General features: G+C 44.4%; 1 protein-coding gene across 1 annotated transcript; it reads right to left on the minus strand.

Annotated features, from left to right (window-relative positions):
* Positions 1-23,158: 23,158 nt before the first annotated feature.
* LOC114881097 lies at positions 23,159-24,231 on the minus strand. The gene is made up of 2 exons (XM_029197739.2): positions 24,178-24,231; positions 23,159-23,478 (listed from the first exon to the last, which is right to left on the minus strand). Exon 2 carries the CDS (start codon positions 23,462-23,464, stop codon positions 23,159-23,161), a length of 306 nt encoding a protein of 101 aa, XP_029053572.2. The 5' UTR covers positions 23,465-23,478; positions 24,178-24,231.
* Positions 24,232-72,089: the final 47,858 nt, after the last annotated feature.

The raw sequence follows: 72,089 nt of genomic DNA on the forward strand, positions 1-72,089 counted from the left end.
TCTCATGCCACACCAGCAACCTGAAACAGCTTTCCCGTGCAACCGGACTCTTAAGAGTCCGAGAGAATCAGAAATCTGCGTAAGCAAGCGATGCGGGATGATCGAGGCAGTCGGTGCATCCGGGTTAAATCCGAATAGATACTTTCCGGAACTCGACTGCAGGTCTCCCAATTAACGTAAAGTATTGAACGAAGAGATTCTTGACGAGCGCAAGTAAACGCAGAGCGTAACGGTCGGATTGTATGTGTGTGTGTGTGTGTGAACGTGACACGCGGGTCAAGGACACACTTTCCGAGAATGCCTCGTATGTTGAAGCACAAGTGTAACGGTCGAGAGTTGGTAAATTGTCTATGTTAAAACCAAGAGTCTAGAATAAAATTCTCTGTGATATTCTCCTCTCGACAAATCTGAGCGTTTCCTCTTTATTGCTTTCCCCTTCTCTCTCCTACGATAACGTGCTCCTGAAAAAGAGCACGGTTACAATTGGCGCCCGAACAGGGGACTGGATAACTGGACGTTCAGATTGAAAGAGAGGTAAACCACAGAGAAAATGAGCAAGGGAACGCGAGCGAAAGCAAAAACCCAAGCGAGTGTAGACCGCGACGCGTCGACTGATCGGGACGAGCGAGCGGAGGAAATAGACGCGACGGGATTCTTCAATATGCCGCGAATTCCACGATCGCCGGTAACAAACCCCGCGAATCAGAGTCCAGCGAACCAGGGGGACGCGGGAGTGAGCGCTCCGAGCCTCGCGGATCAGGAGACCCAGGGCGCTATGACCCTGAACGAGGTCGCGAAACTAATCCAGGAGACACAAAATAAACAAGAACAACGGATCGAACAGTTATAAAGAACCGTCATGGCCAAGGTCGATACGGTCGTTAGCCGCGAATGCGAAGCCCTGTTCCAACGGTTACGGTGTTTCACAAAGAGGTTCGTAAGGAGATTTTGAAATTCCTGGATTCGTTGGCACACTTCGAGGGCGCGCTTGCGAACAGGCAAGAGCAGGTAGCAGACCCTACTCCGGTTTCTCAGACGAATACAGGCGCGGAGGAAAATCCGATCACGCGGGAAAACCCGAGCAACGTTGCAAACGGGGATGCACTAAATAACGCGAGGCCCCAGGGAAGGCTATTCACCGTGAAACCCCAGCTGCCAACCTTCGAAGGGAAATCCGGGGAACGCCCACCAAAGTTTTTGCACGAGTTGGAGAGATTTGTAAAAGTCGCAAGAGTCTCAGATAGCGAGATCCAGGTGATTATAGACCAGGCACTGAAGGGGTTTGCTAGCGAATGGTAGGATCTAATCTCGGGGGAAGTTCACACATGGGACGACTTCCGGACAAGATTCCTGGCCCAATTCTGGGGCTTGGCATCCCAACGGAGCGTCTGCCGTGAACTTGAATCGGGTTTTTTCCGTGCGGACCAGGGCATCACGCGAGTCCAATACGCCATGCGCCTGATAGGAGACGCTAGGGATCTTACGCCAAGGAGGACGGACGACGAAATAGTGCAGACGCTCGCGACGCACTTTAACCAGGCGGTATACGACGCGGTCCTAATGCAAAATATGGAGTCGGTGGACGCGTTCCTAACACTGCTAGAGAGGTGGGATAAAGGGGGCGTGCTCAATTCGACATCGGCATTTAACCGCGAAAACCGCTACTTGCGACCCAGCGAAACAAGGCCGACCCAGCCGGCCAAGAACCCACCCCTGTCGGACCGCAGGCCCGATCCAACGGCCAGAACCGTACAGGTGGGCCCGAGCGAGGTGGATCGTGTCAGGAACGAACCCCGACCCGACGGACCACCGGCGAGAATTCGAGTCGTGGACTTAGAGAACCGCGGGTCCGAGCAGGCGTCGGGAAACGAGCAGTAAGGGCCTCCTGCAAAGGGGTGAGCAAATCCCCGCGCAAACCCCGGAGGTCCCGAAGAAGGAGGAGGGGAAGTAATACAGTTTCGACCACGGTAAATGAAGAGGCGCACGCAGTGGAGAGATGTACGAGGCAACGTAAGGAGCAACGCAGCCGACCTACAGTCGAGGTGTCGCAGAGCAAGGTCGTGGGATTCCCGTCACAGACGATGTTTCCCGATCTGAAAGAGGAGCTCTCGCGAACCGACCAGGTGGTGCGAGCCCCAGCCGCGATACGTCGCAGCCCCGAAGTCCGCGTACTGGTGAACGCCATTGCCGATATCGAAGAGGAGACTGTGATGCCATCCAAGGCGCGGAGGAGCGTGGGACCGAGCGCTGAGAGCCTGATGAGCGCGCGAATCTTGGACACGTTGGCGTCCTGCTGCGCCACCGCTGGAACAAGGCGAAAGGCTGAGGAGCGCCATTATTGAGGACCGGGTGAACGTCCCAATCTCCCTGAACCAGAGGGAATTGGTCGACGAACCTGAAGGAGAGGCCGTGATGTTATCCGACCCAGGGAGGAGCGCGGAACCGACCATCGGAAGGTCGATGAGCTAGCGCCTCGCGACGCCATGTTAGGACAACCCATGACACGCATCACCATGCCGGACGAGGGGATACCAGCATACGCCGGATGCCTGACGCTGTCAGTTTCCACTCGAGAGGATTTCGAACTGTTCAAACCAAGGAAGCCAATCCACGTGCCCGACGTAAGCTACGCACGTCCGCACGTGGCCCGCGCCGGGTCACCTGTCCATGTCGGCAGGGGGATCCAAGCAACGGCTCGTCGGTGCAAGGGGCCTGTGCAGACCCCGGCCATCTCGGTTCGACAGAGAGGGCGATGAAGGGGAAGGCCACCGGAAGAAATCAGCAGACACCGCCACCGCACCATTCAATGTGAGCCAATCGGAATCGGAACGACCGTGGTGGACGCCGCGGGAGATGCCGCGTCGCAACCTTCACGACTCCCTAGGCCCCCTGAGGATGACGCTCCAAGAAGCCGAGGGAGCCATTGAGTGAAGTGTTAGAAGGGTTTAGATAAGTGACAGACTGCAAAACAGTGAGATTGGTGTTAGTGGGAAAAATTCACCGTTCGGTTTTCCGTTACTCATAACCATAGATCGAACAATATATTTTAAGTTTCTCTTTTCTCTGTATAGAGCAAGATCGGTCTATCTTATGTTATTCGTTAAATTTAGGCGTCGCGCCGATAATCTTTTCATTTTGAATTACGTTTTGCCCTCGTCTCGTATATGAGACGAATGCGCAGAATTATCTTTTTTTTTATTATCGTCGCGTTTTCCATCGTGGTCAACGCTCCTGCGTTAGGAGGAGGGGGATATATGTAACCGATCGATTAGGCCATCGATACGTCACATAGTGTAGGGGCCCGTACGGCCGGCCCCACTATCATGTCACGGTACGAATCACGCAAGCGTAAGATTCCCCTTCGCTGCCTAGAGCACCGAGCGAGGTGCCTGCCGATCGGCGGAATGAGCACTTGACGTCTAGGCTCCAATGAGTACAGACGCACAACAAGCTCAGTTGAAATCAAGTAAGAGAAACGCACTCTTCGCAAGCCAGCCGGCTGTTACGAAATCCCGTACTGTGGCTTTGCTTCCTAGATTGCTCTCATGCCACACCAGCAACCTGAAACAGCTTTCCCGTGCAACCGGACTCTTAAGAGTCCGAGAGAATCAGAAATCTGCGTAAGCAAGCGATGCGGGATGATCGAGGCAGTCGGTGCATCCGGGTTAAATCCGAATAGATACTTTCCGGAACTCGACTGCAGGTCTCCCAATTAACGTAAAGTATTGAACGAAGAGATTCTTGACGAGCGCAAGTAAACGCAGAGCGTAACGGTCGGATTGTATGTGTGTGTGTGTGTGTGAACGTGACACGCGGGTCAAGGACACACTTTCCGAGAATGCCTCGTATGTTGAAGCGCGAGTGTAACAGTCGAGAGTTGGTAAATTGTCTATGTTAAAACCAAGAGTCTAGAATAAAATTCTCTGTGATATTCTCCTCTCGACAAATCTGAGCGTTTCCCCTTTATTGCTTTCCCCTTCTCTCTCCTAACGATAACGTGCTCCTGAAAAAGAGCACGGTTACACTATATCTACATTAGATATGTAATAAACTTTTAATAACAATATCATTATTACTATACCTACATTGGATCTATTGCAATATACTGATCCCTTCCCACAGATCAATGTACATTTGATAACAACATCGTTAATACTATATCTACGTTGGATATAATATAATATATTAATCCCTTCCCACAGATCAATGTACATAGAATAACTGTATCGTTATTACTATATCTACATTAGATATGTAATATACATTTAATAACCATATCATTATTAATATATCTACATCAGATGTATGTTAATATACTGATTTAATCCTACAGACCAATGTAGATTTAATAACTGTATCATTACTACTATATCTACATTGGATCTAATGAAATATATTGATTCCTTCCCATAGATCAATGTTCATTTGATAACAATATCATTATTACTATATATACATTAGATATAATGTAATATACTGATCCCTTCCTAGAGATCAATGTACATATGATAACAGGATCGTTATTTCTATAGCTACATTAGACATGTAATATACATTTGATAACAATATCATTATTACTATATCTACATTAAATATAATGTAATATACTGATCCCTTCCCACAGATCAATGTACATTTCTAACAATATCACTATTACTATATCTACATTAGATATAATGTAATATACTGATCCCTTCCTACAGAACAATGCACAGATTGTAACATTATCGTCATTACTATATCTACATTACTCGAAGTTGCCCGACCCCCGATGGGGCGAGGGGGACCAGGTCGACCTCGGTCGCACCAGGCTGACCCCAACCGAGCGCGTCTCCAGGTGGCGGATAGGAGGAAGACCGGGGCTTGAAGAGGACCCCTCGAACCGCGGAACGGCTCGCCCACGGGTGACCGGGCTACGGAACGAGGCGTGTCTGTGGAGGGCACCGGCCAACGGGAGCTATAAGGGACCCCCAAGGAGTAAAACCCTTCGGTGGGGACCTAAGGCCCCGTCGCGGACCTGCTCCCCAAGCTAAGGTGGAAGCCATCGTGCCGAGAGCTGGATGGCACCGGGGTAATGGTGTCTCGAACGATGCCCTTGGGGTACAAGGCGATCGCCATTGTATTTCAGCCTTACCCCCGTAAGCAGGCTCTGCGGGGGTGGACTACCCTTTCCTGTTCACTCGTGGGATACACATGGAAACACACACAGACAAAACACAAATACAAACATTGATGCCATAGGCATGCAAAAGGGGGAGGAGCTCTCGGAAGAGGGACCTACCATCACGGGGAGCTCGGATATCAGGGTGGAGGGAACAGCCTCGGACGACGCAGCACTCGCTGCGGCGACTGAGGCTGGGCTCTCGCCGACGGACGGCCCAAAGCAAGGGACAGACGAGGGCGCAGGAAGTGATGCGGTCCTCGCCTGCCTCACCGGAGAAGAGGAGGGGATTGCGCCGCTGCGGGGCAGCCAAGAAGAGGGCTCGAAGGGCGAAGTTGGCCGACGGGACCTCCTTGGAGGCACCGCGCGGAGCGACCACCTTCTTGAATCCAGTATCGGGGGACGGGACGGGCCCAAATCGTGGGCACGTCGCGAAACCGGGAAATGCTAGTGGTTCAGGAAAGGGAAAAGGAGCCGCGGGCCTCAAAAGGGCACGACCGGCGGATGGCTCCCCAACCGACCACCAGGCGAAAAAGGGCAAGATATTCCCTGCCCCGTCCAGTTTCAGGGAGGCGCTCCTGGCTGGCAGGAAGGTGGCAATCGCACCCTCAGGCTACCCCGAGGCCACCCTGACGACGGAGCAGGGGGATCTGGTGCTAAAAACCCTCGAAACGAAACTGGACGCCATACCAGCTGGTAAAGAGGTCCCCCGTTTCGAGGGAAATAAGCTGGAACAGGGGATAATATGGGTCACCTGCTCGGACGAGGAGGCCAGGTAATGGCTGAGGAGTACAGTGGGCAGGGTAAGGCCATGGGAAGGGGCCGCTCTCCAATTATTGGAGAGGGAGTGCCTTCCTAGGCTTCACAAGCTCATAACGGTCATCCCTGGACCACCTGCGGAGACGGGACTAATTCTGAACCGTCTGAGGAGACAGAACCCGGGTCTCAACACCCAACACTGGAGGGTATGGGACCGGAAGGAGGAAAAAAGGTCAGTCCAACTGGTCATTGGAGTGGAGAATGAGTCCCTCCAGGCCCTCAAAAGCAGGGGCTACGTGGCACACGTTGGGCTAGGCAGGGTGCTCTTTAGAGAGCCCCGTGCAAGGACCGACCTGGGCCGCGAGGAACCAGCGGCAAAAGAGGTCCCAGTTAAGGAGGGCAACTCTAAGACCGCGAAGGCCGCGGCGAGTGGGGGGACTGCGGGGCCCGAGACACGGAGGCACCATCCACATCTACGGGCACCAAGGTCGCCCCTCCCGCGACGGTGGCCTCGGGATCTGGAGCGCCCGACAAGACCACGGAGACGGCCGGAAAGACCGCAGAGGTGGTAGAAGGGGTGAAGGGCCCGGTCTTAATGATGGGGACCAAAATCCCGGGACCGGAGGCATCAAGGGCCTCACAGACGGAAAGAGGCAGCCAAGGGCCCTCCGGGAAGGGACCAAGGGGCAGGCCTCTGAAAGCCCACGCGATGGGAAAGGTGGGTCTGTCGGAGACCCGGAGTGGGGTCCAAAGGACCATCACTACGGGCCTCCGTGCGGACAGAGGAAGGGGGAGCGCCATGGGTGCCCCCCAAGCTAAGCGCGGAGCTAAAAGGGCCGACCAGAGGGCACACTAGGCGCAGGCGCGAAACACACGAGAGGAGATGACAGTGCAGTTCCCATGACTGCAGGTTGTCTCTCCATCTCGCAGATAAACCTGCAGCACTGCAAAGCGGCCACGGACCTGCTCCGTTGGCGACTTGCGGCGCAGCACACAGATATACATAAATATACGGATATAGCCCTGATACAAGAACCCTGATTAATCCAAGGGCAAGTAGGGGGGCTAAATCTGAAACAATGCTCCATCTTCCATGGAGACCTGGAGACTAGACCCAGGGCATGCGTGTACGCGAAAAGAGGGCTCGGGGCAACGAAACTGGCAGAATTCTGTACAAGAGACCAAGCAGCAGTCCTACTCCCAGCGGGGGTGGGAGGTAGCAGGGCGGACCTGGTGGTTTGCTCGACCTACCTGCCCTATGACTCTGAGGGGCCCCCGCCCACGAGGGAACTCAGAGAGCTGGCGGACTACTGCAAGGTCAAGGGGCTGCAACTAGTGATTGGGTGCGACGCAAATGCACACCATATCGTCTGGGGCAGCAGCGATATAAACAAAAGTGGCGAGGCATTATTAGAATACCTTGCAACCACGGATATGGAGATTCTAAACAGAGGCTCCAGTCCAACGTTTGTCACCTCCCGGCGACAGGAGGTGCTTGATATTACGCTGGGCTCCGCAAAGGCGGCCCAAGCCATACAGGATTGGCGTGTGGAAGATGAGGCTACGCTCTCTGACCACAGGCTAATCACCTTCAAGCTAAAGACGGATGCAGACCTAAGGGCATCGGAAACATACAGGAACCCCAGGGCCACCTGCTGGCCTCAATACCGTGAGAGCCTAGAGGGAGAGCTCAGGGGGCACTGCGCGGAACCAAGGACCACGAAGGGGATCGAGATGGAGGTCGCAAGACTGCAGACCTCGATCATCGACCCCTACGAAAGATCGTGCCCGTTAAAGCAAAGGAGAGAAAGCAGAAGGGTTCCCTGGTGGAACAATGAACTGAATAAGCTTAGAGCCAGGGCCCGGAAGCTTCTGAACAAGGCGATGAAGACAAATACCGTAGAAGCCTGGGACTCGTACAAAGAGGCCCAGAAGGCCTACAAAAAAACGATCAGAGTATCCAAAAGAAGGACCTGGAAAAACTTCTGCCAAGAAACCGAGGCCCTACCGCTGGTAGCTAGGCTTCGGAAGGTATTTGTATCCGGGCCTCCACAAAAACCGGAAGGTCTAAAACTTCCCAATGGAGGAGTCATAGTTGACTCCCTGCAGACGTTGAGGCACCTTGTGGAGACGCACTTCCCAGGCTCGGAACTGATACCGGAGGAATTGTTCCAGAAGGAACAGGCACCTCTCTGGAACAGCGCACCGGACTGGGAACTGGCCTCAAAGGTGGTCACGATAGATAGATTAAGATGGGCTATAAACTCATTTAGTAGGTACAAAAGCCTGGGTGTGGACGAGATCTTCCTGGCTCTTCTTCAGGAAGCCGGAGAGGACCTGTTGAGGCAGCTATGTAAGATATACAGAGCATGCCTAGCACTGGGCTATGTACCGCTTCAATGGAGAATAGCCAGGGTGGTCTTCCTGCCTAAGCCAGGCAGAAGTGGCTACGATACGGCGAAATCCTTCAGGCCAATCAGCCTAACATCCTTTCTACTAAAAACTTTAGAAAGGCTCACTGATAGGCACATCAGAGAGCATGCACTGGCAGAAAGGCCAATACACGCCTCCCAGCATGCGTACCAGTCGGGCAAATCCGTGGAGACGGCGCTCCACCACCTTGTAAGGGAGATGGAAGAGGCCCTATCCCAGGGGGAGTCCGTCGTGAGTATCTTCATAGACATAGAAGGGGCTTTCGACAGCACATCCTTCGATGTGATGAATGAAGCAGCAAGAAGCTTCGGGATTGACGACAGTCTGGTCACCTGGATCGACAATATGCTACGAACCAGGACCATAATAACCTCTTCTGATGGGTCTTCGTTGAGGGCACGCATCGCAAGGGGTTGCCCGCAGGGGGGAGTCCTGTCTCCCCTGCTGTGGACCCTTGTGATAGACGGGCTACTCCGCAGGCTCAGCGAGGAAGGTTTTCTGGTGATAGGGTATGCGGATGACATCTGCATATCGGTTAGAAGCAGACACCCGCACTATATAGCGAGAAGACTGCAAGAAGCACTCATAATCGTGCAAAAATGGTGCCTATCCCATAAACTCATGGTAAATCCTACCAAGACGGAGATGGTACTGTTTTCGAGGAAAAGGTGCTTTGAATTCAAGGCCCCCTCACTGTTCGGGGTGGAGATTAGTCTATCCACCTCAGCGAAATGTCTAGGGGTTACCCTAGATATGAAGCTAAACTGTAAACTCCACATCGAAAAGCAGGCACAAAAGGCAATCGCAACTTACTGGGCCTGCAGGAGGATGTTTGGAACTACGTGGGGACTAAAACCAAGAATGGTCAGGTGGATATACACCGCAATCTTGGTACCCCAAGTAACATATGCCTCTGTTGTATGGTGGACCTCTATAAGGAAACAATGCAACAGGAGGCACCGGGAGAAAATCCACCGCCTAGCATTGCTCGGGATAACTGGGGCCTTCCGCACCACACCGACAATGGCAATGGGGGCACTCATGGACCTGGCACCACCACATATCATGGTAGAAGCAGGAGCCACGAGCACAGCCGTAAGACTATTCCTAGCAGGCAAATGGAAGATGGCGTCAACGGGCCACGCGTCTATCCTTAGGGAATTCAGGGAACCAGGAGGGGCCTTAACTCTAGGGGGAGAGGCGTGCGACCCGACATACCATTTTAACAACAGCTTCCGGGTAAATAAAATCTGGTATACGGACTGCTCCAAAACCAAGACGGGTACCGGAGCAGGAATCTGGGGGGAGAGGCCCAGGGCAGAGATAGCAATGTCCCTGGACCCGCACGTATCCATCCTTCAAGCGGAAGTGTTTGCCATATGGGCCTGTGCCAAGCTGTGCTTGGAACGGGATTATAGGGACAAGCACATCTACATCTGTAGTGACAGTAATGCTGCGCTTGGATCCCTACGTGCTACGATAGTGCGATCCATGCTGGTACAAGACTGCACGGACATGTTGGAACGGCTGGTTAATAACAATAACCGCGTCAACCTAATCTGGGTACCTGGACATGCAGGTATCCCGGGAAACGAGAAGGCGAATATGCTGGCAAGGGAAGGAGCTAGAAGGCCCGGCCCAGACACAGCATACTGCATAGGTGTCGACGGGGGACGGTAAAGGGGATGGTGAGGGAGTGGGCGTGTATCCAAACCCACCTGACCTGGAGCAGTACTCAAGGAATGAGACACACTAAGGCCATGTTCAAAGGGCCATCGTCAAGGCTAGGCAAGACTGTGAGCAGCCTAGACAGAAACCAATTGCGTTTACTCGTGGGGCTCATTACTGGGCACTTGTATACGAGGAAACACTTGATGCACCTAGGAACCGGCAGCGAACCAAGGTGCCCCAGATGTGGAGAGGAGGATGAGACTCCTATCCACCTGATATGGCGTTGTAGAGGACAGGAGGCCCTAAGGCGATCCAGTTTGGGGGCTGCCACCCTTGACGACGCACGTATAGAGGACATTGGAGTGGGAAGGCTTCTGGGCTTTGCCAAAGAGGCCGGCCTACACAATACACCTCAATTATAGTACCGCCCACAGGGGCTCGGCCACAATGGTTCCGGGAGGACTAAGTGCCCGGAAACTGCGCAGTAATAATAATAATAATAATATCTACATTAGATATGTAATAACCACTTAATAACAATATCATTATTACTATATCTACATTAGATTTACTGTAATATACTGATTCCTTCCCACAGATCAATGTACATTGAATAGCAATATCCTTTATACAATATCTACATTAGATATAATGTAATATACTGATCCGTTCCCACAGATCAATGTACATTGAATAACAATATCCTTTATACTATATCTACACTAGATATAATGCAGTATACTAATCCGTTCCCACAGATCAATGTACATATAATAACAGTATCGTTATTACTACATCTACATTAGATATGTAATATATATTTAATAACAATATCATTATTACTACATCTACATCAGATGTAATTTAATATACTGATTTAATCCCTTCAGACCAATGTACATTTAATAACAATATCATTATTACTATATCTACATTAGATATAATTTAATATACTGATTTGTTCCCACAGACCAATGATTATTTAATAACAATATCATTATTACAATATCTACATCAGATGTGATTTAATATACTGATTTAATCCCACAGACCAATGTACATTTAATAACAATATCATTATTACTATATCTATTTTGGATCTGTTGTAATATACCGATTCCTTCCCAAAGATCAATGTACATTTGATAACAATATCAGTATTACTAGATCTACATTAGATATAATGTAATATACTGATCCCTTCCCACAGATCAATGTACATTTGATAATAATATTATTATTTGTTTGCGAGTTCACGTGGGCAGCGAGGACCGAAATAAATGAGGCACACTTTGCAACAAACACAACTCGTTTATTGCGCGTCAGATGTACAATGATCACGTACAAACACAAAACGTGAAACGATCACAGCGCGTGATCTAAGTGTACAATGATAACACGTGGACGAAGCGTGGTCAAAGAATAATACACCGAAAATGCGTGGGCAATGCGCGGTCAAAATTACACTTGAAAGTAATCGCGTGGACACGGCGTGGTCTATACTTGTTAAATTAACAACGAGGTCGAACTTGATGCGTATCGTGAGCGTGGGCAAGAGAGACGTGCTTTCACTCGAAGCGTACGATCAAGAAGAAGGAAATCGATCATGGCGTCGATCGTGCCGGTTCCGGCGTGGAAGGGGAACCGCGTGGACAAAGGGGGCCCGTGAGGTGCTGCCGCTATCGGTAACGACGCACCAACGAAGTATTTTCGTTGCCAACTTCGCCGTTCGGCGTAGACTTGGGGAATTTCGCCAACATTATTACCATATCTACATTAGATATAATTTAATATACTGATTTGTTCCCACAGACCAATGATTATTTAATAACAACATCATTATTACAATATCTACATCAGATGTGATTTAATATACTGATTTAATCCCACAGACCAATGTACATTCAATAACAATATCATTATTACTATATCTACATTACATACAATGTAATATACTGGTCTCTCCCCACAGATCAATGTACATATAAGGACAATATCATTACTACTGTATCTACATTAGATATGTAATATACATTTAATAACAATATCGTTATTACTATATCCACTTTGGATCTGTTGTAATATACCGATTCCTTCCCAAAGATCAATGTACATTTGATAACAATATCAGTATTACTAGATCTACATTAGATATAATGTAATATACTGATCCCTTCACACAGATCAATGTACATATAATAACAGTATCGTTATTACTCTATCTACATTAGATATGTTATATACATTTAATAACAATATAATTATTACTATATCTACATCAGATGTAATTATATATACTGATTTAATCCCACAGACCAATGTACATTTAATAACAATATCATTATTACTATATCTACATTAAATAAAATATACTATACTGATCCCTTCCCACAGATCAGTGTACATACAATAACAGTATCGTTATTGCTGTCTCTACATTAAATATGTAATATACATTTAATAACAATATCATTATTACTATATCTACATCAGATGTAATTTTATATACTGATTTCATCCCACAGACCAATGTACATTGAATGACAATATCATTATTGCTATATCTACATTTCATACAATGTAATATACTGGTCCTTCCCACAGATCAATTACATATATGAACAATATTGTTATTACTATATCTACGTTGGACATGTAATATACATTAAATAACAACATCATTATTACTATATCTACATTGGATCTATTGTAATATACTGATTCCTTCCCGCAGATCAATGCACAGATAAGGACAGTATCGTTTGTGGGATTAAAGCAGTATATATAATTACATCTGATGTAGATATAGTAATAATGATATTGTTATTAAATGTACATTGGTCTGTGGGATTAAATCAGTATATTTAATTACATCTGATGTAGATATAGTAATAGTGATATTGTTATTAAATGTACATTGGTCTGTGGGATTAAATCAGTATATGAAATTATATCTGATGTAGATATAGTAATAATGATATTGCTATTAAATATATATTACATATCTAATGTAGATATAGTAATAACGATACTGTTATTATATGTACATTGATCTGTGGGAAGGGATCAGTATATTACATTATATCTAATGCAGATATAGTAATATTGATATTGTTATTATATGTACATTGATCTGTGGGAAGGGTCTAGTATATTACACTGTAAGGATATACATAGAGGCCGCGAACTTGCGAGCCCCTGCGGGCCCGCAACCGCGCCACCGCCGACTCGCGCCTAGTGCCGACGCCGGCACCAGGTGGCGACCGCGCGGATCGCGAACCCGCGAGGCAAACGGCCTCGCGAGGATTGATATACCGCGGCGCGAGCCGACTAAAGCCAGATCGGTTCTCCGAGCGTATCCCACCGAATGCACCACAGCGAGACGGATCTTTATTTTTGGATTTGCCTTACTCTCTCTCCTCCAGCAGCGTTCGGCGACGAGACGCGTTTGCGACCGCCACCGAAAGCATCACTGTTCCGCCAGCCACTGTCGGGGATACCCCAGACGGCTTCCTGACCGCCGGGCCGGACCATACGCTTGCCGGGTGTCCGCCGGAGCCACGGTCTCCCCACTGTCGGGACGAACGAGACGCGTATCGTGACCGTTCGCCCCAGATGTGACATCCACTCCGCACTTGCCTAGCACTCCCGCTACCAGCCGGACCGCCGGACCGCGACCGCGCCGGACCAGACCGCCGAACCGTAACCGCGCCGAACCGCGCCGAACTGCGCCGGACCGCGCCGAACCGCGACAAACCGCGCCGCACCGTCAACCATAGTTCTAAGTCCTAGTTATAAGCCGTAGGTATAAGCCGCGTAGCCGTAAGCCGTTAGAGATAAGTATACGTTTAGACTGGAAGGACCCCAGGGCCGTAGAATAAGTGCCTGTACATATATTAGAGATAGAATAAAGCCCTTTATACAATCACACTCGTCTCAGCTTACTCATTCTCGAGTTTCCCGGCCAACCGACTGAGTCGGCACCACCGGCGGGGATAAACTGTCACAACATTATATCCAATGTAGATATAGTATCAACGATGTTGTTATCAAATGTACATTAATCTGTGGGAAGGAATCAGTATATTACATTAGATCCAATGTAGGTATAGTAATAATGATATTGTTATTAAATGTGTAACATCCAGCAGGAAGAATGATAAATAAGAAGAAATTTCAAAATTAGTATTTATTAAAATATTCATTCATTTTTCGTTTTTTTTATAATTAAAATTTGTAACAGTTCATTTTTTATTTATTATTGTACTATTTTGATTTAAATAATTATATTCATACTTAATAACTAAAAAGAATCTTATATTTATTAATATTTATATTTAACAAAAAATTTTATATACTTCAAAATATACGTCGATAATTGTCGCGTCGATAATTCTACCGCGTCGATAAAAGATCGACACAGCGCGCGAAATAAATAGATAGAGACAGCAATAGCGCGTAGAAAGAGATAGGAACAAGCGCAGAGTAGAAAGAGACAGCAACAGCGCGTAGACAGAGATATCGATACGCACGGAGTCACGTACGCGCGGGTCAAAGTCTAAACACTTCCGGTATCAAAAGTACAGGTAGAAAAAACTGCTACGTCAGCAGTTCTCCGGTATAAATACGAGCGTGCCGCGCAGAGACTTTTCACTTCGATTCTGATCGTAGTCCGACACGGGTCTAGGGTACGATTTTTATATAGAATTCAGTAACCTTAGATTCTTTTGTCGGCAAGGCGGCAAAGGTTCCGCGTCGGACCCGGAGCGCTCAACTATCGGTTCGTAGCGGTTCTCTTACGTGTCAGGTTCGCACCCAAGCTTAACGAGCGAGCGAAAGCCGAAGCTCCTTGGATGCGGCCTATCAGTACACTGGCCCTAGAGCGACGATACCGTTTTGCAGTGTTCGCTACCAAGCCTAACGACCGAGCGAAAGCAGAAGCTCCTTGGATGCGGCCTGTTCAGTGACGGCTAAGTTGCCCAGAAACCAAACTGCGGCCGAACGAGCTAGCTCCTACAGCGTCAGAACGGATCTTGGCCAATTTCCCGACAAATCATTCACTAAATTATATTAAATTATTTTAATTTATAAATTCAAGTTATAGATTTAAAGTTTTATAATCGTATCTAGAACCGCGTTTACTAATCAACTTATTTTTCTCTGTATTTTTATTTTAGGTTGAATAATTTTTGTAACTAATAATCTAATTTTCTTTTATTGTATTTCAATTTTAGCACAAACACGATTGTTATTTTCTTTGTATTTTTCAATCCAGGGCGTACTCATTGTACCTTACTAATACTATTATTTTCTTTTTGTATTTCAAAAACAGGGCGCAGCTTTTGTTAATTACATTAATTCAATTCATTATTTAAATTCAATAAGTAATTACATCAATTCATTCATTATTTAATAACATTGAATATTATTTTTTTTTATATTACTTACCGTTTTATTATTATCATATTATAAACAACACAAGACACATCATTTCTTGAATAAACACACTTATTATTTGCGAAAGGAATTAACGTTGGATTTTACTCCTTTACCGCGTGCCACACGAACATATAATCCCTTCCTTTATTATTATATTAAATATAAATACGAGTCGCCTTCTCATAGGGAACCGCTCTCCCTACGCGTCGGTGCAGTAGCGTGCTCGCGAAAAATTCCGGGACGATACAAATGTATTACATATCTAACGCAGATATAGTAATAATTATATTGTTACTAAATGTACTTTGATCTGTAGGAAGGCATCAAGATATTACATTATATCTGATGAAGATATAGTAATAATGATATTGTTATTTAATGTATATTACACATCTAATGCACATATAGTAATAATGATATTGTTATTAAATATATATTACATATCTAATACAGATATAGTAATAATGATATTGTTGTCAAATGTACATTGTTCTGTGGGAAGAGATCAGTATATTACATTATATCTAATGTAGATATAGTAATAATAATATTGTTATTAAATCTATATTACATATCTAATGCAGATATAGTAATAACGATACTGTTATTATATGTACATTGATCTGTGGGAAGGGATCAGTGTATTACATTATATCTAATGTAGATATAGTATAAAGGATATTGTTATTAAATGTACATTGATCCGTATGAAGGAATCAGTATATTACATTACATCTAATGTAGATATAGTAATAATGATGTTGTTACTTAATGTATATTGATCTGTAGGAAGGTATGAGTATATTACATTACATCCAATGCAAATAGAGCAATAATGATATTGTTATTAAATGTATATTACATATCTAATGCAGATATAGTAATAATGATATTTTTATTAAATGTACATTGATCTGTATTAGGGAATGCATACATTACATTATATCTAATGAAGATATAGTAATAATGATATTGTTATTAAATGTACATTGATCTGTATTAGGGAATTAGTATATTACATTATATCTAATGTTGATATACAACAATGATATTGTTATTAAATGTATATTACATATCTAATGCTGATATAGTAATAATGATATTTTTATTAAATGTATATTACATATCCAATGCAGATATAGTAATAACGATATTGTTATTAACTGTTCTTTGATCCGCAGGAAGGTATCAAGATATTACATTACATCTAATGTAGATATAGTAATAATGATATTATCACTAAATCTACATGGATCTGTAGGAAGGTATCAGTATATTACATTATTTCTGACGTAGATATAGTAACAATGATATTTTTATTAAATGTACATTGATCTGTAGCCGGGGAATCAGCATATTACATTACATCTAAGGTAGATATAGTAGTAATGATATTGCTATTAAATGTATATTACATATCTAATGAAGATATAGCAATCATGATATTGTAATTAAATGTATATCACATATCTAATGCAGATATAGTAATAATGATACTGTTACTAAATGTACACTGATCTGTAGGAAGGTATCAGTATATTACATGATATACTCGTATAATGCAGATATAGTAATAATGATGTTACTAAATGTACACTGATCTGTAAGAAGGTATCAGTATATTCCATTACATCTAATGCAGATATAATAATAATGATATTGTTGTTAAATGTATATTACATATCAAATGCGCATAGAGTAATAATGATATTGTTATCAAAAATATATATTACATATCTAACGCAGATATAGTAATAATGATATTGTTACTAAATGTACATTGATCTGTAGGAAGTTATTTGTATATTACATTATATCTAATCCAGATATACTAATAATGATATTGTTATTAAATGTATGTTACATATCTAATGCAGATATAGTAATAACGATATTGTTATTAACTGTTCTTTGATCTGCAGGAAGGTATCAAGATATTACATTACATCTAATGTAGATGTAGTAATAATGATGTTGTTATTTAATGCATATTACATATCTAATGCACATATAGTATTAATGATATTGTTACTAAATGTATATTACATTATATCTAATGTAGATATAGTAATAATGATGTTGTTATTAAATGTGTATTATATATCTAATGCAAATATAGTAATAATGATATTGTTATTAAATGTACATTGATCTGTAGGAGGGAATGAGCATATTACATTATATCTAAGCTAGATATAGTAATAATGATATTGCTATTAAATGTATATTACATATCTAATGAAGATATAGTAATCATGATATTGTTATTAAGTGTATATTACATATCTAATGCAGATATAATAATAATGACATTGTTATTAAACGTACATGGATCTGTATGAAGGAAACAGTATATTACATTATTTCTGACGTAGATATAGTAATAATGATATTGATATTAAATGTATATTACATATCTAACGCAGATATAGTAATAATTATATTGTTATTAAATGTACATTGATCTGTACGAAGGCATCGAGATATTACATTTTATCTGATGAAGGTATAGTAATCATGATATTGTTATTAAATGTATATTACATATCTAATGGTCATATAGTAACAATGATATTGTAATTGAATGTATACTACATATCTAATGCAGATATAGTAATCATGATATTGTTATTAAATGTATATTGCATATCTAATGCAGATATAGTAATAATGATATTGTTATTAAATTTCAAATCTAATCATTAGATACAATGTAATATACTCATACCTTCCTACAGATCAATGTACATTTAGTAACACTATCATTATTACTATATCTGCATTAGATTTGTAATATACATTAAATAACAATATGATTATTACTATATCTACATTAGATATGTAATATACTGATGCCCTCCTACAGATCAATGTACATTTAATAACAATATCATTATTACTATATCTGCATTAGATATAATGTAATGAAACATTAATTAATTTGTATTGTTATTCTTTATTATTTGAACTTTAGTGTTTGAACCTATTACAAAAGAATGACTGGGTTCTTACACCTGACGGTGATACAGTGTGGTTCGACTACATTTTTCCTTACTAACTAAGAAACTTATTATATACACTACTTTTAACTATTATACAATCACAAAATTTATAATCTTATTTTGTTTATATCTTAATTAACAAATGCATGTGTATGTATATATAATTTGTTATGATTTCCGCTTTCCATTTATGAGCTATAATTTAATGACAAATTTTTGATGAAATCCTGATAGAAGATAAAATCATTTAGGTTTAATTCATCTATTAGATACTGATTTGAAAGAAAAATTCGTAATTTATATACATATACTCTAACATGTGTCAAACTACAAAAAACACAACCAGCATTTTGTAATGTGACATCTCTGTAATATTTACAAATTCCAGTTACTAGATGTTTTAAAGTTCTCGAAAGTCGACTCTTTCGAGAATTGTTGTTACTAATGTTGCGCGATTCTTCGTGATTCTAGGGATTTTAAGATCCAAGGAACGTGGGGAAGCCGCTCGTGGAGCGCTAAAGCACTCTGCTCACGTGAATTATTTTAAAGTAATAGTAAACTGATTTAAATTATTTAAAATGAACTAAACTTTTAATAACGATTAACTTTAAGTTTAATGAATTAGAACAAGAACAATAAATTGAATTGAAATTAAATGTTTTACACGAGTACTTCCCTTGAGCGGTTACAAAGAACAAAGGACAAAAGATAAAGCACGCGATTCCGCAAGGTTCCCCTATATATACAGCTCCTGATCACTAAGTAAATCATCGTTAGCAACGCTCATTAATTCTATCCATTACTAACATTTGATAACGAAAAACCGATTCTCTTCTACTGATCGAGCTGTATAATAAGGAGTCCTTGATAACAAAATACTGTTGTTCCTTTACAATTTAAATTTGATGCACTTCAGCCACCTAGTTCATAATTTATACAGCCTGGTTCACAATACGTTTCACATCTATATTCTATTAAACCAGCGAGGATCGCAACACTAAGTTGTCGATCACCTGGCGAGGTTGTTGTCCCGACGACGTCGCCTGTCTATTGCTGTCTATGACTGACAGAGACGACATCATCGGGTCGTTGGCCTAGCGGACAGCTGACAGCAGCTGATAGTTTGAGAAAGTAAACACTCTCGGTTTCGACCGGAGCATAACAAAACCTATCTCTGGGTTTCGCTAGAAAATTTTGAAATATTGGAGACTATCAAGAAAAAGAATTGTAACTGGCACAATATATTGTCGGATTAAATGTAATTAATATTATCTGGTACAATTGTCAAGAAATTTAGTGAATTCCGTTTCGTAAGATTTTAGGTTATATTTGCCTATGGTGAAATAAAACTAATTCATAGTACTTGAATTTCCTTTTCTACCTTTTCTCCATAAGTCTTCTTTGAACAAGATCGTTTCTAAATGTTTTAATACTTTTTCTGATTAGACTGAGTATTGGAATCTTTTAGTTGTACTGTTGTAGTTGGATGAAATGAATTTGAGATTTGTAAATACAATACAAGTGATACAGAATAGATGAGAGTGAAAGGTGAAGTCTCATTTTCTCTTATTAATTTATTTATTTAAAATATTCTGACATTATAATTTACAAAACAAACTTGTGTAATTTAATAACCCTCTTCTTTTGATAATTTGTTCAATGTATCTATCAAATTCTTTTACTCCATAATTTTTTGGTTGTAATTTCCTCATCAATGTCTGAATAAATGCTGAAAATAAAGAAAAAGAAATCATAGTATTATATATTGATACATTGTACACAACAACATTAATTTGGAATAAAGAATATTGAAGAAAATATGGTTTAATATTTCTTTTACCTTAAACATATTTCCAGATGTATCCTGCGAGAAAGTAATTGCATTCAATTTCCACATGTTTTTCACTATAACCTATACCTGTCAAACGTTACATATTTGAGGCCCTCCAAACTCCCGTATTTAATGCTGTAACTAAAATTAGTGTTATGCCTCACTACCAGGATCACTGGTGTCGCTACAAACACATATAAATGATATCCGTGAGGTACACACACAAGCACATGGTCGCTATATACGTGTGCATGGACGTACTTATTCAAAACTTAGAAAAATAAAAATGAAGGAAAGGAAAAAATTACAACAGTATATAAATAGTAATGGAAATATATTCAAAGTATGTGACAAGAAATATGTATATATATATATATATATATATATATATATATACATAATATAAAAATAATATAAAACATAGAATTATAAATAATATAAAAAACAGAATTATACAATAAATGACACATTTTGCTCGCAGATTATATTATAATACATTAATTTACATACATACAATACAAAACGTATATATCACGATAGAAACAGGAAGGAGGCGGTTTCTCGTGCAGAAGTGAGCTAGAAGTGCAGGATGACAGTCCCTTATTCAAGATTGCGCTCTCATGGAAAATGACTACGAAGCTCCGTTAAGCACGTGTGCATCTGAAAAGGCAAAAGGGAAATTCGGTTGAACAGCATTTGTAAACAATGTCATAACTTGTAACATTAAAGAAATTCCCCTGTGAATGTTGCAAATTATGACAGTTTACAAATGCGAGGAAAACCGTCCACCCGACTCCCCTTCCCGTTCAGGGACACACGCGGTTGACGAAACTTCGTAATCAGTTTACCTGAGAGTGCAGTCAAGAATGAGGAATTGTCATCCCACAATTCGGACTCACTTCTACACGAAAAATCGCCACCGTCCTGCTCATATCGTGATTTTCATGATATTTTCATTACATACATACATGCATTGCATTCCTCACGCACACTGTATACATTACACACATTCCATACGTTGCACACATTCCATACATTGCAAACATTCCATACGTTGCACACATTCCATACGTTGCACACATTACAATAATATTACATTACTTACTTCGTACTTAGATGAAGAGCTCATGTTATAAGTGGATCCGAAGACGCAGGCTCCCCGGATCCATTTATAACACGATTTACTCTTCCTATATAATTCTTGACAACATATATGATACATTGATGTATCACATATGTTATCAAAGAATTGCCATATTCGGTGCATGTCAATTTAAAATTCACATGCTCCGAAATGCATAATTTACTACCTGCGTTATCAATGATCTACACGCAGCATGCATCGATGAACCTTGAGAAACATTGATTTCAAAAACTAATGCTAAACAAAATTTGCAGGTGATGTTCTTCTTCAGAACACCCCGCGAAACATACTGAACCACTGCTACTACAGTGAATTCAGCAGCTGCCGAAACATTGTAATTTAGAAAAATAGTAGAATTGTCGATGATCGATGCAGCTGGAGCAGGTGACAAATATTTTTTGAGACTAATTAAAAAGTTTGCGGATTCTTCAGATTCGCAGTTAGTATCCGCACTTACCAACTGCGAATAGGAATTTAAGAGCAATGTCCTATAATACCCGTGAAAGGCAGTACACGTTGGATTAGTATTTCGCGTACCATGCTGTCTAATTTGACCAAAAAAATTTTCTAAGGCATCTTGGTTAAAATTGCGACCGATGAAGTGAGAAAATCCAAGATTGCCTAGAAGTATTGTCAAAAATTTTTAATTTTGTAACGTTCTAATCCAATTGCATACTACCAGTGGACGCTTTTTATCCGCAAACTTTCTTTTAATAAATTTCATGCTTCGAAAAACATTAATGCCTACATCCCAGATATTGAGTCTTTCGCAGTTCATATCTACTACCAGAAGAGGACGACTACTGTTGACACTGTCGAAAATATCATTCATAAAATGAATGAATCGAGCAGTGTCAACACCTTCTAAAGGCATTTCACGCGTACCGCACACACTCTTAAGTTTACTACGACTCATGAGTGTCATTACGGATCCAACCGATTGACTAAAAACCTGCGCGCAATACTTCACCTTCATTTTTCTAATTTTATCAACTACCATATGTTTTGCAGTAAGCTTCTTCAGAACTCGGTCCTGAGAAGAAGCATTAATGTGACCATTTAGCCACACGTGGAAGATTATCCGCTAAATGGAATTGCAAATCTTTAGTCAAAAGATTGTTCCGCATGCATTTTAATAGGTGCGGAGGATCAAAGAGAGGCACGATTTCATTTTCATCAATTACAATTATATCATGCCGTGATGGATTCGATTGCTGAAAGGCATTTCTCTTCGAAAAATCTATTAGGCATTGTATTGCCTTACAATTCGTGCTGCCTTGGTCACAAACTGAAGCTACAACTGCAATGCCGGCCTGACATGCACGGCGAACTAATTCTTTGAACATTCTAACGATGATCTCCGCGGACGAAGTATCCCTACAAAAAGTATATGCGACAGGTTGCTACCAAGGTCGCACCCCGTCTATACCTTTCAACATCCACACCATGGCATGATCCGCAATATCTAATGAACGCGAAAAACCGGAGTCTACAAATCCTTCAACTATGTCCATTGAAAGATTGTAGACCAGTGACGGCGATAGCTTAATTTCGTCGAAAAGCAGAAGAGCGTATCTGCTTTTCCCGTTTGGGAAGGACTCGGACCGCTCTTCGAGTTCACGGAATACGTTGTCGCAAATTCCAGCTCTTAGTGGAATGTGCGACAATAATTTCCGAAGCGTTTCGATACTTGGCAAAAGAAATAATTTTTACAAATATCAGAACGCTTTTGGGCTCTGCTTATAAATACTTAAAGCTAATACCTTTTCCTCTTTCGTGAAGCGTCGTCCATAGATGGGTTTTCCCTCGTTGCGCATCTGGGCGGAAATCATCGCGTGCAGGGGTGTAGGCAAGTTTTCCAAAACTTGGCATACACCTACCCGCACGAGATGCTCTATCTTCTTGATGCGGTCCTTCGTTGTCATCTGCCACCGCTTGCACGGCCGCGCTGCCTTCAATACCGCTGCCACGGCGCTGTAGATTCGTTGCTGCAGGGGCTTCTCCACGATGTTGTCCTTCAGCATCTTCAGTATATTACCTGCAGAAGGAAACATACAATATAATTACTCTGAAAGGGATATATAAAGTTATATAAAGTAATATATAGTTTGCATGTGTATTACTGCCATGTATACCGTATACACAGTGTAATTTACACATGCAAACGAATAATATCGACTGAAGGTATGTACAAACTAGGGTGGCGCACTGAGCTCGACCCTACATGGAGGATGTTTAGTGCCTTCAGTTACGAGAAAGTGTATCCGATTTGGAGTACATCAATCTTTGGCGTCAAATAATGCACGTAAGAAATACATAAAGTAAAAGTTTCAGTTGTACATGTTAGCAGCATTGTATGAAAAGCAAGCATTGTATAGAATGCCTGGCGTTTTTGAACAAACTATGAAATATCCGAATTATTTTAATATTATATCAACTTTGGATTAATATTGCCTGGGCATTTTGTACAGTGACTGCTTTTCATACATGGCTAGTAACATGTAAAAATGATAAAAAAGAGTAGAATGTTAACAATTTCCTTTCAGTAAGAAAAAAAATTGTATACATTTCTCTCATTTTAGAATATGAATGCGACAAGGAATGTATAATGGAAGTAATTGAATTGCACCGGTTTTAATCAAAAACTTCAACTGTTCTTTTATTTATTCAATATTTTTTGCAGTGTTGTACTGCACTTATGATTACTTAACCTAATATATTAATACTTATTTCGTACCTTTATGGCCTTTCTGGGCTTCTAATCGTTGATGCTTTCTTCCAAGGACAGCACAATCTGTAATTGTAAAAAAGACTTAATAGAAAAACTTAATAGCTTGAAATAGAAACTCTGTTTCAAATTATTTTTTTTATAAATTATTACTTGGTAAAACTATTTATTTGAAAGTAGAAGAAAACACTGTGAATTGTAACTTAAATTCTATACTAAGGAAATTAGAATAGGAAGTTAAAGTTTAAGGGATACATCTATTTTATTAAACTATTTATTTGAAATATGCTGGTATTACATTGTTTTTAAAGTCTATAACGTGCAAGACAAACTTATCTAATTTAATACTGCTCTTGCTTGAATAATTTCTGCAGTGTATCTATTTAATACTTCTACTCCATAATATCTCTGTTGCAATTTTCCCCTCCGTGTCTGATCAAACGCTGAAAATAAAGAAGAAATCATATTATTATATATTGATACATTGTCCACAACAACATTAATTTCCAATAAAGAATGTATTGAACAAAATAAGGTTTAATATTTCTTTTACCTTAAACATACTTCCAGATATATCTTGTAAGAAAGTAACTCCATTCAATTTCCACATGTTTTTCACTATATCTGTCAAACGTTACACACAACCACTTGACCTTATCGTTAGATATATGTAATCATATACTTTAGCATGCATACGCATTCAAATAGCATAGGAATTTAAATCGACAAACAATAACACCATCTGCCGATTTCCAAAGGCAATGATTATAAAAGATATGGCGTCCAAATGGCACGAATCCAAATGGCACGACGTCCAAACGGCACGGCGTCCAAGCGGCACGACGTCCAAAAGGAACGCGTCCAATCGGCACGGCGTCTAAAAGGAACGCGTCGAATCGGGACGCGTCCAATCGGTCGACGTCCAAGTGGGCATCACTCATATTCGACCGTGGAGGCTGCGGCTACACGCAAGGGCATCGATTCGAGAACCCACGCCACCACGCTCGAAGGGCGGGCCTCCTTGACTTGCCACGGGCATCAGCCCTGCTTGCTCGATCAAATTCATCATACGGTGACCGCGTGAATCCACGCGATCTGATCCCCAGTGCGGAGAGCGGGCATTGAAATCCCCGGCGATTATAATCGGTTTCCTAACACTTGACAGACATCTCGCAAGACCCCGTATTTGACCTTCAAAGCTTTCTATAGTCAGTGATGGTGAGAAGTAACAACTCACTATCACAAACTCGCGAGTCTCCAATGCCACGCATCCGTCTGTCTCAAACACCTTTCTAGTCACCCCCATCGCAGCTAGGACGATTCGTATACCACACGCAGGCTGAGCTGCTCCTGTCCTGATGCCAATTCGGATGAGGATTAAACGGCTCACTGATGACGACTATATCCGCGCGAAACTCGTTCACGGCCTGCCACAAGAGATCCTGTGCCGCGCGGCATCTGTTTAAATTGATCTGTAGTACGCTGAACGCAGACATGTTTTCCCCTTCTCTTTCTTCTTCGGCTCGGAGATTTAGCAGCACAGTAACGTAGCTATCGGAACAAAAGGAAACGGGCACTCTTAAGTACAAGTATCTACATTTAAGTCGAACTGAACTGACATGGCAGTGATCAACACTTACTGCGACTTGTAACGGCAATGACAACCCCGGTTATGACCCTCACGGTACAAGGATCCTAAACCACAGCAAACAATGAGTAACATGGGTTCGGAAAGCGAAGCAAATGACTTATGATCTATAATTTAAATCTGAATCAAAAGGGGGAAAAGAAAGGAAGGAAAAGAGAATAGGAGAAAGGAAGGAAAAAGGGAAGGGAAAAAAAAGGGGAAAAGAGGGGGAGAAAAGGGAACAACTGTAGCACGGAAGGGGTTGTTTCAACTGACTCGCATCAATCTGCGTGCATCGCCCTCCCTCTCCGCCCTGCCCTATCAACTTAATTCAACTCACGCAACCGAATCGAAGGATGAAGCGGGACAGCGGGCTTACCTGACCCGACTTAGAAACAAGTCATGGAACCACTTGACAACGTGAAACGAAGTCAAGCCAAGGCAGGATTTAACTGAATATATTTAATTAATTAAGCTAGTCAAGATTGAACTAATTCAGTCAACTTCATCAAGAGTACTTAGAACTTAGCAATTAGTATCAGGACACCGGCAAACCGAACAGCTATTTACAGTCGGCATTCGGCCAATATCCAGCATGGTTGACAATCAAGGACTAACCAGCTACGTATTAATAGGAGCAACGGCAGCGGAACTAACACCAACATCAGCAACAATAGTAGTGTTTAAACGGGCAGGCTGAACAAACAAGGATGGTGCGATAAACGTTAATCGACAAATGATCACTCAATACTTACTTACTCAGCGACGCTTGTCGTAGGATGTCTGATAGTGAACGGCTGCGTCGCGCTTCCTCTGTTTTACTCCACCGTCCTCTTCTTCTTCACCAGCCGCTGCTATAGACGCGTTGGTACGTGCGCGTTGTCGGCGACAGCGGGTCCTTTTCGCTGCGAGGATAAGCAATGTGTTGTGGTGTGCTCTGCTGATCTGCTACGGTTAGTTATGCACAATAACCCCTCACTGCACCACGGCGCACGTATCGACACACGCGTATTGCTCCAAGCTTCGATTCGGAGCACCATAAACAGCGTGAACAAGCGACTTCCCCAGTTAGAAATGTACTAAATGAAGGCCCCTACGAGGTGCCCCAATTTATATCCAGAGCGGCCGGCAATCGTTGTGGCTGGGGGAACCTGCGAGGGGTAGTCCCTCACCCTTGAGCCCCGCTTTCGAGACACGCGCTTCGGCACACTCCCCTCGCTTTCTCGCCTCCCCTCGATCGAAGCAGGGGTCTCGTGGTCGTCTTGAACAAAGCCCGGCAACCCAAAACTTACCAAGCCTTCGATGAAAGGACCTAATCAAGTCAACATTAATAACGTGAATAAATTACAATTAAATCAATTGCACTCACTGATCAATAACGGTCAAGGGTGTTGACTTAATAAAGCATAGACCAGACTTTCGATTATATCAGATCCTATTTGCTGTGGAAGTATAGAATCAAGTCTCCCCTGGAGGCGGGGGTTACAGAATACGTCTCCAGCCTCCCAAGCCCTTCATCAAAGGCGACTTAAAAGGCACCGCGCGTTTAGCCCCTCTAGATAGGCAGCAACAAGCCGACATGCACGGATGAGGCCCGTTCGCATCCCTTCGGACACCAGCCGATGGGTGACTCGTTGACCCGGTTCCGGCCGCTACCTGCGAGTGGGTGACGTAATCCGCTCATCACCTGCTTGTACGTGCCTCTCACCCGCCTGACGAGGCGCCCTAATACTTCTAGCTCTCACGTCTAATCTTAAATTCCAATCTTGATAACACAATTCTAAGATATGCTCCTTTTTCCGAACACCTACTTCTCTCTCTGGAAACAAATTTTGAAAGCAATCCGCACCAACTTTCTCTCGCGGAAATTGTATCTAATTACCTCCGTATTAATGATAAGTTTAAAATTCAAGGTTTGACCCGTATCAACTCTCAATTATAATATTATCGCGGTCTTCAACTGCGGATCACCAATTCTAGTTCCCTGCCAATTTTAGATTCTGTTGAACTTTGAACTCTATTACATTTTTCAAATTACATCTTAATCAATTTAATCAAATTTAATTTAAATCGCATTTGCTGCGGCGTACTATCTCCAATTAGCGCCCTCGAATTTCGGACGCATTATGCTCGCGTCTCGGCTCTCCTCCGGATCCCGACTCGCGGCTTCTTCTCTGATCTCCCCCCCGGCGCTCGTTCTTTGCGGCATCCCGTGCTTGATCTTTCCCTCTTGCTGTACCTGCTGGGCAGTGGAGCGAGATCGATCGGCCCGATTCTTCCTCTAGCTGGCCGACTCTCGACGAACCATGACCCTATCTACTGTATTTTTTTGGACCCTCCTGCTGTACGCGAATATGTAGCTCCCTCCATGCGGCATCTCCTACACACCCACTACACCTTGATAGTCAGGCACGGGTACTTTTCCGACATGACTCCCGCGCCCGTCAGCGTGCCCCTGCATATTTATTTTTTGTCAGCTACGCTTCACGTGAACAATAAAACTCCGACTTCTTTATTTTCCATATTGTTTCCATACTCCTTTGTCTCCTTCTGGTCGCTCGAGCAGGCCTCCTAGATCATGCTACTGCCTTACTCTGCTTTACTGCTTCACTGTACTTTCACTCTATTACTCTATTATTCCTTGCGAACTCGCACCGCTTTTACCCTACGTCGCCTCCTTTAGCGCCTTGCTCCTCATTGCCCGTTTATTACCCATCACCTACTTTATCGCCTACCCTACCCGATACCTGGTACAGCTTAACTCCAAATGTATCGTATGCCGCTTTACAAACTTTCCGCTTACAGCTGTTTCTAGCTGTTTTTCGTTGTTCTCTACCGTCCTTTTTCCCTATTCCTCCATTTATTTCTTTATTTATGTTTTTATTTCTCCACTATTTTCACCTTTTACATTCTGCTCAGGATCCACACCCATTCTTACTGTACACATCTGCTTTTACTTTTAAACTTTCAGTTTCTATGTGTTATGTTATCTTAATTCAAGATTCTCAGAACCCCCTTAATTTCAAGTACAATTCTTCTCCTTGATCATCCATTTTAGCCTCCCCATAACTTTAATTCTAAGATAACGAGCCTCCCCATAACTTTAATTCTAAGATAACGAGCATTTATTCATCTACATCGCATCCGCACAAATTATATTTAATTACTTTTAGACTACGATTCCCGCGATCAACTCTACCCTCAATTTAAATTCATTTTAAAATCCAAATCCAGAACTCCTCCCGGGTCTCAAGTCTAACATCAACACAATTTCACAACCCCAAATCATAAAGCTTTATTTATCACTAATCTTAAATCCTGGAAACTTCTAGCTCTAACACATTTACTGTGGAAGACTACATCCCATCCTCCCCTGGAGGCGGGGGGTTACAGAATACGTTTCCAGCCTCCTTGGCTTGTCGTAAAAGGCGACTAAAAAGGAATCCCACGCGAAGCCCCTTCAGATCGGCAGTATCGGACCCCTTGTACACGAACACGGTTCGTTCGCACCCCCTTTAGACGCCGACCGACGGCTGACCCATTGACCCAGTTTCGGCCGCTACCTCCGAGCGGGTGACGTTCATCACCCGTTAGTACGCGCCTCCCACCCACCCAACGAGGCGCTTAAAACTGCTAGCTTTCGTGCCTAATCTAAAATTCAAATTTCGAAAATCCAATTTTAATACATGCTACATTTCCCGAACATCTACCTCCCTCTCCGACAATTAATCTTGAAAGCAATCTGCACCAACTTTCTTTCGCGAAAATTGTATTTAATTACCTTTAAAATTAATTTTCATGGCAAATTTAAAATTCAAGGTTTTGGTTTGTATGAATTCTTAATTATAATATTAATGTGGTTCTTCAAACACGAAACATCAATTCTAGTTTTCTGTACATTTTAGATTTTGATAAATTTTGAATTTTATTACATTTTAATTTCTTTACATTTCATCAATTTAATTAAATTCAATTAAAATCGCATTAACATGACGCGCGATCCCCAATCAGTGACCTCTAATCTCGGACGCATTACGCTCGCGTCTCGGCTCTCTCCCGGATTCCGACCCGCGGCTTCTTCTTTGATCCCCACTCTCGCGCTCGCTCTTCACAGCATCCCGAGCTCGATCTTTCCCTCTCACTGTACCTGCCGGGCAGTGGATCGAGACCGGCCGGCCTGAACCTTCCTCTCGCTGGCCGGCTCTCGGCGAACCACGACCCTTCTTACTCTTCCCCTTAGGTTCTCTGATTGCATCCGCACTATACGTAGCGTTCCGCTTACGGTGCCCTTACACACATGTAGTATAGAATTGAATGAACTTAATGGATGGATGAATGCATGTGACAAACGACACGAGCGTTCCGAGCGCTACCACGTGCTCTCGCATGAGCATTCCTTCGTTCGAAAAATTTGTCGGGTCCTCTCCCACGGGCCGGAATTCGCCCATCGAGAGATTTAGCTTACCCAAATGTGAGTTGCGGTCGATGGTGTCCAGGTAACCCAAGACTTCCTTTCGCTAGCTGTCATGCGTGCATTCCTCAGTGCGCGTAACCAATTCCAGGCCCGAAATCCGCTCATCGAGAGGCTTAGCTCATCCAGATGTGTGAAGCGGTCGCTGGTGTCCAGGCGGCTCGGGCTCTCCTCTCTCTCGCATTCATGCGAGCACTCCTTCGTTTTCGCGACCTCTCCCAGGCTGAGATCCGCCCATCGAGAGGCTTAGCTCGCCCAAATGTGTGTTGCGGCCTCTGGTGACCAAGCGGCTCAGCTCAATCCTACACATCTCCTGCGGAAACATACGGGTAGGGAAAAATGATTCTGCAAGGGTAATGCATAGTTCCGGCGGTGTGTACGCACAGCGGCTGTAGAGTGTCCACCAACGCACTCTATACCTTCTGTGGCTAAATGAAATCACCGCCGGTCAAAATAGCCTGCGTTATAAGCGGAGGTGCGCTGGGGCTTACCCGCGACGTTCTTGGACGACTGAACGCCTTTAGGTCGTCCGAGTCGGTCGATGTGTAAGCAACATCGTGGCTACCCGGAATGCTCTCCATTAAAGGCCTATGGGGTTGCCGGAGGTATCTGTGGCCGATACGGAGCAAGTGTTTAGTGGGTATTGGGGTAATGTAACGATCCAACTCAGGGAAACTTGTTTTGGTATGTACCTTTGAGTCCCACACTGCCCGAGACCCGTCCTAACCCGACGTGTTCCTCGCTTACGTAAATGTATTTTCTTGCTGTCAAAATATTAAAAAAAAAAGGTTAGGTTGGGTTAGGTTAGGTTAAGTTAGGTATACCGTAACCCCACCCCTGTGGCTGGGGGGTTTAGAATACAGCCACGGTAACCCCTGCCTGTCGTAAGAGGCGACTAAAAGGGGGGCGTGAAGATAGAAGACAGCGAAGAAGACAGTCGTGGTTGGGGCACTGTAGTGAGAAGAGGACGCTCTGAAGGAGTGAAGCAGTACACGAGTGACCTTTCGTTCATTTATTAATATATTTAATCATTTATTTTTGTGTGCTTGGGATCTTGTGAGAATGTGTGAGTGTGTGCGAGTGTGCGTGGAACAGGTCATCGAGGATTGCAGCCTACGAAGACATGGCGCGATCACCCGTTGAGCAGGAGCTCCGGTTCCTGATCGTGGCCGAAGAGGAAGCTCCTGTCCTCGCTGATGGCAGGCAGGCGAAGAGGTGGCGCGGTCACGCCGGGATGGTGTGATCCTTGAGGATATCCCACCGGTGCCGACCGTTGCTGAAGAAAAATGGCCTGTCCTCGTGGCAGGACAGGTGGGCGTGATGACATCTAGGATAAGCCACATCATCATTTCAACCTACCAGGAGGACGAAGACGGGCACGGTCAACTGTGGAGATACGATGTCCCTGTCCTGGCCGTGCTGAAGAGGAACCCCTGTTCTAGGAATAGTGCTAGGCAGGCGAAGAGGTGGCGCGGTCACGCCGGGAAGGTGCGATCCTGGAGGATGCGCCGGTGCCGATCGTTGCTGAAGAAAAATTCCTGCGTGTACTGCTCAGGTTGAAAATGTCCTACCGCAAGATCGGAGGTGCAACGGCGTGGATCCGCAGATGCCCCATGGTGCCTAGCGCATGGCGTTTTTGCGAGAGGACGGAATAATGCAAAATGCATTGAATTGCCAAAACGCCGTTGTGGCTATACGTTGGTAACCTGTTATATATCCCAAAGGATGAATAGGTACTGGCGGCCCACACAGGGGAGAGGTTTTAGTGGGTAGTATACCCAGCCACAGGACTGACCCCTCTGGACTACCAGCTCAAGGTCGCCCCTTCTGGGCTGAGACTTACTTTTGGGCTGAACCCCACCCTTCGGGGTCGGGTTGCCAGGTTGCCCCCTTCTGGGGTTGCCTCTTTGGGTTTGCCCCGACCAAACGGGCGCCAGGCTGCCCCCTCAGGGCGGGTATGAGTCCCACACTGCCCGGGCCCCCTCTAGCCGAATAGACGAAAGGGGAACCATCCCGCGCGTGTATGAATGCATTTCCTCTCCTATAAAAAAAAAAAAAAAAGGTATACCGTAACCCAGTGGTCACGGCTCGCTGGAACGGGGGCTTGCGTTCATTGGCCGGCCCGCGAGGATCACAACCTCTATAAAAAATCCCTAGCCCCAAGCTGCGGTGCGCGGTGAGGAGGGCGTGCCCGGAGTAAGCGCCAGGCATGGCTGATGGGTGCATCAGTCTCTAGCGGCCAACCCCGGGGTACCTGTCGATCCCCCGGGTGTACTAGCCTTACCCGGGTAAGGCGGCTATGCCCGGGTGGACCCATGGACCGACCCTCCCGTGGGACCATTATGGATGAAATTACTAAATCAAAAAATAAACAAACTGGACTGGATTTAACGGAAACGACCATGGCAACGAATCAGGACGTGAGACAGGCAGCTAGAGTGGTGGACCTGGTGCTGCCCGGCACTAGTGGAGCGACGGATGCGCGCCAGCTATCCGTTCAACTTTCAAGGGTGGACGCGGAATGGTCTACCCTGAGGTCGGTGCGAAGAAGGAGCGGGGTCTCCCCGGCGGCCTCGGATGCCGCTGCATCTCGGGACGGCGAGGACTCGGACGAGTCAGTCGCTTCGACTGTGTTCTTGGAGAGACGGCCGGCGAAGAGGAGGGGCCGTCCGCCGACCACCGGCGTGTACTCGCAACTCGCCGCGGCGAATCAAATGCTCCTGGAGGTACAACGCCAGGAGCTGGAACTCGCGGAGGAGAAGAGGGCACTGGGCCCAGCCCATATAGGTAGGTATAGATAGGTAGGTATTCGAACAATGAAGCATGTATTAGAGTTGAGTTTTCATGATTGGATTTAAAATTAGGCGTGAGAGCTAGAAGTTTTAAGCGTCTCGTCAAGCGGGTGAAAGGCGCGCACCGGCGGGCGATGAGCGTATTAAGTCGCCCACTCGCACGTAATGTCCAGAACTAAGTCGATGAGACGACCATCGGCCGATGTAAGAAGAACTGCAAGCGATCCGCGTCCGTGTACGACGGCCTGAAGGCGCCAATCTGGAGAGACTCCGCGCGAGGTCCCTTTTTAGTCGCCTTTTACGACAAGCCAGGGAGGCTGGAGACGTATTCTGTAACCCCCGCCTCCAGGGGAAATTCAATTCCATATTTCAAATCATAGCCCAGCAAAGAACCAGGACACGAACGTGATGAGCCTGGAGTTTGAGGTTGCCGATTGACAGTCGTGCAGCGCAGGAAATGCAATTATATTTAGGTTGATAGAATGTAGTTTGCATAAAAGAGTATGTTATAGTTCAACATTTCCAAATTAAGGACAACAGGGAGCTAGAGTTGATAATTCATAATTCATAATTATGAATCTATACTAGTGATTAGAAGTTGAGAGGGATTCGTAAATTGAGTTTTGTATTAACGTGGGAGTTGAAGCTAAGGGGTCATAAATGTAAGTTCACAAAATAGGCTGCTGATCACTATTTCAGGATTTAGGATCAGCAGAATGCTAGAAACGATGTTCGCAGAGTGAAAGGTTACATTAGAGTTATGAGAGGTTTCGTACTCTGGTTTTAGGTACATATGTGAGCTAGAAATTAGATTTAAGATTGGATGGATTCAACCGTTGATGAGCCGGTAATCGCAGTTGGTTATTTCCCTAGCTGCTTGCCCAAGCAGTTGCACAATTGAAGTTAGAGTATAATTGAGACTTCAGCAGGTCAGAGATCACCCGAACCGCGTGAGCCACTCGTTGGAGGCGAAGCGCCTCATCGAGAGATGGGAGAAACATGCGGACGAGCGACGAGCGAATTCCGCCGCCCGCTTGCGGGTGATGATAAAAACAGGTCAGTGGATCAGCCATCAGTCAACGTCCAAGGAGTGTGGCCAAGTCGCGCCCATGCACGTGAAACCCGCCGTTAGCTATAATAAGGACTTCGCGCGCGACCCCTTTTGCTTCATTTTTAACGACGTCGGGCCAAGGAAGCTGGGGACGGGTTCTACAATCCCCGCCTCCAAAGGGAGTTCAATTCAATTAATACAGTTCTCTACTTTGCTAGTTGGTCGGACAGACGAGCCATAGTGCCACAGGAGATATAAGAGATATGAAAGAAGCATTCATAGATTTAGGCTATACTTGGTTACATGAGGGTTTAGCACAATCGTTTGCATATTTCTGACAGAGAGCCCGATACTTGGTGAGCAGACGACAGCTTCCAGAAGCCATCGCCGGTTTGTAATTAACAGAGAGCAAACTATGTTTGAATTAGGTTATGCAATTGTGTTTGCGTTTGATTAGTTTATAATGTATGAAGCTGAAATTGAGACTAGGGTTGAGGCTGGGATTGAAATTAAAATTTCCTGGTTCAAACTTACCCTTCCTTCGGTTATTTGTGCGGGAGTGACATACCATTATGACAACCGTGGGCGGCTCGCAATGTGTGTTGCAGTTGCCCTTTCGTAAGACAGGCTGAGAAGGTGTCAAACTTGATTGATATGCCAAATCAGGGTTGATTAGCCGTCCAGATAAAAGGCAGCATCAACAATGGCAGCAGTGCACGTAACCTTCCATTGGTTCTCTCAAAACCTCATGTCACAGTTCTCATCTCGTGAGTCGGGTTGGGTAGATGTCAATTTAGATTTGGTGATGCAGATCAGGGTGGACCAGTCGCCAAGATAAGGAGGCTGCATCAGCAATGCCCATAACACTCGAGGTCCTCGATGAATGTACGTCGCAGCCACGAAATAGAACCGCAAAGCACGCTTGCAGTAAAACATTAGTGAAGCGAGCTCGTATCACTGGTACACTTCCGTAACACTTATAGAACCGCACAGATTACGGGGAGACACAAAAAGAACGCGCACACACATGCACCAAAGAAGATAACCTAGCACTTAGTATCCACATAGTCGTGAGGCGCCGCGAAGCACAGCAAGGGCCGCAGAGGTCGCGAAATCGTAGGAATTACTGATGTTGCAAAACCGAAGAAAAACCGAAGAAGTTGTAGAAAATCAAGAAAAATCAAGGAAACAAAGAACGATGCAACCTAGCAGCGCCAGATGCCTGGCAGGCCACGGGACCCTCGAACGACACGTCCGACCAGCTCGGCAGCCAGCACGAGACTCCAACCTAACCTAATCTGACCTAACCTTTTTTTATTTTGTGGGGAAATCTTGCATAAGACCCCCCGCGCCCCTGGGGGAGGGCAGCGGGGGAGTGTCAGATTCCTACTGACTAAAACCCCACGGCGACCTCCTCTGGCGTATGGCAGAGGCTCCGGGACCTGATTACTATAACTCCGGAGCCTCCCCCGCCGTGCGCTGAAGGCGCACCTCACCGGGGATGTAACAACTCCCCCAGCCGGCACCAGGGGTCGCACCCGGTGCCGGCTCCATCGCGGGGGAACTGCGTGCAATGGCGGCCGGGCCCCCCAGCCCGTACCGCCTGCAGTCCCCGCGCCTCGATCTCCTCACAGGCTACGGGGAGGAGCAACCCCCCGCCCGCCCGCGAGGAAGATCAGGCGCAGCACTTCGCTCCGCCGGCTTCCGGTGCCGGCTATACCCCGGGTCCGCGTGCAATGGCGCCCAAACAGCGCACCTGCGGCCCGCCGAGTCGTCCCCCTGTGGGCTGCGGTGAGCCGTGGCCGGCCACCCTCCAGGGGGACTCCCTCGGCTCCGCTGCACCCCCCTGCGGGGGCCAGCGCCACTCCCAACGTGGGAGGGAAATCGCCACTCTCCGCCCGGAGTCACCCGCCCCCCGAGGCGGACGGAGAGGGGCCCCCGATTGAGAACGGGTTCCCCACCCGCACGCCCCCGAGTCCGACCGGGGTCCGGGCTCATTTCGTCCGGGGCGGGAGGGTACACCGCGACCCATCCCACCCCCACAAGAAACACCCCCCGTAAAATCTCCCCAGGAGGCGGTAGGGCACACGGGCCCTCCCGGTACATTACCCCGTCCCGCATCCGTCGCGCCGGGGGGGCAAACAGCGAAAGCCGCCATCGCCCCCCCGCGCCCCTTACGGCGGCGGATCCTGGCGACGTCGTCGCGTCCCACGTCCGCGACCTCACCGAGCGGGATCGTACCTTTCACGATCCCGCTCGGACCTCTCCTTGAGGGCCATGACCTCCTCGCAGAAGGTGGTCACGGCCCTCCATTCTGTCTCGCCGGCAAGCATCTGTCTCACGACGCCTGCCGGCGAGAGATCCTCCCCTATTTCTGCCGTCAGGGCGTGGCGGGCCACCGCAAACACCGGGCACTCCGCCAGCGTGTGTTGTGCGGTGTCCCGCGCCGCCCCGCAGAGCCAACAGTGGGGGGTCCATTCCCTGTTCCTCCGGCACAGGAACTCCCCGAACACCCCGTGTCCGGAGAGCACCTGCGTGACCCGGAACGACAGGCCGCCGTGGCCGCGGTCCCGCCACTCCGATATCATCGGCAGGACCGCCCCGACGGCGCGGCTTCCGGCGGCAGCCCCCTCTGCTAGGGATCTCTGCCACCTTTCCGCCGCGACCAGTCGGGCCTGGCTTCGGTGTTCCTCGTTCGTCGGCCCAGGCGGGTCTTCCCCGGCCTGGCGGAGGGCTCGCGAATACCAGTATGTACTGGATTCGACCTCCGGCTGGTACCGGAGTGGGATGAGACCCACCAGGACAATCGCCCCCTCGTAGGGGATCGTGCAGTAGCCCCGCACGATCCTGATGTCCAGCCGGCGCTCCACCTGCCGCAGCAGAGTGCAGCTGTGCCTGCTGACCGCCAGATCGCCGGCCCATATCGGAGCCCCGTTTAGGGCTATGGACCGGACGATTCCCACGTATAGGCGGCGAACCCTCACTCCCGGCCCCCCGAGGTTGGGCAACAGGCGGCCAAGATTGGTCGCCACCTGTTCCAATCGGGGAGCCAGGCGGTCGAAGTGAACATCGAACCGCCAGTGGCTGTCGAGATACAGGCCGAGGTATCGAAGACCCCGGCCGATCACGATACGGCACCCGTCGACCTCGAGCCAGAGCTGGGCCGGAGGGGCTACCCCACGCCGAGGCTCGAAGAACCACATGGCCTCGGTCTTGTGAGGAACCAGCGCCAGACCCAGCCCCCGGATCGCTCTTCACACGATGGCGACCCCCACCTCGGCACGACGGCAGGTCCTCAACCAGTCCCGCCCGGTGGCCAGCAGGTAGTAGTCATCTGCGAATACCGTGGCCCACACCCCGGGCGGGAGGTTCACCCGCCGCGCCGCGTTGTACCCCACGTTCCATAAGGGGGGGCCCAGTTTGGACCCCTGGGGCACTCCGCGGTCGACCTCTCTCCAGTGCAGCGTACCGTCCCGGCCCGTGTACAGTATCCACCTGCTATCCAGGAAGGCCCCATGATCCTCTGCAGATACGGGGGGACGTTGTGGTGAACCAGCGCCCCCCGTATCGTCCCACGGGCAGGGTGTTGAACGCGTTTGTAACGTCCAAGGAGACGCCCAGCGCCACCCCACCCCGGGACGTGGCCGACTCGGCGAGGGTGCGCACCCGCTGGATAGCGTCGATGGTGCTGCGACCCTCGCGAAACCCGAACTGGATGTCGGCCAGATCGGGGCCAACGCTCGACAGGTGGTGGACGAGGCGGTTTGCGATGACACGCTCGAAGAGCTTTCCCACCTCGTCCAACAGCACAATGGGCCGGTACGCAGCGGGAGAATCTGCGGGCCGTCCGTCCTTTCGGAGGAGGACCAGCCGCCCTTCCTTCCAAATCGAGGGGAACACCCCCTGCTCCAAAGCGGCGCTGAAGAGGCGGCACAGCCTCGGACCTAGGACGCCGGACGCGATAACCCAGGCGCGGCCGGGGATGCCGTCCGGGCCCGGGGCGGTGTTCTTGGCCCCCATCCGTTTAATAGCCTCGCCCAGCTCCTCCTCCGTGACCACCAGTTCGTCGGACCAATCCACCTCCTCGTGGTCCGGCGGGGGGCGGGTGTGTTCCCTCTCTCGTGGGAACAAAGTGTCGACTACACGTCCCAAAAACTGGGGGTCGAGGCTCTCCGTGACCGGGGGCGCCCAGGGCTTAAGCTTGCCCATCACCATTTTGTATGGGCGCCCCCATGTGTCTTTCTGGAGAGAGCCTAGGAGCTCGTCCCATGCCCGGGATTTAGACTCCCTGATGGCTGCCTGTAGGGCAGTCTACAAAACTCGGTACTGCCCGTACAGATCCTCCTCCCTCGCTGGGTCGCGGAATGTCCTTCTTCTGCGGGCCCTTTGCCACTGGCGACGGGCTGCGAGACAATCTCGTCTCAGATCACCAATTTCGCCCGTCCATCAGTAGGCGGCCCGCCTGGGGAGGTTCTTGGCCCGGGGCATGGCGGCGTCGCACAATGCCTTCATGGCTCCCCGGAACCATTCTACCTCCTCCCCAATGTCCGCAACCGGCCCGGCAGGTGTTGGCAGCGAGGCCAGAGCGAGGGCTGCAGCCATCAGCACGTCCTCGTCCATCCTCTTCAGCGCCCATCGTAGCGGTGGTGGTCCACAGGGGCGGCGGGCGGTGGTGGTAAGGTCGAGGCGGATGTATAGATGGTCACTAAGTGTGACCGCCTCTTCCACCACCCTCCATCTCTGCACCATACGCGCGGCCAGGGGAGTAGCGAAAGACAGATCGACTATAGACTCCCCCTGGGCACGCACGCAGGTGCTAACGGACCCCACATTGAGCAGGTGGAGTCCTAGCCCCGCCGCCCAATTTACGACCGCCCTGCCTCTCGCGTCTGTCCTCGGGGAGCCCCAAAGTGACGCATGGGCATTAAAGTCCCCGAGGACTAGCACTGGCCGGGGGGAACAACGGGAGACAAAGTCCCCCACCCGGTCCAGGTACTGTTCATATTGCGCGAGAGGCCATCTGGGCGGGGCATAGAGCCCCACCACCGCTATTTCACCCCACAGCACGCCGACGAACCCCCGGCCCCGTTCCAGTGGGGCGGGGTGTGGGGGTACTGCGGTGCCAATAATCGCCACGGAGCCGTCCTCGTCCCCGAACCAATCTGGTCTGTCGAGGACTCGGTACGGCTCCGCGGCCACCGCCAACCCAGCCTTCCACTCGGCCAGGGTTTGGAACAACATGTCCTGAGCCCTGGCCGAGTGGTTCAAGTTGGCCTGAAGTATAGGGCCCTTGGGCCCCATACATATGCTTTACGAGCCGCCTCCGCGGCATTTTTACTCGCCGACTTGGCAGGGGGATTTTTCTTGCCCCCCTTCTTCGACTCCGCAGGCTTGGTCCTTGATGCCTGTTCCTTGGGGGCTGTTCCTGCCCCTTCAACGGCACTCTTCTTCTTCCTCTGGGAGGAGGAGGGGCACAACCTTTTGCCCCCAATCGATGCCCCGCGGGCCGCCCCAGGTCCGCACAGGGGGGGGGCACCGCGGGGTGGCGCTACACTTGCTGGCCACGTGGCCCGACTCTCCGCACGCATAGCAGCGGTCGGACCTATCAGCTTCGCAGGTGCATCGCTGCCTAACATGCCCTCTTTCCAGCAGCGATAGCACTGGAGTATTCTGGCCGAGGACCACCCGACCAGAACCCTCCCAGAGGCGGATAACTTTTTGAGTGCCGCTAGAGGGCATCTCGCCCAGACAGTCCCCATCCTTTGGGGGGAGGTGCGAATCTCCCCCATTTTAATTTCTTCAGCGGAGCAACCCCCCGCAGCGGCCAATGCGGCCGCCACCTCCGCCGGGGTGACCGAGTCGTCGAGACCGGTCACCCTAACCTCGCCCATTTTTATGGGGCGGGCAACCCTCACCTCGGTGCCACTGAACACCTGGCGGAGTCGGTCAGCCAACTTGGCAGCTTTCTCCGTCCTGTCCTCCCCAGGTAACTCGAGGACCAAGCCACCGGTCCGAGCTCTTCTGGGCATCAACGCCGTGATGCCCAGCTCCTCCAACTTGACCCGCTCCCGGGCCATGAGCATGGCCTCGGCGTATGAGACCTTAGCCTCGGCAGCTAGGTTGATGGTGACCGCCGCAGTACGAGGAGGGCGGGGGGCCTTCTGCCTGGCAGGTTGGGCCCCTTGCCCCTTAACCGCCGGTGCCGCCCCTCTCTTCTGCCCCTTCTGGGCAACCACCTTGGAGCTCTGGGAGGGAGGGGCCTTGGCCGCTGCCGCCTTCTTCTCTGCAGCTTTAGCGCGGCGGCCGACCACCGTCACCCAGGTCCCATCCGCCGTCCTCCGATGTTCTTCGACAATCCGGGCCATTCTAGCCTCCACAAATGATGCCGGTTGGTCGGGTGCTGAGGAGGGCCCCGGCAACAGCTCCGTGGCAGGCAGGGTCCTATTCCGCACCCGCCTCTCAGCTTCCTTCCTCGATGCAGTGGGGATGGTCGCAGCCGCAGCTCCCCCCTTAACATGCTCCGCCCTCTTAGGCGGGGGCTGGACGGCTGCAATAGCGGCTTTGAACTCCGCCCGGAGCCCCGACGGGCCCTTTTCGAGGAGAGCCGCAAATCCCCTCATCAGGTCGGGCTCGAGGCCACCAACCTTCCCCTCCTCTTTTCCAGGTGCAGCAGCTGGGATTGGGACTTGCACCACGGGACATTCAGGCGGGCAAGACGGTAAGTCGAAAGCTTCGACTGCGTCCTTCCTCCTTTTCCTGCCCGCCTCATCGCCAGACAACGGCGAGCCGGGCCTCGCCGACCTTTTTGATGGGCCGGGGCCTTCAGGCGCCGGCACCTCTGTGGCAGCGACCCTGCACGTAATGTCTGCCAGGCTATTTTGCAGGATGTTGATTTGGGCCTCCTGGGCAGCCACTTGTTCCTCCCGCAGCTTCAGCTGTTCGCGAAGCTCCTTCACCTCTTTATCGGCCCTGGCAGGTGCAGCCCTGATTCCCGCTTCCGTGTGGATGGCCTTAAGGTAGCGGGAGGCCATCCTCAGCTTGCGAACAAATGTCCCTTTCAGCCCCTTGGAGACGCCCGCGACCTTGTCGATGTCGCGACAGAACTCCAAGGACTGCGCAATAAGGTCGCGCGTGGGGACTTGACTTCCTCCGCCAGGTCCTCAGGGTCCTGGAGGGACCTGCTACCCCGACTCGGTTCTATAGGGTCCTCGTTAGGATCGAGCACCCTCCTCTCCTCCAGCAGGTCAAGTTCCCGGCGCTGGACATCCAGTACTCTCTGCTTAGCCGCCACGAGCCACACGTACTGGCCCGTGGTCGGCGGGCGACCGCTCTTGCTCGTGCGCCGTGCCTCCAGAGATACTGCCGAGCAGAGTGACTCGTCCGAGTCCAAGTCCACCTCACTCTCTCTGGATGCGGGGGCATCAGAGGCCGCCGGGGAAACTCCGGCCCCTCCTCGTACCGGCCTCAGGGGAGGCCACTCAACATCCGCCCTAGTTAATCGGACGGATAGGCGGCGGGCATCCGTTAACCTGCTAGTGCTTGGCTCCGCCATATCCTCCGCGCCCGTTTCCCGTCTCGCGTTCTGTTGAACAGCCGCAGTCGTCGTCGGTACGTCCCGTCCAGTGTTTGTTGTTGTTGTTGGCGTTTTTAGTTTCAAGTGATCCATAGTGTTCCCACGAGTGGGTCGGTCTTTGGGTCCACCGGGGCAGAGCCGCCTTACCCTGGTAAGGCTAGTACACCCGGGGGGTCGCCAGATACCCCGGTGTTGGCCGCTAGAGACTGATGCACCCATCAGCCACCCCTGGCACTGACTCCAGGGGCGCCCTCATCACCGCGTACCGCTGCTTGGGGCTAGAGATTTTTTATAGCGGTTGTCATCCTCGCGGGCCGGCCAATGAAGGCGAGCCGCCCGTTCCAGCGAAACGTGACCACTGGGTTACGGTGTAATTGCTTGGGCACTCCGGGTTCTGAACTGAAAGACGCTGCAGCCACCTTTTCGCCTCTCCGAACCAGGCCTTGCCGGCAAGGGAGGCCCTGTCAGGATCCGTAGATCCCACCGGCGTCGCCCCGGGTCATCTGCGAGGCTACTTCGAAAGCAGCAAACGCCCCCCTTTCAGTCGCCTTGTACGACAGGCAGGGGTTACCGTGTCTGTATTCTATCCCCCAGTTAGAGGGGAGTTTTTGGTGGGTTTTCCTTCCCTTGGTGTTTGGTCCGCGGGAGCTATTTTATTTCACTCCTACCCTCCATGCACTCCGAAAAGTGCATGGCGAGCATTCCCCTATCCACCAACCGGGGACGCGCCACGTCGGGGTATCACCTCCCCGTCCAGCCAGTACACTTGGCCAGGTCCGTGGGTCCCCCTGAAACCTTTTCTTTTTTTTTTTTTTTGGTTCAGTTGGAAGAGGAAATGCGTTTGCGCACGTGCGAGTTGGTTCCCCTTTTCGTCTATTCGGCTAGAGGGGACCCGGGCAATGTGGGACTCATGTCCGCCCTGAAGAGGCAGACTGGCGCCCGTGAGGTGAGGGCAAACCCAAAGCGGCAACGCCAGAAGGGGGCAACCTGGCAACCCATCCCTTAAGGGTTGAGTTTGGCCCAAGTGTAGGCCACAGCCCTGAAGGGGCGACCTAGACGGGCAGCCCAGAGTGGGCACTCCCGAGGCTGGACATACTACCCACTAAAACCTCTCCCCCAACGTGGGCCGCCGGCACCTTTTCACTCGTTAGAATTCATAAAGGAATACCAGCGTATAGCCACAACGACGCTTCGGCACTTCAACGCATTTCACGTTATTGCGGCCGCCCGCAAAAACGCCATGCGCTAGGCACATGGGGCATCTGCGGATCCACGCCGTTGCACCTCCGATCCAGCGGTACGACATTTTCAACCTGTACGGTAAGGCAGAGGATTTTTCTTCGGCCACGACCAGGAACCGAAGTAAGTTCATTCCGGGTGGTCGCGCCATGTGTTCACCTGCAAGGGCAGGAGCTTGCTTTTCGACACGGCCAGGAACCGGGACATCGTATCTACACGGCTGACCGTGTCCATCTTCGTCCACCCTGGTTGGTTGATAATGATGATGTGGCTTATCCTAGATGTCATCACGCCCACCTGACCTTCCACGAGGACAGGCCATTTTTCTTCAGCAACGACCAGGAACCGGAACTCCTGCTCAACGGGTGGTCGCGCCATGTGCACACCTGTTTTAACAGGGCTTGCACTTTCGCACATCCAGGGCCCGGGGCGAGTCCTTTCCCCGGTTGACTACGTTACGGTTCCGTAACGGTTATCCACAGACCAATTATCTGCCGCGCAGCAATTACCTACCGCGCGCCAGTTACCCGGTACACACAGTTATCGACTGCAAAACCATCCATCGTGCAGCCGCGCAATCCTAGGAATTCATACTTACCATCAAACTTATCATCAAAGATAAGTCTGATATACAGTACTTTCACGAAGGTATAAAGCACACGAACATCAAATCAAGCTTCCAGACAGATCAAGATGGAGTATAAATCAGTTAGTAAAATCAATACTACGGTTATTTATTATATATAAATATGAATCATACGTTTGTAATAGGGTGGAATGAAATAAATATAAATTACATATAAATTACAAATTACAAACAATAAGGAAAAATAAAATGAAATCAAATGAATCAACCCGAATAAGATCCACAGATTGCGCAGATTGCAGGACACACCGTATTATAGTACTACATATCGCGCCGCAGAAAACAGATTATACAAAACAACAGGACAACAGAACAACAGAACAACAGAATCAACGGAATCAGGAATCGCCACAGAACGAAGGGCCGAATAAATAAATAGAATAAAACATTTAACTTAGACAAAATCAACCAGTAAAGTCAAACAACGTCAACAACGCATGCGATCAGGAAAGTCCCGTGAGCCCAATAAAAACAACTCTCGGTCAAATAATATTAGTTAGTAAAATAAAATGATAAATCAATGAAACTAGAATAAATCATGGTAACAAGCAACTAGCAGAAATGAAATATGAAGCAGAAATGAATCAATAAATCAAGAAAAATCGAATCAGATCAATGTATAGCTTTAATCAATCAACATCAAAATGAAGGAACGAATGAATAATAAATGACTGAATGTACGTCAACTGAATGCAGGTAAAACAGCTAAGGATATTCACAAATTGGGAACTACAGAAAGTGTGTAACGCGCAACATACGTAACCAACATAACCGACATACATAGCCGACATAATGTAATGTAATGTAATGAAATGTAATATAATGTAAAATAATAAATACAGCAAATGAGTTATATTCCAACTAAATATAACCGTAGGCCTTATTGGCTCAATCCCCCCTACTTTATAAATTATAGATTATACGGTTATAAGTCATAGTGTTCGAAAATGCGTTGATTTCAACCGTCGCCACACGAACCGCGGCAGCACTCTTCAGCGCGACCGGCAGCCACCTTGGACGCCGGTCAGGCTGACCAATCACCGAGCTTGACGTCACCGGGAAGAAGCCAACGGCTCTTGCTACGACGAAGCCGGTGATTCGGCCATTACGGTTTTGTATCGTTACGGTAAACACGTGCAGTACTGATTCCAAAAATTTCTAGTGCAATTGACGAATTTCGATTCTAAAGAACTCAGCATCGCAACGCGAATTCTGTGCCGACGGCCAACGCGAACTCGCGGTTAATCTAGTTCGTGCAAATCCACGAAATTAGTAGAATTTGTTGAACCAACACGTGGTTTTAATACAGCGCAATCTCAATCGCAAATTCTCCGCGACGCGGGTGAATCCCCACGATCTACGATCATCATAAATTCGTGCAACGCACAATTTATTGTAAATACTGTACATAGTGTATTTGTGCTTGTAAATATACATTGTTTGTTTCGTGCAATCTCAAGTGCATTCATTTTCAATTGCCGTCTCACTGCCGATCCTACATTCCGAACCGGTTCTCAATCGCAAGCTCAAGACCTCCTTACAATTTCGAACACTTTTGAACACATAGATTGCAAATTGTAAATTGCAAATTGTAAATTGTAAGCGATTGCGTCCATACAAATCCAAAAGGAATAAAAGTTTACACCGAAAGATGTATAAGGATAAATCAAAGCACGCCTCGCAAGCATCCAAGTTACCGCCACGCGCGCAAATCCGGCCGTAAATAAACAGGCTTGTATGCACTCTCGTACAGGGACTTTCCAACAACCAGGCAACTGGGCAGCATGCATCGATTCAGAGAAAAGAAGAGAGATCCATATTGGGGCCTTGCAAGACAACACAATCGGCCAGCGTCGTCGCTCCAAACGACAATAAACAGCCGTTCAAAACGAACGTCTTACCGATTTGGTAAGGAAGAAGAAACACTGTGGCCCCTTTCTTTGCGGTAACTCTGCACTATTCTAAGCTGTATTCACTATTCTGAGCTGTAAATGCCACTTCCAGCGCAGCTGTACAGAAGAAGAACAAGAAGAAGAAGAAATATCTCGGAATATGTGCGTGACGCCCCTTTCCTTGAGGTAAATCCGGAAGTATCTCGGAAACGGTGCGAGCTATGGCAAAATCGTTACAGACCTTTTTTGTAGGAATCTAAATTTCCTACTATTTATGTTATATGACATATTTTGATCAGATATGTAGTTTTCGAGATATATCGAGTATTTTAAAAGTTCCAAAGCCGCACCAACATTATAAGGATGAAGAAACCCTGGGGCCCCTTTCTTTGAGGTAACTCTGCACCATTCTATGCTGTATTCAACTATTCCGAGCTGTGAATTCCACTTCCAGCGCAGCTGTGCAGATGTTACGTGCGGAGCAGGCGTAGTGGTAGGTGACTACTCTGCGGTATGTTATGTTCCGACGCAACGCTTAAACACCTTCTTTGTGAAGGAAAGATAATATAGGATTCGGATTTGGTCTAGACTCATACAAACCTCTCGCTCGCTGGATACAAGGTTTGGAAAGTACGCACTAAATTATGATCAAAATTTGAGTAAATAATTATTATATATTTTGACAAAAGAATGAATTATTACAAAAGTCTGATTGGTACACAAGTATGAAAATATAACGTGTATTCAGAAGATATTATGATTCCTTTAATTACCGAGGACAGAGAATCCTAATCTTGATTGGACTCACCGGATGTTTAGATGTACAGAAACGGTAAACGGTTAATTTGATGGATTGCTCCCTTCTCTCTCTCTTCCTCTCGACGTACGGATGTTGGACAATGTTCTTGATGAGTGAAACTATGGCCTTACACTAAGAGTTTTTTTATTGTAGATGGTTCGAAAACTTGAGTCTTTATTTAACGAGAAAACTGAGTCTTTTCGTGTGGTAGTTGATTTTCACGAAACTCTGCTCGACGTATTTCGCAATACTAAACGTTCCTCGGACAGAGAGACCGCGCACCTCGCGACTGTATGGCCGACTGTGTCTCTATTGTCCGTAATCGGGTTTTTTATTAGAGTCGAAAATGCTGATTTCGCATGGTTTGGAGGAAAGAGTTCATTAGTATATTGACCTGTTGGAATGTCTATCATTGCTACATATTTTCGATGCAGCGTTTCGAGAAGAAGAGAGAATTTGTTGACGCTGGTGACTCTAAGGAGGTCAGTCAATGAACCAACTTCCTGATTGCTGACGCTTTCGTAATTTTGAAATTGAAGACAATGGAATTTTTCTTAGTCGGGACGTAACATCCCTCCCCCCTTAGAGTCATCATCGTTCTCGATGATGTGAATTATATGGATAGTCGTAGGAGCGTTTATCTAATGTTAGATGTGATTGATTTTGATAATTGGTAGTTGCGTCGTTAACTAAAACTAATGACTCTGGACAGGGATTACAGTGCCATATTACCAAAAATAAACATCGGACGATATTCTCCTGTACCCTCCCTTGTTGGTCCATCTCGGATCGGTGAGATCCAGAGATTTCGTTTGGCGAAGGTATCCACTCACACCCTGCTGCCTGTTTCTCGGACACTCGTTCCATCTTTGCGAGATCTATGAATGGTGGATGTTTCGTAGTTGTGTAGCGCACTCCGGGCAGTGGTGTTGCCCGTGGTGGCTCGTATCTAGTATCATTTCGAGGAAATCCTTTTGCCTGGTGTAATGGGCTAGGCGCGTGACGAAGACCCTCCTAGATTCAACTCGTACTGCTGATTCCTGACTTGGTGATGCTAGTCTTCTTTGTTTTATTTATCGGAGGATGCAGGAGTTTCAAAATACTATAATCCTAATAAAATAACGAAAATTACAAGTACAGGAAACTTTAAACTTATGACAGAACACGTGTAATCCCTGCGAAGCTCGAAAGAGAAAACGGACAGAAAATAAATAAATTGTTACAATAAATAATTTTTCCTTAATTTACTAGTGCCCGCTGCTGAGGTAGTGACGGCAGTGGTTGTTGCGCAATTGAAGGTGGTGTGGTTGTTGAGAGTTGCTCCGGGGGTGTAGGTTGGTTTTGTGGTTCGGTCCTTTTCTTCTGACAGATTTTTGTTATCCAAATTTTCTTCGTGGCATGTCGTGTACAGTATACAAAGATTGCTATGGTTAGAATAGCCAGGTAGGCTAGGCTTCCGTGCAGCACGTTGGTTGTAAGATTCCGGCTTCGATGGTGTGTATCCATTTCGGCTAATTTGGCTTCTACATCAGTTAATGAATCATCAATGGGTGTGATGACGCCTGAGGTTTTTGATGGCATGGCTAATGGCTTAATTTCTTTATAACGATGAATCTGTGGAGAAAATTCTGAGATGTTTAATAGTAAATTTGGTTGGTAAAAATATTGTTCCAGGCTTTCTAGATGTTGCATTCCAATTAGTGTCTCATGAGTAGTTTTAGCGATGCACCCCGCTCTCAGCTGGAAAATTCCGGTGCCCTCTATTGTTAGGATATCGTCCTTCATTCCGTTACAAATGAGTTGTACTGATTCTGGTTTTTCTAATGAATACAACCAGGCTTGCATGGTCCTTAAGTGTGCCCAAAATGGTGTGTGCTGGGGTTGTATCCGCACCTCACATGTTTTAAATACGTGGGTGGTAGGTCGCAGCAGTAGGGTAACTTCGCAAGCGGTGGACGAGGCAATTTCAGACAACGGTCGTCCCAATGGGCAAAGGTGTGTGTACGGAGTCTTGTGGCAACTATTGATGTAGGACTCGTCTGCTTCGAAGTAGAATCGATGATCGTTGCTTATTGCTAAATATGGTGTTTTAGGTTGAATGTAGCCAGATGCTGTAGTATTTTGTCCTAACCTTTGGGGTATTGGCCAAGAGTAAGTGCGATAGAGATGGTATGTTGCTCCATCTGAAAGAGGTAGCTGTAACTCTGTGAGGATTCTTCCCTGATGAATTATTGCGTTTACGGTGGTAGATTTTGTTAATTCTTTAAGTGATTCGTGGCCCGGTGGTATTGGTAGATCGAAGTTCCTCTGTATGTTCCGTATATCCGAAATTATGCGGCACGAAATAGATCTGTCCAATAGTGCGTGTGGCACCTCACCGGATTTTACAGCTCGTATTACGGCGAGGTATGTTTCAGCTGTTTTTATGTAGTGGTCCAAAGATATCTCTATACCGTGTACGAATCGTGATAGAGCCATCATGTATTGAAGTGTGGTTACCCTATTCTCCTCCTGTTGGATGGCTTCGGTAATCTCGTTTAGTCTATTGCGATTTTCCGAAATTAGTGCTGTGTTTTTCTCAAATATCTGGTGAAGTTTATGTAGTCCGTTCCTAACTATGTGTGTCTGATTTTCCATGATATGCGTCAATTCATGTTGGTTATGGTACAGTTTATCTATCTCCGAGTTATAATATTCCGCGTCTTCTGTGGTGAGTGTTCCGAAAAGTGTATGACTTATTGAACCAATAAATCCAAAGGGAGCGCTTCGTCGCCTTATTGTTTTTGGGCCATCGTAAGATTCCGGTGTCTGAAATTCTGTTACTGTTTCGTTTAGTTCATCCTGTAAGGTTAGTGCTTGTTCTGCTTTTCCATACACGTGGGATAATCGCACGGTTGCTGCGCAAGCGGTTGCTGTCTCGAGAGTGAGGCATTTCCCGTAAGCACCGTCTAATTCTGAATATTCGCGAGGGAATTGTGTCTTCAGCTTATTGGTGTCTATTGACAATGTTGTAACGACCCGATAATCAAACGCAATATCTTTTTAATTTCATTTTCTTTATTATAACTAATTTTATGTTTCATACAAAGTATTTTATTTAATTTTTATTGTTAATATTTAATGTATAAAATTTTAGTAATAAACATGTTCATTTTCGTCGATAACTGAGTCTGTTAAATTCGTCGGTAAAAGTTTGGTCGATAAGTCAGACGGTAAAACAGTTATCGATAAATTATCGACGTCTGATCGCGCACGCGCCAGCGCAACCCCAGTGAACACATAGTGGGGTAGAATTCTAGAGCGGGGATGCTGGACCACCACGTGATGGGGAAAACCCAGCTACCCCAAGAACTCTATGCGGAAAAAAAGTGCCGACTCAGCAAGATCTGAGTATAAATAGAGGCGTTCCGCACAGTTTCGGTGCAGATCTTCTCAGGCCTCGGTCTGAAGCAGACAATACTCTGAACAGTAGAGAAAAGCTTGCGCTGAACTGTTTAGGCAGCGATAGAGCGCGAGTTACAGCTATTTCCTACTCTCCCACTGGTGGCGTGCAGTACTACAGATCAGTGGACCTCCTATCCACGGTACGCAACGTGTTGCACAGGTGTTACGCTAAGCCAACATTTAAGTGTAAAGAGCTAGCGAGGAGTGGAGCTCCTTGAACGGCCTGCGATTAACACAGCTCTGGTATAACCAGAAACCGATTGCGACCCATAGGAAAGGTTAACTTGATTCTAATAGTCTAGCACAAACCTCTGGAATTTAGTTTCTACAGTCATTATTGAAAATTAAACAGAGTATTGACTGTTATAGAAGACCACGCCGCATTCGCGTTAGCGCTATCGATAATTATTAATTACAATAATTTATTACTAATAACTAATTACTAATTTCTATTACTAATTACATATTTCTTACTGTATTCCTAATTTAGGGCGAACTAATTGTAATTTTTATTGTATTCCTATTTCTAGCCGCATTTATTGTGATACTAGCGATTTTGTTATATATTACATTTCAATTAATATCCACTTACCTTTTATTCTTGAATAAACAAATTTTAATCAGTTTCTAGCACATTAGTGTTTGGATTTCACTCCTTAACCGCACACCACGCGAACCTATAATCCCTAAAACACAGAATACGAGTCGCCTTCTAAGGGAACCGCTCTCCCTACAAGTCGGTGCAGTGACGTACTCACTCTGGGTCGTTACAATGTCACCCGCCAGTCGGCTGCTATCAAACGGATATTGTGTAATTTTTCGAAGTACATGCCTGGTGTCGCGTCAAGTTTTGTTATTTCATATGTTTTCTCCTGTTCCGCCTAGTGCGATCCGCTCCAGAGAGTGAGAGTGAGAGAAATGAATGTTACCAATGTCATTTTGCCCTGTTGCAACAATTAATTAGGAAGAGTTATTTGATAGCTATTTCTGGTGATATAGTAGTAGCTTGTCCGCGTGTTTAATGAGACGTTTACCCGTTTCTGTTTCCAAAATTACGTTATTCTTTTCTAAGATTCCAACAATTTTGTAGGGTCCATGATATCGATTACCAAGTTTTCCTTTCTGAGGTTCAACCAAGACTCGCGCCATGTCCCCTATTTTTCCTTGAAATGGTTGTACCTTTTCGTCATAATAAAGTTTTGATTTCTCTTTTGCCTGAATTAAATTCTGTCCTGCTATAGTTTGCATTTCTGTTAAACGTGAAATTAGTTCCTGGAGGTAGTTATTGTAAGTTGGTAGTGATACTTCTGATGAGAATGCACTAGGACAGCGCGCTATTTTTCCAAATACCAGTTCATATGGGGTGAAATTCGTTGCTTTTATGTACGGAAGTGTTATAGGAGAACATTGCGAACGGTACTATTCTGTCCCAATCATCAAAATCGTCTAAATAATGTTTTATGTATTCAGTTAATACTATATGACTTCGTTCTAATGATCCGTTAGTTTGTGGTCTGTAGCCGGAAGTAGTTACGTGATTAATTTTGAAAACCTTTGCAATTTCTTTTAATACTTTATTAATAGAACTGGTTCCCTGATCGGTTAGTATTGTACGTGGAGTTCCATATTGCAAAATCACATGTGTCACTAATGCATGTGCTATTGTTTCTGCCTTTATGTTTGGCACCGCTACTGCAATACAATATTTTGTCAGATTGTCTTGTATAGTCAAAATGTGTCTATTACCGCTAGGAGTTACTGGAAGGGGTCCTACTGTATCCAATGAGATCTTATCGAATGGTTGGAGAGGAGTGTCTGTTATAAGCATTGGCTCACGGGTTTTGGTTCTAACTAATTTGTTTTCCTGACATTTTTCACAGGTTCTAATGAAATTTTGCACATCGTTACGCATTCCTGGCCAATGAAATCTTTCTCGAATTCTGTGATAGGTCTTTGTTACACCCTTGTGTCCTCTTATTAAACTTCCATGTAATTCTGAAATTATTTTCAGACGGAGTTCTTCGGGTGGGACTTGTATGTTTCCTGTGCAGATCGTTACTTCGACATCGCTATCTCCAAGAGTATCCCTTAGCACGTTCACTAAGGTACCCTGGGGAAGCGTATCGGTAAAGTCGCCAGATCTCGAAATTCGAATTGTATTTATTTTTAATTTGGAAAGAATCAATCTTAAATTATGTAAAGCAATTCTAAAGTTTGAAATTGAGATAACATCGTAATGTTTCTGTTTAACTACTACGCTAAAAATTTTGTATTTACCTCGTGGTGTAACAAGTACCTGTCCCAATTTTGGATTTGCTGCTTTCAGATTTGCAATGCTTATAACACCCATATCTACGAGTAACCTACTGATTGAAGTGGTTAATTCTATGTCAGCCGGGATGAAATGAACATAATGACTGCGTATACTCGTCAAATTTTCTCGTGTAAATTTAATTTTTTTCCTGGATGGATGTTCGGGTTCTATATCTGGTAGAATACTTTCAGTTATCTGAATGCCGGGTCGGAACTGGGTGATTTTACTTGTATCGTATGATTATGAGGTAATCAGTCGTTTTGGTAAAATGGAAGGATTCGATTTCATTTCTGAATTAGTAGTCTGTGGAAAAGGGGTGGAAAGGGCTAAGGGTTTATCTAAAGATACTGGTGTGGGTAATATGGATCTGTATGGTTGTCGAATTACTACGGTATCTTCAAATTCGGTTGGTGCGTTTAATTCGTTTTCTTCATGAATTGTGTCTAGTATGAATTCCTTGGATGTAGGTCGTATCATAGTCTGTTTTGTCGCGTCTTGTTGGTCCTGTTCGTATCGTGCCAGTAACTTGTCTACTCGTTTGTTTAGCTCTTCCTCGTCTAGTTCCTCTAATTCTGGTTCTGCTTTGTCGGGAGATTCCTGAAGAATTTCGCTATGTTCGTGGAGGGATTTGTCAAAACGGTCGAAAGATTCATGTAGTTCGTCTAGGTTAATAGGTGGTTGTTCGATGGTGTTAGGGAGAAATACTTCATCGTCGCTATTATCAAGAGGAGCTGAAATTTCTATCATTACATTGTCGGGATGTGTCTCTGTGGTTTCGTCCTTGTCATTGTCAGACTCTGCATCAGGAATGTTCTCAGGATTTTCCAAAATAACTGTTTTCCTTGATAAATTTGGTGGTGATACAGTGGGTGGACCGAGACTAGGTAGTACGCTTTTCCGTCCTCTGAATACTGGTAGGTCAGACATCTCAATGGGTTCCTCATCCTCATCGGTATTTTGTGATATTTCGGAAGTGGAAGGTTCTGCATAGTTTATAGGTTTGGGCGATCCCTCAGTTTCTGACTTGGAACGCGTTCTTGTTGAAATGGCACTTTTATCTAATGTGGGTTGATCTAGTTTTGGTTGTGTCTTTCTGCCTGGTGGCCTGCCCACAGGTCTCCGGGGCTCCACTGCAGGTTTTGTACGGGATGCGGATGGGATTGTTACTTTTGGTTTGACGGTTGGCTTTCGAATAGGAAGAATTTTCTCACATTCCTCTTCGCTATCGGAAGTTTCTTTTGAGCTTGAATCTGAACTTGTATCGTATAATTCTTTAATGGGATTCCGTGAAAGTGCATCAGCGTTTATGTTCAAATGGCCGGGTTTATGGACGAAATCGTATTCGTAATCGCGCAATTTTAATCTCCAACGCACTAATCTTTGTCCAGAATCCTTTATAGAGTCTATCCATTTTAAGGGTTCGTGATCACTAACCAAGGTGAATTTTCTTCCGTATAAGTATGGTCGGAAATGTAATACGGCATACAGTACTGCTAAACATTCCTTTTCTGTGGTGGAATAATTTTGTTCTGCTTTTATTAACGATCTTGAAAGGTAGGCTACAGGCAAGTCGTGTCCGTCTACGTCTTGGCTAAGTACTGCGCCTATTGCAAAGTCAGATGCGTCTGTCGTCAAAGTGAATGGTTTGTCAAAGTTCGTATATTGCAGTATAGGGCTCTTGCACAATGCTTTACGTAAAGTTTTGAAACTCTGTTTTTGTTCCTTTCCCCAAATGAATTTGCTATTTTTCTTTAATAATTCCGTTAATGGCTTGGCTTTTGCGGCAAAATCTTTTATGAATCGACGATAGTAACCTGCAAGTCCTAGAAACTGTTTTATGTTCTTTGCGTTTTGCGGTCGAGGAAAATTCTTTACAGCGATTATTTTCTTTTTATCCGGTTTTACTCCTTTGGAACTAATGATATGTCCTAAATAGGTTACTTCGGTTTTCAGAAATTCACATTTATCCGGTTGAAGACTTAACCTTGCTTCGCCTAATCGCGTAAATAGACGCCGAATTTTCTTTCCGTGTTCTACCAAATTTTTCGCGTAAACTACAATATCATCGAGATACACTAGAGCCTCTATACCCTGTAATCCGCGCAATACTTGATCCATTAACCGTTGAAATGTTGCGGGAGCATTCTTGAGCCCTTCAGGCATGCGAATGTACTCGTAGTGACCGTGAGGTGTTGTAAATGCGGTTTTGCTACGATGTTTCGGATCCATTTCAATTTGTTGGAACCCACTTGCAAGATCAAAGGTGGAAAAATATCTGGCTTCGCCCAAGCGGTCTAGAATGTCCACAATATTGGGTAATGGATATGCATCGCCTATCGTTTTTTCGTTAAGTTTCCGAAAGTCAATTACCATTCTCCTCCTTGGATTTCCCTTAGAATCAGGTTTCTTCGGTACTATCCATAGTGGTGAATTGTAGGGAGAACTTGAAGGAGTTATTATTCCTGCGGTTAATTTCGTAGTGATTTGACGCTCTATTTCAGCTTGATGAATTGGAGGAAAACGGTATTGTCTAGTGTTAACGGGTACGTCGTCTATGGTGTGTATTGGGTGTTGTATCAACGGAGTGGATTTTAACTTGTCACCTGGTGACAGAAATGAAATATTTCTGGAAATTCCTTGATTAACTCAATTACATGTTCCCTTTCCTCGTTGTTTACGTGGTCTAAACGGAGTGTGGTCAAAATTTCTGTTACGCGGTCTACCGATTCTGATGGATTCTCGTGTTCCGAATCTAAGTTGAGGTGTTCTTTTTCTTCAGGGAAATTATGATATTTGAATGGCAAAATTTCTTGTGGTGGAATTTCTATTACTACGTCTTGGTTTAAAGTATTTATCGCGAGAACATGGCACACGCCTTGATTGACGCTTACGGCTGCTTCTCCAATATATATTCCATCTTTAGTTTGAAGCAAAGGGAGGTAACCTTCTTTTAGGTCACAATCAATTGTATCTATGGCTATTGCTTGTCGTGATCGACTTTGAATTCGGTAAACTCTAGGTTTGTATTGCCGTGATTTTTCTTTTGGAGGATTTTCACCAATAAAACGAAACGGTCTGATAGGTTCACTTTTCGTTACTAACGTGTTGTGTGCAAAGGAGATTTCAGCCTGCTCTTGTCTTAGATAGTCTTTTCCTAGAATTCCGTCACTACTGATTGGAAATGATGATCGTACTACGTGAAATTTTACGGGTTGGCCTAAAATTGTTATTGTGGTTGTTCCTAAAGTTTCAACCTTCTCTGAAGTAATTCCTGACATTTCGGTTGAATCGTGCGTATCTATTGTCAGATCTTCGTGCAATGCATTCAATTTAACTAGATTAATGTCTGCGCCTGTATCTATTAAAAATGTGGCTGTTTTTGACCTGAGTTCGTCCGCGGATAATTTGATAAGGGGTGAATCGCGACGAGATGTATATCTAATACTATTGGTTTCTCTCTAAATGTCGTACCGTTGGATGACGCATTGAATCTTGGTAACCCTCCATCGCGTCCTTCTGGAGAGCTACTCTGGAGTTTAAATCTGAGCTGGTTGGTGATTGAGGTTGTGGTGAGAAGAAACGGACACGATTCGGTGAAGTCGGTGAATCATCTATTGTCGTTGTAACGAGATGATTTTCGCTGTTCTAACCTTGAGTTTGACGATGTAAAGGATATGTGGGGATCCGGGCTTGGACTTCGCGGAGGTCCCGAGGGAGTCGTCTGATACTGGAAACTATTAGCGGAATAAGAATTATATGGGCTACGAGAGTCATACGGATTCGGTGGATAGTAAGGAGGATAAGGCATCGGGTAATATGGTGGGTAAGGAAAATATGGATGAGGTGGGTACTGAGGAAGATTGGGTTGTTGGTATTTATATTGTTCGGAAGTGTTTCGTGGTGATTTGAGAATCCCCGTTGGTGATTCTGAAATTTCGGTAATTCTATGGGGAATCGGACTTGGACTTCGAGGTCGGTTACGATGAATGGAAAAATGTGTCTCTGTTCCATGTTGATTAGGAGAATTTGATCGAGAATTTTGGTATGATTCGTTTTGTCGAAACAAAAATAATTTACTGGATTCATCACGAGAAGAGAATATTCCGGATTTTATGCGAGTTTCAAATCGGACGGCATATTTTGCTGCCTCATCTAGATCCTTAGGATTGCGTGCGTCCACATAACGCGCCATATCGTCAGGCAAACCTCGGAGAAATGCATCACAAGCACACTCTAATACAGGACGTATCATAGGTTCGGCTTCTTTACCATAAGAATCTTCTAACGCATTTCGAGCACCACTAATTAAAATATTTAATCAATCATGGAAGTCACTTACGGATTCGTCTCTCCGCATTCGAATTTTTCCTATTTCATGTTGATAGTACGGAAAAGATTTTCCTGGAGCGAATTTAGTTTTTAAATGTTTGATCAATTCGTTTAACGAGCCAAATGTTTTCCCGTACGTACTATCACGTGCGGATCCCTGTAACTTGCCTATAACTGCTCTAACATATGCTCCTTCACTAGCCGGTGGTACATAAACTGCACCGTTTTGAATGTCTTGCAGGAAGTCTTTTAATGGTATATTCTTTCCATCGAAAAAAGGTATATTTAGTGTACCGTATTGTAAGGTAAAGCATTCTGCCATTGATGTTAGCATCGTGTTTGTGACGTTTAAATCGGGATTACTTGAATTCGTGTTCATTGTGTGGTTGGATAAAGGCATTTCGTACGTTATTAATATTTGATCAGATAGAAAATAGAATAGGTCGGTTATCAATTATAGTCGAATAGAACAGAAAAAATAAGGGACGGTTGACTTACACGTCTTACTATAGCCAATCGATACGTGGGGGTTCCTTCTTTCAAAATTGTTGGAATTCAAAGCAAAAGATTTAATTATCGATCTGTCCTCAGGTTATCGTTGAATTTTATAGTTTTCTTAAATTTTGACTTCCCAAAATTGCATCAACGAACGAAATTGACCAAATTCACATCCCACCGCTGCCACCAGTTTAGCTGTTACGTGCGGAGCACGTTCTTTGTGAAGGAAAGATAATATAGGATTCGGATTTGGTCTAGACTTATACAAGCCTCTCGCTCGCTGGATACAAGGTTTGGAAAGTACGCACTAAATTATGATCAAAATTTGAGTAAATAATTATTATATATTTTGACAAAAGAATGAATTATTACAAAAGTCTGATTGGTACACAAGTATGAAAATATGACGTGTATTCAGAAGATATTATGATTCCCTTAATTACCGAGGACAGAGAATCCTAATCTTGATTGGACTCACCGGATGTTTAGATGTACAGAAACGGTAAACGGTTAATTTGATGGATTGCTCCCTTCTCTCTCTCTTCCTCTCGACGTACGGATGTTGGACAATGTTCTTGATGAGTGAAACTATGGCCTTACACTAAGAGTTTTTTTATTGTAGATGGTTCGAAAACTTGAGTCTTTATTTAACGAGAAAACTGAGTCATTTCGTGTGGTAGTTGATTTTCACGAAACTCTGCTCGATGTATTTCGCAATACTAAACGTTCCTCGGAGAGAGAGACCGCGCACCTCGCGACTGTATGGCCGACTGTGTCTCTATTGTCCGTAATTGGGTTTTTTATTAGAGTCGAAAATGCTGATTTAGCATGGTTTGGAGGAAAGAGTTCATTAGTATATTGACCTGTTGGAATGTCTATCATTGCTACATATTTTGGACGCAGCGTTTCGAGAAGAAGAGAGAATTTGTTGACGCTGGTGAATCTAAGGAGGCCAGTCAATGAACCAACTTCCTGATTGCTGACGCTTTCGTAATTTTGAAATTGAAGACAATGGAATTTTTCTTAGTCGGGACGTAACACAGAAGAAGAACAAGAAGAAGAAGAAATATCTCGGAATATGTGCGTGACGCCCTTTTCCTTGAGGTAAATCTGCAAATATCTCGGAAACGGTGCGAGCTATGGCAAAATGTACACAGACCTTTTCTGTAGGAAATTAAATTTCCTACTATTTATGTTCTATAACATTTTTTGATCAGATGCGTAGTTTTCGAGATATACCGAGATATTTAAAAGTTCCGAAGCCGTACCAACATTATAAGGATGAAGAAACACTGTGGCCCCTTTCTTTGAGGTAACTCGGCACTATTCTAAGCTGTATTCACTATTCCGAGCTGGAAATGCCACTTCTAGCGCAGCTGTGCAGAAGAAGAACAAGAAGAAGAAGAAATATCTCGGAATATGTGCGTGACGCCCTTTTCCTTGAGATAAATCTGCAAATATCGCGGAAACGGTGCGAGCTATGGCAAAATCCTAAGAGACGTTTTCTGTAGGAAATTAAATTTCCTACTATTTATGTTCGATGACATTTTTTGATCAGATGCGTAGTTTTCGAGATGTATTGAGATATTCCAAAATTCCGAAGCCGCACCAAAATTAAAAGGATGAAGAAACACTGTGGCCCCTTTCCTTGAGGTAACTCTGCACTATTCTAAGCTGTATTCACTATTCCCAGCTGCAAATGCCACTTGCAGCGCAGCTGTGCAGATAAAGAACAAGAAGAAGAAGAAATATCTCAGAAACGGTGCGAGCTATGGCAAAATCTTAAGAGACCTTATTTGTAGGAAATTAAATCCCCTACTATTCATGTTCTATGGCATTTTTTGATCAGATGCGTAGTTTTGGAGCTATGGCTCCAAAGAACGCGGGATTTCACTGCGAATCGTTTCCAATTTACGAGAATTATCCTTAAATAATGTCCAATGTTTATAATTAACATCCCGAACACCGGAAATACGACATCGAAATGCCGCGTAACACGCACATCACGTTTTCGTTATTTAACAATAAATTAACACAATACTTAATCAAAAAACGACACAATTGCACTTCCGAACACATAATAAAAATGAGTGATGCCCACTTGGACGTCGACCGATTGGACGGTCCCGATTGGACGCGTTCCTTTTGGACGCCGTGCCGATTGGACGCGTTCCTTTTGGACGTCGTGCCATTTGGATTCGTGCCATTTGGACGCCATATCTTTTATAATCATTGCCTTTGGAAATCGGCAGATGGTGTTATTGTTTGTCGATTTAAATTCCTATGCTATTTGAATGCGTATGCATGCTAAAGTATATGATTACATATATCTAACGATAAGGTCAAGTGGTTGCGTGTAACGTTTGACAGATATAGGTTATAGTGAAACACATGTGGATATTGAATGCAGTTACTTTCTTACAAGATAAATCTGGAAGTATGTTTAAGGTAAAAGAAATATTAAATCTTATTTTGTTCAATACATCTTTTATTTCAAATTAATGTTGAGAACAATGTATGAATATATAATAACATATCTTTTTTTATATTTTTAGCACCTGTTCAGACATTCATGCGGAAACTAGAACCAGATAATTATGGAGGGAAAAATTTGAATAGATACATTGAAGATACTTTCCAGCGTAGAATGAAAAAATTGGGGCAAATAACAAAAACGTACCCTGAAAACAGATGCAATTACTTTCTCGCAGGATATATCTGGAAATATGTTTGAGGTAAAAGAAATATTAAACCTTATTTTGTTCAATACATTCTTTATTCCAAATTAATGTTGTTGTGGACAATGTATCAATATATAATAATATGATTTCTTTTTCTTTATTTTCAGCATTTATGCAGACATTGATGAGGAAATTACCACCAAAATTATGGAGTAGAGAATTGGAATAGATCCATTAAACAAATTAAACATTGTGGAATGAAATACTAGGATTAATAACAGAAACGTACTCCGAAAACAGATGCAATTACTTTCTCGCAGGATATGTAAGAAAATATGTTTAAGGTAAAAGAAATATTAAATCTTATTTTCTTCAATACATTCTTTATTCCAAATTAATGTTGTTGTGGACAATGTATCAATATATAATAATATGATTTCTTTTTCTTTATTTTCAGTATTTATCAGACATTCATGAGGAAATTACAAGCATAAAATTATGGAGCAGAAAAGTTGAATAGATACATTAAAGAAATTAAACAGTGTGGAATGAAGTGCTAGGACAAATAACAAAAACATATTCTGAAGACAGATGCAATTACTTTCTTGCAAGATATATGTAGAAATATGTTTAAGGTAGAAGAAATATTAAATCTAATTTTTTTCAATACATTCTTTATTCTAAATTAATGTTGTTGTGTATAATGTAGCAATATATAGTAATATGATTTCTTCTTCTTTATTTTCAGCGTTTGATCAGACACGGAGGGGAAAATTGCAACAGGGATATTATGGAGTAGAAGTATTAAATAGATACAGTGCAGAAATTATTCAAGCGAGAGCAGTATTAAATTAGATAAGTTTGTCTTGCACGTTATAGACTTTAAAAACAATGTAATACCAGCATATTTCAAATAAATAGTTTAATAAAATAGATGAATCCCTTAAACTTTAACTTCCTATTCTAATTTCCTCAGTATAGAATTTAAGTTACAATTCACAGTGTTTTCTTCTACTTTCAAATAAATAGTTTTACCAAGTAATAATTTATAAAAAAAATAATTTGAAACAGTGTTTCTATTTCAATATTCACTTGTATCTTTTTTATAGCGCTTGTATTGTTTACAAATCTTGAATTTGTGTCAAACAAGTAGAACAGTTGTATTGAAATATTCCAATGTTAAGTCGAATCTGAAATGATATTAAAACGATTGGGAAGAATCTTGTCAAAGAAGATTTATGGACAGAACGTTGGAAACTCTTTTCCTCTCTAGTCAGTCATATCGTTATTGGTAAATATAATCTGAGATCTTCGACATGTCATTGTTTATGCTATTATGATATTAAATCTATTAATCTAAATGCTCATCCACATATATTTATTCCGCGACCCGATCTCATCAACAGTATTTAACACGTAAATTCCAAAAACACTAATTTCATGCTTTGGAATCCACTGCTTCTTTTAACACTTTAATAATATTCGATTGGAAAATTCGTAATTTATATACATATAATCTAACATGTGTCAAACTACAAAAAACACAACCAGCATTTTGTAATGTGACTTCTCCGTAATATTTACAGATTCCAGTTATTAGATATTTTAAAGTTCTCGAAAGTCGACTCTTTCGAAAATTGTCGTTACTAAGTTGTCGATCATCTGGCGAGGTTGTTGACCCAATGACGGCCCCTGTCTATGACTGACAGAGACGACATCATCGGGTCGTTGGCCTAGCGGACAGCTGACAGCAGCTGACAGTTTGAGAAAGTAAACATTCTCAGTTTCGACAGGAGCATAACAAAACCTATCTTGTTTCGTTAGAAAATTTTGAAATATTGGAGATTATCAAGAAAAAGAATTGTAACTGGCATAATATATTGTCGGATTACATGTAATTAATATTATCTAGTACAATTGTCAAGAAATTTAGTGAATTCCATTTTGTAAGATTTTAGGTTATATTTACCTATGGTGAAATAAAACATTAATTCATAGTAATTGAATTTCCTTTTCTATCTTTTCTCCATAAGTCTTCTTTGGATAAGATCGTTTCTAAATGTTTTAATACCTTTTCTGATTGGATTGAATATTAGAATATTTCAGTTGGACTGTTGTAGTCGGATGAAATGAATTTGGGATTTGTAAATACAATACAAGTGATGCAAAATAGATAAAAATGAAGAGTCAAGTAATTACAACAATATTACAGCTTCTTTTTTTTATTTATGAATTTTCGCTCGACAAAAGTATTTATTTACAGCTAGAAGAAGACAATGCGAACTGTTAATTAAATTCTATATTAAGGAAATTGGCACAGGAAATTACAAATTAAGTCTCATTTTCTCCTATTAATTTATTTATTAAAATATTCTGACACTATGATTTACAATACAAACTTATCTAATTTAATAATCCTCTTTTTTTGGTAATTTGTTCAATGTATCTATCAAAATCTTCTACTCCATAATTTTTTGGTTGTAAGTTTCTCATCTATGTATGAATAAATGCTGAAAATAAAGAAGAAGAAATCATATTATTATTATTGATACAATGTACTCAACAACATTAATTTGAAATAAAGAATGTATTGAAGAAAATATGGTTTAATATTTCTTTTACCTTAAACCTATTTCCTGATATATCCTGCGAGAAAGTAATTGCATATGTTTTCGGAGTACGTTTCTGTTATTAATCCTAGTATTTTGTTACGTTGCGCGTGCTACGGCGCAACGTAAAAGGATAACTAAAAGGGTAGGAGAGACTGCTGTTTCAACTAGAAGATTGAAAGGCAATTCCCTATACTTTTTACCCTATTCTGAGCGCGATGGTTGGTATCGCTGCCACCAGTCTCGAGCGGGTTAACGCTCTCGACAAATTAAAAGACTAAAGACAATTATTAAGATGTTAGAGTTTAGAATTTAACTTTTTAATCTTTCGTTTGGGTTCGTTCACGCTTTAGGTCCCGTACGGGTCCCTCCTTGAATCTGTATATGATGGTGGGCGTATAACTGAAAAGTGTGTGGGGTGTGTTGAAATAAATTTGAAAACTGTTTAACTGGTAAAACTGGTTTAATTACGAATAAGAATCAGAAAAATGAACAGAATATGAAAAGCCAAAGATTTGAAAATGTTTTAATTTTGAAACTCGTGAAACTATTGAAAAATACCAGTTTTATACGTATTGGTTAACAAGGGTAAAGATGACTCGTAAAGTAACAAAAATATAATATATAAAAATGTAAAAATATAATGATATGCGCGCGCTGAAATCACACTTGAAGGTTAACAATTTTTAACGGCCGCGGGAAATGATATGTTCCAATCCCGTTTTCCTCTGTTTTAATTAAAAATTTGGCGTATTTCCGCCGTGAGGATACACCCTAGCCGGAGATATTCTCGGCACCCCCGAAAGGGCAGGACTAAGGTGCCCCTTTGATAGAATAAGAAATTAATGATGAAAACGGAATCGTAACACAATTATAGTTGTACGTATTTATCGATACCTCAAACGATGGAACGATCTGACCGGAGAATTCTCGGAACCCACGAAGGGCTGGACAGATCGCCCGTTTTGCCAATATGTAGTCGTCGTGTTCAAAAATGGTAAATGGATCGACTTACCGAAACGCTGTCTAACTATTACAAGATAACAAATTTGTTTGGTGATTTCTCGTATTCGCTGGATATTCTGGAACACCAAAGGACGGTAAGATTTGTGAACACTGCATTTGTCGCGGCGATAATGAATTAAACGAACGAGTACGTCGACGAGAGACAAACGAATACGAACGGAAAAGAATATATAATTATTTTATTACCCGAAATGAAGCTAATACGAATTTCTACGCGAGCAAACGATTTAAAACGAGAAAGAAAGATAGATATTTAGGTAGAAGGAAAATTTAACGTGCGCGTCTATGAGTCCTTATTCCGAATTCAGATTATTTTAACTCGCACGGCACTCTACCTCGCTACGCGGAGGACTTTACCGCAGAGAAAATAACGCGAAGTTCCGAATAACTCTGTCTCTCGGACACACGGGCTCCCGATCACGTACCTCGACGATTGATCGATCAAGAGTGTCGAAATTTGCGCGAGATCGACGGGCGAAGGGCCCGTCGCGCGATCATCGTCCTTGGAGGGGACGGATTGACGAATCGTGGCACGTGCTCGGAAGTGTCGCGTGCCCGGTGATTGGCTAAGACGCGCGAGCTAGACGAAGATCCTTCATCCCCTTTCTTTGGTGTTCCTTTTCTTTCTACTTCGTCGCCATGATAGTTTCAACGGTTTTCTAGAAACTACGCAGTATTTCCTTTATGCGTATTACTTCTAAATACGGCTATTAATTTAGTTTGATGATTAAAATGATGAAATATTGTTATTAAACGATATATTGATTAAATTGAAATGCAAAATTAGTTTGAAATTAAAATACATAATAGATGAGACCGTTATCCGTATATTTCCTCTTAACAGGATCAAAATTATTTACATTTCCCGATTTGTAACAAAGAGCTTATCATTGTAAAAGTGGACGATGCATTCACGATAGTCGCAATGCCGATTATGCATTCATTTACAATCTTTCGCATAATTATTTCTGTGGAATCGACATTTCGTTAGCGATGAATTTAAACATTTCTACAAGAACGTTCCTTTGTTCAAAATTCGCCGTTGTCGCTAGGCAGTTCTTAGAATTTCGAGTACAATAGTGTTTATTGCTCTAAACGACCCTTGATTTTCGAACGGCGGTCAAACGTTCGCGACGTTAAGTTTGTAAGGGTTCTCATTTACTTTAGTTTCATCGTTTGAATTCATATTCATCCATCCATTCTTTTCACACTATCATTCAATCAGGTAATAATGATCCTGGTCGGACCGGCTGACGCTTTGTGCAAATGAGAGGGAAAGAGTTTCCTTAACAAAGAAGTTATTACGGTTTTCCCGTTTCTACGCAGTTACCAAGGGAAATTCCCGGAATGCGAAGCACTGGATAACTGCGTAGCGCTGGTGTTGTGCTAACGGCTCTCTCTCTCTCTTACGAGCTAACGCGAGTTTTTGTGCGTTACCCGATAGTAAACTGTATTGTATTTCGATGGTTGGCGACGATAGTTTCAAGGAGGGTCACGTAAACTATTGTAAAGAAGGAAACAGAAATGACCTTTCCTCGTGTACCTCGCATGAGAATTCTCGGAACCCGAGGGCTTGACAAGATACACGATTCCAGGGTAGAGTAGAACAAAGAAGAGAAAGCAATAGAAGAAGTCAAAAATAGAAAAGAATTAAACTCAAACTCTTCCTTGTACACCCCTGCATGAGAAATCCTCGGAACCTCGAAAGGCTTGATAAGGGACGCAAGGCGGATAAATCTCAAAATTTCCGTCGGGGCGTAACAAATCCTCCCCGCTTAAAACTATCGCCGTCCTCGGTGATGCAAAAATTAAAAATCCTGAAGTATGGGCTGGTAAACCCGATCGTACCCGGAGTACCAAGCTAGGTCGAACGCGCACTCGACGATCCGCGCTCGTCCCGCCGACCGACAAACTCAGCGCCGCTGCCCTGCCCTGCCTTCGCACTATCTCCGTTCCTTCGACGACTGTCTGACTGGTGACTCCCAGACACCCTTCCACATCCAGTATTGAAAGAAGCGGGCATCCGCGGATTATGGCCGTGGTGTCTTCGGCCGTAACGCCCTGGCTGTCCCTTGCACGGACTTCTACCAAAGTGGCGATAGTGCCCAGAGGTTGAGCGGACACTGACGGGTGGAGGTTATTGAACACCATCCTTCTCAAATTTCCCAGGTCCCCCAAAGCTTCCAAGGCAAATTGGCCCCTTATATTTGAGCACCCTGAGATGTCCAGGTCCTGTAGCCCACGTACATATTGTCCGACATGCCGGATGAAGGTCACGTCCACCCATCCGCAAAACAGTGTGTGGAGTATGGTCAGGTTTTGAAAGACCTCAGGTAGGGTGCGCGCCACCTCCGCTGGACCCACTTGTAACACTACGAAGACCGGATCTTGTATCCTGGGTGCGTCCGGCATCTCTTCGTCGTTCTCCTCGATGGCGGGAGCAAAATCAATGTCCACGATGATCATTTCATGGATGGTCGTATGGAGTACCTCGTTGGTGATTAGGGCAGACAGCGGTTCTGCAGTAGACAGGGAACGGCACTGGGCGAGCTCGACCGACGCGAGCGAACGCTGGGCCGCCAGACACGCAGCAACCGGCGCTGCCAACAGCGACACGCAATCCCTCAGTCGGAGTTCCCGGAGTGCCGGGGTTATCCGCGGCAACGCCGCCCCCGTGAACCCAGAGTTCGTAGCTCTGAAGTCCGCGAGACCCGGCGCCGCCGCGAACAAGGCCGACAACTCCAGTTCTATGTTACCGTCTGTTTTACCTAGATGGAACGTCAGAAAGGTTCCCGCGGTCGGTGTTAAATCGCGGATTCCTGACGGTCGAATTGTTGCGCCAGTTAAATCGATCGCGGTTAGCTGGGGACAATTGCGCGCCGCTATCGCCAGCACCTGCGGCCGCAGTCTCCCGGCGACCCATTGATCGTCGAGGCGCAGCGTGTTGATGTACGGGCCCATGCGGCGGATGGCCCAGTTGAAGTTCTCGGTGGTTATACGGGGGTGTGACCATCCCTGCGGCCAACGCCAGTCCGCGGTGGTGAGGACTCTTTCCGTTGCGTACGATGCCAATACTCCCACTCGCCAGGCTCTGCATACGCTCTCCATTCTTCCACGATCGGCGAAGTTCAGGTAAGCCGCAATCCTCGCCACGACCTCCTCTGGCAGCGGTGGAGATCGCCGCGGCTCCCACCCTGGGAATGGTTCAGGGCGCGCACGCGGTCTTAATAGGGCCGCCTCGTTCCACGAGTCGGCCACGTCTGCTTTAATCCGTCGCTTGTGTAGCACTGGCTTAGTGGTTTCCACCCATTGGACTGCCCTGAGCGCCAACTCCGCTGTCGGGAAGGTGACGAATGCGAAGGTTCCCGCCGGTTTCCGTATAACCACAGCCTGATCCGGGCTGTAGGCTTTAAATAGGGTCATCAGGCTCTTGGATTGTGTGAAGGGCGGTATCCGCCTCACAAAAACCCGTCTCCCCCGGTTTTCCTCCGCTGTGTTCCAGTACACAGCCTTCTACGTGGATGCCATGATGATGGATTCCTAAATTGTTCAAATACAGTGTAAAAATCGAATGTTCGCACGCTAGATTTTGATTTGAATACAGTGTTAACGCTCGGTCAGCTCCTGAAAAGATTGTTTTAATTCAAGGTATGAATGCACTGCGCCAGCCATGGAGCTGTGTTGCCCCTTCATCGATCAATTCGATTTCAAACGGATAAACGGCCAACTGTGCAGTGATCAACCGTCCTTGGTTTCCAGAACTTCAATTTATCAATATGTTTACTGAAAACGTTTCCCATCCCATCCTTCAACACGACATTTTTGTGAGGTGTTATTTCGACTATTTCATATGGCCCATGATATCTCTTGCCGAACTTGCCCTTGCGCGGTTCGACCAGGACATATGCCACGTCCCCGACGCGACCCTTAAATGGACGAGCTGTAACGTCGTAATAAGCTTTCGATCGATGTTTAGCTTTTACTAAATTTTGTCCAGCGATGTCCTGCATTTCGTGCAGACGATCGCTCAAATCGCGAATATATCCCTCATAAGTAGGCAGGTCGTCGCTCGCAGGAAACGCGGTAGGTGCCCGTGCGCGTTTTCCATACACTAGCTCAAAAGGTGTAAACTTAGTTCCCTCGTGTATCGAGGTATTGGAGGCGAAAATTGCAAACGGTACTAATCTGTCCCAGTCATCGAAGACTCCTAAGTAATGCGTGATGTAATCCACCAGAACGGCATGACTCCGTTTTAATGAGCCATTTGTCTGTGGTCTGTAACCCGACGTGGTAAGGTGATGTATACCGAACATCTTAGCTACAGCGGAAATAATTCGATTTAGGAAACTCGTGCCTCGATCTGATAGTATGACCTTGGGAGCACCGAATTGCAGGATAAGGTTTGTGACTAGTGCGTGGGCTATTGTTTCGGCTTTGACATTAGGTATCGGAACAGCAATGCAGAATTTCGTTAAATTATCTTGGATGGTCAAGATATGTTTATTCCCGTCAGGTGTTCTGGGAAATGGACCCACCGTGTCCAACGATACCATCGCGAACGGTTCAACCGGTGTATCTGTAATCATCATCGGTTCGCGTGTACGTTTTCTCGATATTTGTCATCACGCCCACCTGACCTTCCACGAGGACAGGCCATTTTTCTTCAGAAACGATCGGCACCGGGGGGACATCCTCCAGGATCGGCACCGGGGGAACATCTTCCCGGCGTGACCGCGCCACCTCTTCGCCTGCCTAGCACTATTGCCAGGACAGGGGTTCCTCTTCGGCCACGACCAGGAACCGGAGCTCCTGCTCAACGGGTGATCGCGGCATGTGTTCACCTGTTTTAACAGGGCTTGCTCTTCAACACGGCCAGGAACTGGGACATCGTATCTCCACAGTTGGCCGTGTCCATCTTCGTCCACCATGGTTGGTTGATAATGACGATGTGGCTTATCCTTGCAGTCATCACGCCCACCTGACCTCCCACGAGGACAGGCCACTTTTCTTCGGCCACGACCAGGAACCGGAACCCCTGCTCAACGGGTGGTCGCGCCATGTGTTCACCTGTTTTAACAGGGCTTGCACTTTAGCACATCCAGGGCCCGGGGCGAGTCCTTTCCCCAGTTGACTGTGCCACATCTTGGTAGACTGCAATCCTCGATGACCTGTCCCATACATACTTTACACACACACACACACGCTCATGACAAGCATAGCGCTTCGAGTAGCACTTCGAATGCCCCAAATATGCAACGATAAATAATGAATAAATAATGAGTAAAGGATAAATGAATAAATAAATGAATAAATGAATGCGTGAATGAATAAATAAATAATGAATAACGAATAGGAATTAATAAGCACATGAAGCCCATGAATAGAATAGAGGAGCCCAGACATTCAATAACAGCTGTCATAATAAGCATACTAAACAAAACTAAACATGCTAAAACTGGTTAAATCAAATCACAAATACAACGGGAAATAAATATATATATGCATCTAATGCATCTAATGCAATAGAGCAGTTAATGAATAGTTAACAGTAAAAGAAACAGTAAGCAATATGAGAACGTGAGAAACTGTGAAGTAAACATAAGTAGTATTGCACGCAAGCAGGCAAGCGAGCATATGTGAACTGGACATAAGCAAATGACCAACAAAACCTCCAAAACCTAAAACGTCAAAGATACATATATACAGCCGAGCAGCCAAATAGCAGAAGAGGAATATTTAACATTCAACACTAGCGCACAATATAATCACATAAAATTAAACTCAAGATAAACCATAAATTTGAGATGAAATAAACCAAGGATGTGAACCCTAAAGTAAAATAAAGTCGCCAGACAGATAGCAAACAGCAAGCCAGCCATGAGAGAAGAGAAGCAAACATAACATAACATAGAATGCTACTAATTATTATCAGAGGTAAAGGTAAATAAGGTACAGTATAAAATATAGAACATAGGGTATAACCAGAAAATAAGCTGGGAAGAAAATAAATAGGTGAGCGTAATGTAATACTAATAATTGAAACCATTCATTGAAACTATTAAGTTACTTAAATTTACTTGCAGGAACATTTACGCGACCACAACCTCAACGTGGTTGGCAAGCGAACATGATGGAGTACAATCAATGATCAAATGAAGGCAATAAAAAACAATTAGAAATTATTGCGAGCAAATCATCAATAAAGATAAGTAGCAACATATACCTCATAATGAGAATAATAGGAAGAGACAGAACTGTTCACATCAGAAATTAACCATAGTATTAAATGTAAAATGTAACATAATCCTAGTCTATTTGCAGGAAGCCCTAACGCCAGCCAATGGAAGTGAAGGTAGAGTGTAATTAACGGATAACAGGAGAAGAGAATACCCATCTGATATAATATGGGGAGCACATGAGACCTAAATCGGCATAAACCATAAGGCAGATCAAACAATTCAAATAGTTATAAGTTGAGTAGATTAGATTGTTACTGGATTATAATACCGCTCCGATAAGTATGGTATTAATATTAATACTGATACAGGTAAGTCGATGCAATACAGCGCGTGGTGAAAACTAATCAATAATAAACCCCACATACAACCATATTACTACTAAATCATAATATAAAGGTACAAGAAAACTCAACTACACTACAATAGATCAAAATTACTATGAACATATGTGTATATATAATATGTAACGAAAACACTCCAAATATAATCAATTTAATAAGTATACCGATGTAGATAATTAATTAAACTCCTCATACCATAGTCAGTTTAAATGATGCAGTTCCATTAAACCCCCTTTAATATCAATTAATAGAAAAGGCATATGGGTGCTAAACCAAGCCAGACACTTCTATAAGAAAGTCATATGAGATCCACGGTCAAGAAATTCAAAGAATTTAAGGAACCATATCGCATATATGTATGTATAGAAAACCATAAAGACATTGTATCACGCAGGACGGACTACTGCAGCGTATGCCTCCCTGAGCACCAGCCGTATTAACCAATACTGAACTAACACTTTCCAAATCAGAATCAGAATTGTAATTAAGAAAGGGTAATTAATGTACAAAAGATTGCATAAAGTACCGTAAGTATTCAAACTACACAGATTCACAACTGTCACAGCTGCACTAGAATTGAATTAAACATAGTATGCAAAACATTATCCTGAGGGGGGGTACGAAGAGCTACAAAAGAGCAGTGAATAATATTATAGGAAAATGCAACGTAAAACGTAACACTCAATTGAAGAAGAAGTCACTGAAACATGTCAAGTGTCCAAGAATAAAGATAAGAAAAGAATGAGGATAGTGAATAGTGAACGGCCATCAATAAACCAATAAACCAATAAACCTATGTCGTTACACGTCATTCATATCTAAATTGCTAAAGGATATATGATACTTCTTATAGTCTACAATTAATTGACAATGCCTGGGAGCCCAAACAACCCCCGAAAGCTTAGAAACAATGCATGATACTACAAGAGGAACTAAGGAGCTAAGAACTAAGAAACAAGAAACCAGAATCAGAATCAAACCCACCCCTAAAATATGCAAAGAGATTATAAACGCAATATACGCATATGATATAAACTCATTAATCCATCCAATCCAGATAGACTCTTCTAAATTCCATAATACAAGACCCATTAAACTAAGTCAAATAAATATAACCGCAAATATAATCGCATATATAATCATCCCAGATATAACCACAGCTATAATCACAGCAGGTAAAATAAAGCAGACATATTAATAATCTGTATCAAGTAATTTAATTCAATGCAATTCGATATGCCATATGCCATTGTTAATTACTCTGTACATTTACTTACTCAATTATAATAATATAATGTAATAGAAAGTTAGGAAGTTATATAATAATCATGCAATACAATACAATTTAATACAGAATACTGGATAAGTATAGCCTAACACAGCTAACTAATATAGCTGAATAACTGGACACAATCCAAGGTCGAAAATAATAATATTATAATATAACATATAATATATTCAATGCCTAAAATGGTCACAGATTGAACGCGGGCTGAACGCAATTGAACGTAGATTGAACGTAGCTTGGATGTAATAACATTAATAACATAAATAAAATAATACAATATGATCATGGTATAATACAATACAATAACAATACTATAATACAATATTGTAACATAATACAATATAACATAATACAGCACATAATATATAATATATAATAGTAAGTAATATAAATGCACCGAATGCATAAAATGCACAAAACGGAGCTAATGATACCACATTAACAAATACACTGCAATTACACTACAATACAATACCTCCGAGCGTAGCACATTAGTACGCGCACTGTCACAGCAACCACATCGGCACGAATAAATACAAAATTTAAATTACAAAATTCAAAATTCAATAATTTCAATAAATTCAATTCAATTAATTAATTAATTCAGTTCAATTGACACTTATCACTTAACACTTCGTATCACATCGCACCATAGATGACCGATGACCATGTTAACGTCAACTAAGATAGGAAACCGGGCGAAGTAAAATAAAGAGCGCGACCATAAACCATAAAGAACATAGATACCTAGTGTTCGAATTCCCTAGTCCATACCATAATGATTATCGACCTTCAAATTAACCACCAAATCATCAAATTCATCAACTAATTATACAGAATATATAAACGTTCAAAAGCGAAAAGCGGAAATAAGAGCGAAAATACTTCTACATCTTTCAATAAATCACCGCGATGGAAACCAGAAGTAAGGTACCTACGAAAGATAACGATAGCAAAACGCATCGTAATAAGTAAAGCATGCAATACTGCCCGAAGATAAGCCGTAAAGCTATCCCTAGTCGGTAACCAACCGCAGCACCAGCGATATTACCAACCGCAAAT

This window comes from Osmia bicornis, chromosome 9, assembly GCF_907164935.1.
Source record: "Osmia bicornis bicornis chromosome 9, iOsmBic2.1, whole genome shotgun sequence".
In the NCBI taxonomy this organism is placed as follows: Eukaryota; Metazoa; Arthropoda; class Insecta; order Hymenoptera; family Megachilidae; genus Osmia; species Osmia bicornis.

What these genes read in the sequence shown, in the direction of transcription:
- LOC114881097 (XM_029197739.2), bottom strand. Translation starts at nt 23,464, where the DNA reads ATGCTGAAGGACAACATCGTGGAGAAGCCCCTGCAGCAACGAATCTAC.